This window comes from Camelus ferus, chromosome 10 (assembly GCF_009834535.1).
Source record: "Camelus ferus isolate YT-003-E chromosome 10, BCGSAC_Cfer_1.0, whole genome shotgun sequence".
Classification (NCBI taxonomy): Eukaryota; Metazoa; Chordata; class Mammalia; order Artiodactyla; family Camelidae; genus Camelus; species Camelus ferus.
Genome location: NC_045705.1, coordinates 62,440,175 through 62,500,884, shown reverse-complemented (window position 1 = coordinate 62,500,884; position 60,710 = coordinate 62,440,175). Strand labels below are relative to the sequence as shown.

Genomic DNA, 60,710 nt, shown 5'->3' with positions numbered 1-60,710 from the left:
TGCTTAACAAGGAAAACCACGCTTGGGCCACTCCACAAAAAGACTGCTCCTATCTGTAGGCTGGCTTGAGAACCATGGTGTAGAAACTCCTGTCTGATGGGGAAGCAGGGAGGGCAGGCAGGCCTCTCTCTGGCTGGGGGCCAGCCTTCATGGCTCCTGCACACAGGGGTGGAAGGGGTACTTCCCTCCACCTCCCCCCACAGGCACACGATTCCAACAGAGCTGGTCAGTTCCTGGAAGTTTGGTAACGGGGGCATGCCCTCCTCATTCCTCACACTCTTGGAGGGAAGGGTACCTGGTACCAGCCTTCTTCTGTGCTCCCTCCCTTTCCACAAGCTTCCCACTGCTCCTGCAGGGAGCAGAATGGAGCAGCTCCACGGAAACAGGTTTAGCTGGAGAGGGAACAATCAAAGCCAGCCAGACTGAGTAAATACGTTTTATCCGGAACAAGATAATAAAATAGCGTGCACTTTATTTAAAACCAACCAAGCGCTGATAAAAATATATATCACTGCAGCTGTGATTCCACATCAAACCTCAACAGACCTGGGCATGTCTTTACTCTTCACATCATGTGCTGGGTCTGGCAGAGGAGGATGCCCACCTCCACCAGAGGAGAGCCCCGTGGGGAGGGCTCGGCTCCCCCGGCTCCCCCAGAGCATGACACGGGAAAGGGGTTGTGGGGGCATCTCTACTGTTTGTTCTGTGTTCCTCCCAGGCTGCTGGCGGCCGCTGATCAGCAACTCCTTGGTGGCAGTGATGGAGAGAGAGAGATGGAGAGCCGCCTGGCATGGTACAGACAAGGAGATGACCCCTCTTTCCTCCTTCAGGGTCTCTGAAGTCCCCACAGGGGATCTGGTGGCCACTGCAGGGTCCTACTTGCAGGCACAAGCCTATGAAGCAGTCATCTTTTGCTTTGGCTGAAGGGGAATCAAGATTCTGAGAGGAACCACTCTCCTCTGGACACAAAGCAGCCACAGTGCACCTTCCTACATACAGTACGGCAGCGGGCAGGCAAAAGGCCCCACTGGCTCGGATTAAGGCACTTGTAACAGACTCACGTACATCCCAGCCCCAGCCCCTCAGGGGAACTCCCCCATTTCCCTTCCCCTCAAGCCCCATCTGCCCCGCTTCTTCCCCACACAGGGCAATGAAGGAACAGGAGCATGCCTTGAGGGACCGTGGTCTGGCTGGAAGACTGAGCTGGAAGAAGACAAATGGGAAGGAAGCTGGGGACTTAGCAAAGGAAGAGCCAGAGAAGGACAGGAGCGCCAGGGCATCAGGAGGAAGGCAAGGTGGTAACTGAGTCACGGGAGGCCAACAGCAGTGATGTTCACTGAGAGCAGGTGCAGAAGCTGGCAAGGAGGCCCCCCAACCGGCCCTGGCTAAGACAGGCTGGGAGCAGAGAGAGGGTTAAGAGAACCAACCCCAGGCAGAGAACCTCAGAAGACAGGGCCCCTGAGGACCAGCAGAATGGTCTTCCTCTCTCTCGGCTAAGGGGTGTGGTGCCCAGATCAAGGTTCGGAAGGTTCAGAGACAGGGCAAGGGAGGGGCAGGGGGCTGGAGGAGGGCTGTGAAACCCAGAAGCAGCTCAGCTCTTTGGTACGATGAAGGTGGCGGTGTCCAGCGTCCTCCTCACTCCTCCTCCACACTTCGGGGCCCTTTGGCCGCTCGCCTCTGCCGCCAGCGCAGCTCCTCCACCTGGCGCTCCAGCCCCCGCACCTTGGCCTCCAGCTGGGCGCCCGAGGCCCGGGTGCCAGTGAGGCGGCTCAGCAGGGCGTAGAGGGTGAGCAAGGCCAGGAGGAGCAAGGCCCGGGTGGACGGGTCGGGTACCGACCTCACCAGGGCCACAAAGGCGGCCAGGAAGAGGACCAGCTTCAGGCCCCACAGGATTCGCCCCAGCAAGGCCAAGACCAAGCCGAGGAGCAGGGACAGCAGCCAATAGGCCACCAGGGCCCCTGCTCCCCACAGCAGGAAGGTCTGGACCTGGCCCGGGCTGAGCTTCAGGCCCTGGGTGAGGTGATCTCCTGGAAGGGGAGAGAGTCACAGAATCAGCCAGCCTGGAGTGGTGAGGGGAGAGGGGTGGTCAAGAACCCCAAAAAGGGGAGGAGCTAAACCCCTCTGCAAAGGGAAAATCCTCTTTCATAGGGTCAGAGACATGAGCTTGGACCTCAGCTCCAGTTCCCGCTGGCTGGGAGGACGTTACTTCTCTTGGTCAAGCCTGTTGCATCTATGAAATGGGAGTAATTCTCTGGGCTGTGGGTGACAGATGAGGTGCTATGTCTGAGCATCATGCTTCACCTGGTGTGAAGCAAACAATGACCCGGCAGGTGGTGACAATATTAGCCTGCTCTTATGCTGGCCTCTGGGGGAACCCGGGAGGTGTTCCTGGGGAAAAAGTCTAGACCCTGAAAAGATAAACTCCCCTAAACAAGAAGAGACAGGCTGAGCTCCAGCTGACCTAACCAGTTCTCTGCCACTCACCTTCGAGCCCCAAGGCACTCAGCAGCTGTGCGGCGATCCCAGACAGAGCGAAGAAGGCCACAGAGATGGCGGATGAGACGGCCCACATCACCTGGGCCAAGGTCTGCAGGAAGAGCCAGGCAGGAGATGAGTCCAGAAGTCATGATCACCCCTCCTTCGAGCCTCACCAGCACCTCCCACGAACATCTCCCCCACCCCGCCTCTTGCCAGAGGTTTGCCTGCCTGGGCCTGACTGAGGGGTCCCTTCCACAGCCACTTTCTAGTGCACAGGCTTGGACACCAGGCCATTTCTCCTTTCTGAAATGGAACCCAGGACATCTGGGCCCTAATTCAACTGATTGGCAGGAATACTGCGGTGGTAGTTGCAGGGGAACATGGGCATGGGGGTGCTCATCAAGTCCCTGGAGTAGTCACCCCATAAAACTGGGGCACTCCGACTCTCCCAGGGAATCATGAAGGTGTGTGAAGTAAGACCTGTAAAGGGCTAGGATCTTTCCATGGAAAAGGAGACAATCAGCTCTTCTGTATTACAGATTTTACAAGTGACTTGTTTAGTACGACCTATCAAAGGTATGTGACAAGCTTGGGATCCATTAGGTGGAAGAGACAGCCCTGCCTTAAGGCCCTGTGTCATCCCCACCCCGACCTCTCCAGGTGAAGGAATGGACTCAGGTCTTGCCAGTTTGCCAATTTTAGATTTCGGGTCAGATTTAGACCAAAGTCACACTCTGCAGTCACCCGTGACACAGGTTTATAAAGATGGCTCATTTCCTAGCCTTTCTGGCAGGGAAGGGCAGGAAAAAGGGAAAACTGGGGGTGGAGCTAAAGGCCATTGGGTAGGAATCAAACAAAGGGAGTGCAAAAGGCAGGAACTGTCTGGCTTCATCCTGTGGAATCTGGGGCTCTCTGCCCCAGGGATTACGACACACAGAGGATGTGGAGCCAAGACAGCGGCCATGGACATCTCCTCTTTCCTCAGTTCATGGAATCACGGCAGGGAATGCCTTCCTTACCTCAGAAATCAGGTGGGTGGTTTCTGGGCCAATCCAGGCATCCAGTGTTCCCCGCACAGATCGACCTATCTGGCTCAGGAGATCAACTGGGACCTCCCTCTTCTGCTGGTCTGATGACACAAAGTCTCGATGGGACTGGGATGATGCTGAGTGGAGGAGGAGGAAGGCCACGAGGACCACCAGGATGACTTTGAACAGATGCTTGCCCCATGGCAAACTGCTCCCTGTGCCTGCCATGGCTGGGTCTGCCGGGAGAGAAGCTCAGGGTGAGCAGAGAGCCCGAATGAGCAGAGACACCCACTGTCCCAGGCATGACATGCCCCATCTCCCTCCTCCACCCCACCCTGTTCGCTGAGAAAGGCAGAACTGGGACTTTCGACTTAAGCTGGGCACAACGATCTGATTCACAGGTTCCTCTTTCACATTCTTTACCACCTGCATATTAATTAACCAGCAAGTATCATTCCGGGCCTTAAGTGGATGACAAGATCTCTCTAAGGCTTATTCCAGTTCTAAACTCTGAAGGCCTATCTCTGCATCTTAGGTGCTTTGGGCATTAAAAAAAAAAAAAGACCATAAGGTTCTGTTCCCAAGGAGATTACAGACTACTGAAGATAAAGCTGATTTTTTCAAAAAATTGAAAAACAGCACACAAATAAATGACATAAGGAAAAGTGATCAGTTACATGCTCAAATAAGAACATACTGCACACAGGCCATCCGCTCTCATGTGAGGTGGGTGTTAGCCTCCTGCCACTACCAATACAGAGGAGAAGAAGCTGAGACTTAGGAGTTAAGCATTTGCCCAAGGTTGCTGGGCTAAGTAGAAAGGCCAGGATTTGAACCTAAGGTTCTGCTTCCAAATCGCACACTCACCGGTGGTGAAGGTAACACAGCGGGTGTCAACTGCAGTTGCTCACTGGAATCACCTGGAAGCTACACCAAGTACTGAGGCCTCTGTCCCAAGCCCAGAGGTTCTGATGTCACCGTCTGGTGTGGCCTGATCCTAGATCTGCAAAGGCTCCCCAAGGGATTCCACTGGGCAAAGTTGAACCCCCCTGACACAGAATGACCTCAACTCCCCAGCCCCCAACGTAGGCAGAGTGAAAGCACAACTCCGAAGTCAAGATATTATGATTAATAAAAAGTTAACCATGCACCACCAATTACATTTAATCCAACAACAACCCAGCAGGTAGGTACTGTTATTATCCCCCTCTTCACTGATGAAGAAACCGAGGAAGGATAAGTAGTTAGTGGGGAAGCCAGGATTTGAATCCAGGGGCATCTGACATCAGATCCCCTCACACACACCACCGTGCTGTATCCTCTCCAACTTAAGTCTCAGAAGTGATTTGGAAAGTCAAACAATAGGCTTATTCATGAGCCAAAGTAGTAAAATAGTCTTGGCATCTACCAGTCAACTCTATGAATTACTGGTGACAATTCACTTAGCCACTTTGTATTTTGTGCTCTGATCTCGTCTGTAACGTGATGCTATAGGCAGGTTAAGACCCAACAAGTACCAACTCATTGAAATATGTGTGGATGCAGCCAAGAAAAACGTTTTCAGTTCCAACTTCTACTTGCCACCATGCTTGAGAAAAGTCAAACCCTACCAGCAAATCCCCTGTTCTCTTCCAGGCTCAGAAATGAACCTGTGGCTCCAGGGAGTTTCCATGATTCAGCCCTGATGAGCAGAGGCTAGGCCATGCCCCCGAGGCAGAAGCAACCAGGTTTTCGAAGTTTGTGCAGTTACCAGGGCACTCAGGGAGTTGGCCAGAAATCTGGAGCTGTCAGGATGGACGAGATGGAAGAGAAGATATTCTCATTCTTGTTTAGTGGGAAGGAGGAGGGTCCAAGAAGAGGTTATAAAAATATCACTTTCAGGGCAACTTTTGGCCCAGAAACAGCTGCTGTAAGTCCCTCCTGAGACCTGGAGGATCAAGCAGGGCTGCCAAACATGCAGTTCATATACAACAACCTCAAACGGGGAAGCCTTCTATTCTTCTTGGCACAAATCAGGAAACAGACGGTCCCTGCCACCAGTGGTCGGAGATGAGGATCACTCAGGTCAGTTCCTGGTCTATCTGGGTCATGACTGCGGACTGAAAGAACAGGGCTGCTATCCTGGGTTGGATTCTATATCCAAGGGCCTCCACCAGGAGGGATCAGATGTCATCTCCTCAGTTCTAGAAGGTCAGGATGATGTGAGCTGCTCCCTCCATGGCAGCCTCCTGGGTTCTGTGCCATCCTCAACTTTCAGGCGTCCCTATGTTCCAGCTGAAAGGAGCTGGAGGACCATGAAATAAACTCCACGATGAGGCTGGCATTGCCCCGCCAGCTGACCTTCTGAAGGGTACCAGAAACCAAATCGAACAGGAGTCTGGAGTGGGCCATTTGCATGTAAGAGTGCAGATAGCTGTCTGGTCCCCTTCTTCAGACTGCGTTCACAGCATTCCTTCTCCTTTCTTCTTCAGCAAGAATCTGACCCATGGCCATGATGCCTCCTCACTTTGGCCCAATCAAATACTTGGAATAAAGAGAAGCCATGGCAGTCAAGAGCTGAAGCAGTCTTGAGCTCTGAGCAGAAGTATGTCTTAACCATCTTCATCTCCTGTAATGCTAGACCGCAGCCAAACAGGAGGCACACAACCATGATAAACTGTGTGTGTGGTATGTATAGTGTGTGTGGTATGTATAGTGTGTGTTGTTTTATAATTAAGTGCTTGTTATCTCACCACTGCATTTAACTCTTATAACAATCTTATAAGGTCCTGCTACTCTACACATATTGCTCAGAAAACTATGGCTCAGAGATCAAGTGACTTGTTTAGGTTCACACAGCAGAACTGGGACTTGACTCCAGAAGCCAGGATCTAAACCTTACCCTGTGGTTCGTTCCACATCCTCACACTGCCTTAGTAAGATATGGTCCCTGTCCTCGAGGTGCTTAAAGTCCTGCTCCAAGTCAACCAACTCAAAGTGAGAGAACACCTAGACCCTGCAACGGGATCACACCCCAGAGGATGAAACACCTGCTGGGCTTACACGTCATGGGTTTGCACCAAGACGTATGAGGCCAGCAAAAATATGGGACTAGACCTGCCACTTCTGTTCAGACAGCTGCAATATGGCTCAGGCAGGGCCAGGAGAACCCTGCTGAGCTGAGGAAACTGCTTCACTGAACTACGGTATGAGAAGGCAGCATATGTTTAGCTGTGGTTTGCTGAGGGCAGGCAGGGTGTGGCGGTCCACACATCCCCTGCCAAGTCTTCTTCCTCCCATTAGCTTCCTTCCACACTATGAATCACTACATGGCAGGAAGGGCAGCTGACTTAGTGCCCTCTGCCGGCCCTGATTTCTCCATCATTGCTGGAGCTGTCCCTAGGGAGCACCGGTTCTCAGCCTGTAGAGTCTTTTCAAGCAAAGGTGTCTGCCTCCTTGCGGGGCTGCCTTACTCATACTCTCCCATAGATGGGTTCAGGCTTTGGTTTCTAGAGCTCCTCAGAGATTTCTGATGCATAACCAGACAACTGCCACAAATGATCAGCAGCACGGAAGTCTACTGTAGGCAAAACCCCCAAAGTGTAGCAGTGCACAAAGGACTCTAGACTTCCTTCTGTCCCAGGCTCATCTCTGTCACACACTACAAGCACTACCTTATGCCTATTACTTAACCTGAGTTTTCGTCTCCTCGAATGTAAAACGGGGTCAAGCGAGGTTAAGAGTTATTGCAAGGAGTTAACATGTTTCTGCAAGAACTCTGTAAACATCTACAGAAGCATTGCAGTACACAAATTGCCAAGATATCTCTTATTACACTGTCGCATAATTTAGCAGTTTATATGCCTGCTTCCGCCATTACTTTGAGTACCTCCTCCCCTTCAGACTTCACAGCTAACTTTTCTTGGAAGCCCAGCGCCTAGCACAGAACAATGACTAATAAGTGAGTATTAGAAGCCCGCCAAGAAGCGGTGACGGTAGCAATGCAGAGCCATGGAGAGATGCGGAGAGGAGGCTATTTTTAAGTTGATCCAAATATGTAGCGGCCACCGAAAAGCACAGCTGAGTTGAAAGGAAGCTCCTAGACCGGGCGAAGCTGCCACTGAGAATGAAGTCAGCGTCCTGGCAGGTGAGGGCAGCCCCCGCTAAGCCCCGGACAGCTGCTGCCCGGCAACTGTTTGGGGGCAGGGCGACAGGCAAAGGGGCAGCTTCCCAGGCGCACCGCGCCCTCTCCAGGACCCAGTCTCTCTGAGACAGGGTGTCAGTGGCATGTATGTGCTATTTCGAACAGCGTGTCCCCTGCCAAGCCCTGCTTTGTGGCGTCGCCGGCAAGGGACGCGCTGCGGCCCGGGGGTTGGGAGTATCCCAAAGGGCTCGGAGCGAGGCCGTGGGATGCTAGGCCGTAGGCAAGAGTCAGGGGTGAGGGGCTCAGCACTAGCCTCGTCCCCCAGCCTGACAGCCGCCAGGTCTCGGCCGGACCTCGGAGCAGCTATCGGAACGCTCTTCTCCCCGGAAACGCGTGCCTCCCGTGTTACCTAGTAACGACGCCCCCTGTTGCTTAGCAACGGTGAGCAGGATCCCCAGTTGGTTTCCCCCACCGCGCGACGTCGGACCCCTCCCCACTGCTGCTCGCCAGGCCTCCCGGTTCCGCCCTGCTCCCGCCTGCAGCGGCTGTCACCTCCCGGTCCCGCATGCTGACCTCGAGTCCTGGTCTCGGCTCGCACTCACCGGGCTACGGCCCCCGCTGCCCTTCACGTGCGACTTCACTAAAACGCGCCACTAAACCCGCGCCTCCACACTGGGGCGTTGGTGTATCGTCTGCGCACGCGCAAGGCGGGATGAGCCCGGGGACCTGCCTGCCTCCCTTCGGGCCCAAGCCTGGTGCCGGTCAGCGCATGCGCCCTATTCTAGGACTATGTTTTGCCCCATGCGTTCCCATCCAGAGAATGGGGTCGAAGTTCGAGCTGGGAACGGAATTTTCTGGCAGGAAAAAGGAAAGAAGTGACTATATCTGGGCAAACTGGATCTTTGAATTCAGAGGGGAAGCTTATCTGCCTCTAAAAAAAAAAAAAAAAACCCTTGGCATTTCGGGCAATGTAGTTCTCAGCTATGTGGTCTCTCCTGAGGCATTGTGGGAAATGTAGTTCTAAGGGAGAGGCTCCTGAATGCACCTGTTCTGAGAAACTTTTCGCGCTAAAAAGGCACAAAGGGAAAGGTTGTTAGAAAAGCAGTAAGAGGCGCAAAAGTGAGAAAATGCATCCTCTCCCTCTGAGGGCATTTCTACATTCAAACCCTGCAGATGGCTCCCAAATGTTCTCTCAGTTTTAGAGAAATAAAGGTACCAACTCCCAGAGCCCATTTGTAGCAAAAAGGCGGCGTTATGAAGGACATTTGAACAACAGATTTGGAATGAAGTGATTTTTTTTTTGCCTGCTTTGTGATTCTAGGCAAATCACTTCATCTCTCTGGATATTCTTGTTTCAACTTCAATGTTGTTAAAAAGAAAACCATAGGTTTGAAATGGGGTTAATTATGCTAGGACAAGCCCTCAAACCCGGGCTTAATACCTAACCTAAATGAAGTTTCAGTCTCCCCTAGAAATGTAGACTTAATCAGTCAGTCAGGAGATTTTTTGGTCAGCACCAATGAGGCAACCTGTCATATGGGCTCTCTCTAGCCCCCAAAGGAAGATGACATAATCTGATACACTGACCCCTTATGTTCCCCATAGATAGATTACCTATGCCCGAAATAATCTTTTTTTTCTGTTTCTCAGTCCCATGTCCTGCCTTAAAAGCCTTTCCCTACTGTAGCCCTTTGGAGATGGGATGCTGCCTGATTGATGAATCTTTTATAGCCAATAAGATCTTGGAAATTTGCTAGACTGAATTTTATTGTTTGACTCTATGAAGTATTAGAAGGTCCTAAAAATACCACTCCACTGCACAACAAGAGATTCAATGACGAGAGGAGAGTGAACATTTATTTTAAAAACATGGTTGCTGTCCAAATGCTTTATCCCATTGGGTACCATAAGCAAGCTCCCTCTTGATGTTAAAACAGTTTCTGAAACTCAAAACTGTAAAACAGAACTCCTTTTTTTTCTCCCTGCTGTTATCAGTTTGCTAATTCTGCCTTCTTCCAAGATGTTGACTGAAAGAAAAACACACTACGTAAGAGCTGTGAATTGAGTTTTGTGCAGTGTCTTACTGAGAACTATAGTCCAGAGACAGCCTCTTAGATAGCTCTGAGGGACTACTCAGAAGAGGTAGGGGGAGAGGCCGGTATATCCGTGATTTTGGCTAAGAAGTATCAGCAATCCAGCATACATCTCAGAAGAAGGTTACTGCTAGTCAAGAGGAACAGATATCTCAGTTAATGATCCTAGTGCTTTTCTAAGTATGGGAAGATGAAAGAATCAGTGTTCATAAAAATGTTTCCTGTTATATATAATTATCTAAGGGCTCGTTTTACCCGTTTTCCCAAAGCACAGAGTGATTTATCCTGTTCATTCTGAATTCCTTTCAGGGTATATTGCATATCAGCAGCTGCCAGTGGCTTGATTTATTGACTTGTGGAACTGGATGGTGAGTGACATTCCTTGTTTTACACTGCCCCCTTGTGGTCATAAATTTGACCAAGGTTTGGGAGGCCTTTTGTAAGTAGTTTGTCACATGGTGCTAGTAAGGCTTATTCCTAGGTCAGGTGAGGATTTCGTTGATATGCCACTCAGTGCGCTATTGCTGGACTTCCTGTTAGGTAGCCATAAAAGTCTCTGGACCACCTATCTTGCTGGTCCAGGAAATGATTCCCTCTTGTTGCTTCCTCCCATGTCTAGAGTTACACTATTACAATCATTTTAATCTTATATAGAATTATATATTTGATCAATGGTTTCAAGTTGTTTAGTCAACATTATTTTTGTCAGAGGCTCAGTGACATGCTGGGTAATGAAAGAAATGACAATGTCATAGAAGAGGCAGAATGCCAGTAAGACACCTAGAAGCATGAATAAGGTCATAAGGAAGAAGTTAAACCAAGAACTTCCATTTGGTGCAGCCCAATATATCCCCAGTCATCTGACCTAGTCAATTGCTGTCTTTAAGGGTAATGATATATTGGCATTATTCATAAGACACTCAGCCCAATTTCCTAATGTAATTAGGCTGATTATTCCTAGTATAATTTAATTATTCCCAACATAATGGGGCCTTTAAACTAAAATGACCATAGCCTGGTGTTAACCATATATAACCATCCATAACTGAGGGAGGATCTCGCCGAATAAGCAAGAAGTTATGGTTTTTGACTGAAATTTAGCTCATTGTTCTGATGGAGTAAACTTTAAAGAAAATTTCTATTTATGACCAGAGTCAGAGCAGGTATGATTGATTAGCCAAGTGAGGGGGGGGTCCCATCTAGTAATTTCAGTAATGGCCTGAACAGAACTATATAACTTCTTTCTTCTAGAATAAATTTCCTAAGGGCTACCCAATCAAAGTCTTGGAGTGGAGAAATCCACCAAGGTAAACCAGAAATACTGGACATGACTAATTGACCATAACTTGACAATTGGATTGACTTTTAAACTGCACAGGATTTGTACTTGCAATTGAAATCAAGAAAACATTATAAATAATCACACAGGTCAGGCCCAGTATCTTGGGATAGCTGTCTACTTCTGATGTCATCTTCTTCTTTCTTTCTTTCTTTTTTTTTTTTCCGGTGGAGGTACTGGGGTTTGAACCCAGGACCTCGTGCATGCTAAGCATGTGCTCTACCACTGAGCTATTACCCTCCCCTTAACAAATTTTTTAAATTTATTCTTTTATTTTAAATTTTTTTTGATGTCACCTTCTCCTCATCCTGGTGCAGTTGTAGTTTCTCCTCTGAGTGTTGTTTTAAGGTGATTTTAGGTCAGCAGTCCTCTCCATAGACCAGTTTGGTACAGGAGGGCCTTTTAAAGTGGGAGATATGAATCCAAGAGTCAGAGTTCCCTTCAGTTTCACTTCACAGGATCTAGTTAAGAGTACCTGATAAGTATCCTTTGATTTAGGTTGGAGAGAGTCCTTTAAATGATGTCTTTTCCAGTATGCGTAATCCCCTGGTTGCAGGTCATGGGGCATCTGATCTTTATCCCAAGACAGATTACTATGATAAGCTTCAGAAACTAGCTTAGAATGTCCTTTTAATAATTCAATTAAGCTTTACAATAATGCAACATAGTAAAAGGGACCATCTAGGAAGTGAGTCTTAGGCAGTAAATACCAAAACTCAAAGATAATTAACAACACTAGAACTTAATATCCACAAAGGTGTATTACTGAAACCTAATTCTTCTCTCCAAAACCACCCTCACTCTACCAAATATAGCCAAAATTAAGACTAATTTGTTTGCAGAATAAGTCTGGTTTCAATAAACTTGGCTTCATTATTCATATAAGTGTAATAGATCATATACGCTCTTTTAAATTGACTTTGCTGGGACTTTTCATAAGAATTCTCAAACTGAACTTTAAAAGTCCTCTCAAGGCCAGGAAATGCATGCCAAGGATTTGCCATCAGATTCTGTCTTGAATACCTATAAATTTGGATGAATTACTCTCTTCTTGAAGTCGAAAATATCTTGAGGTTTTTGCATCTGCCAGGAAGTGGCTTTCTTTTCTTTTTTTTTAAATTGAAGTATAGTGGATTTACAATGTTGTCTTAGTTTCTGGTGTACAGCATAGTAATTCAGTTATACATACATATATATTCTTTTTCATATTCTTTCTCATTATAGGTTATTACAAGCAATTTAATATAGTTCCCTGTTCTACACAGTTGGAACTTGCTGTTTATCAATTTTATATATAGTAGTTCATTCCAAACTCCTAATTTATCCCTTCGTCCCCCTTTCCCCTTTGGTAACCCTAAGTTTGTTTTCTATGTCTGTGAGTCTGTTCCTGTTTTGTAAATAAGTTCATTTGTGCCTTTTTTTTTAGATTCCACAAATAAATGACATCAAATGCTATTTGTCTTTCTCTGTCTGACTTACCTCACTTAATATGATAATCTCTAGGACCATCTAAGTTGCTGCAATTGGCATTATTTCATTCTTTTTTATGGCTGAGTAATATTTCATTGTATATATAGACCACATCTTCTTTATCCAGTCATCTATTGATGGACATTTAGGTTATTTCCATGATTTGGTTACTGTAAATAGTGCTGCTATGAACATTGGGGTGTCTGTATCTTTTTGAATTAGTTTTCTCATTCAGTAACTAAAACTATTTTTAGTTTTTTAAGGAATCTCCATACTGTTTTCCATAATGGCTGCACCAAACTATATTCCCACTAACAGTGTAGGAGGGCTCAAGGGGAACAGTTTCTTACTGAACTTACACGAATAACTATATTGCCGTGAGACTAAGAATACTCACAAAGAGTTTACAAATTCTGAAGGTATCAGGTAGAGAGAAAAGATAAACATTTCAATTCTGCTTACAAAGGTATAATTTACCAAATTGCTGTAAGTCACAGCTTAAGGGAAAAGGTTTCCTTATATCTGGAAAACGAAGATTAAAAGCCAAAAACATTTCAGATAAAAAGTTATACTTGTTGATATTGATACTCTGTTAGTTTTATAAAGACATCAGTTTTTCCAACAGAATTCTTTAATTTCTTACCCAGTTTAGAAGTATAATCTGAAACTTATCAGAAACCTGTACTTTTCAAAAAGCATCAGAGCAAAACACTAGCTGTCTATAAATGAAAAAAGACTTTAAAAGGCATGGTTAAAGACGTGATTACAATGCAATTGTCAAGGAAATTTAGTTATTTTTGTGAAATAAATTCTTTAACAAATTCTGTTAAAGTCTGTGAAGCCGATTTGAGGAAAGATATCAGGTCAGCCTCCTCCCTAATCACCCAGTCCCAATCTCCTCACTGTCTTTCAACTGAGCAAAATCTTCCCAGTGTCTGTCAACTGGGAAATAAAGGCACCTGTTCTTGAATCCTAAGTTCAAGGGTAACTTGCTCCTCATAGTGAGGAGTTTAACAATCTCTGAATAAAACTCAGGATTGTCAACCAAGATGCTAGAGCAAGACCAGGAGTGACTCACCTAAATTCATCTGGGCACACCAAGGAGGCAGACAGGCACAAGGGGCCCTTGCTGGTACCATGGTTCTGGATCCTATTAGAGTTCAGGCAAAGGAGAGAGGTTGCTCTGGGTCCTTTCATGGTCACCAAAACTGTCAATTGAAAAAAAGTGCACAACATAAGAGTTATGAGTTGAGTTTTATGCAGTGTCTTACTGAGGACTCTAGCCCAGGAGACAGCCTCTCAGATAGTCTGAGAAACTGCTCAGAAGAGGTTTGGGGAGAGGCCAGTGTACCTGTGATTTTGGCTAAGAAGCATCAGCGATCCAGCATATGTCTCAGTGGAAAGTTGGGGTTCATTAAATTTTTTTCCTGTTATATCTAACTATGTAAGGACCTGTTTTGCCAAAGCACAGAGTGGCTCATCCCGTTCTTCATTCTGAATTCTTTTCAGGGTGTGCTGTAGGGCAGCGACTGTAGTGGCTAATGACTTCATCCTTGGAGGACCATATGGTGAGTCCTTGTTTCACACAGACTACACATGAGTAGCCACCAGTCTGCCATCATGTCAAGTTGTTTCTTTCCTTCAGATGTTTCCCAGACATACCCATCTTCCTCTGGCCCCTTATTACTTCCTCCCTTGGCTAAGGGTCTCTTTCTTCCAGAACGGGCTCTAGCAGCATCCTGGGCCTCACCTTCCAGCCTTTCTAACAGTTGCACAGTTGGAACCTCACATGTGCTTGTGAGATCGTTTCTTATTTGTAGAACTACCAACCTCATGTCGTGGACTTTCCCATGCAAGAAATGTAACTTTTCTTTTTTTTTTTTTTTCCTATGACAAGTTAATTTCTTTTCAACTCTCTTCCAGCTGAGTGGTAGAAACATCCTCAGACAGTTCAGGGTTCTTTCTATCCTTGTTTCTCAGGTTGTACACACCTTTTGGAAAATTAACATAGAGTTGGAGGGGGGAACGAGAAGAATTCATCTAAACCTCTTTGAGCTGCATTGTCCTTCTTAATTGTCTGTCTCTTGTCCACATAGGTTGCAACTAAATCTATATGGGAAATGGAGCTTCTTCTGGATTATTTGCCCAATATGTTGCCTTGCTTCCCAAGTAACAGCAGCCCTGGCCTGGGGAAGCAGGACATAGAGTTCCTGTCTCAAGGACCCACTGACAGCTATGCATGTATATATCCCTTCCCCAACGTGTCCCTTCCCAGCCTTAGATAATCTTTATCTCCTCTGTGGGGAGGCTGAGATTGGGAGGAGTGGTGAGTAATCTGAGATCAAGTTCTCACCTGTAATATTTACTCCAAAATCAATTGCCCTGAATCCTTTCTATTCCCTGAAGAGCTGGCTTTTAAAACTCAAAAGCCTTGAAGAGACTCCCCCTTTCCTCCATTCTTCCATCACAGCCATAAGCTCCCCCACATAGGGACAACTCTGTTTCACTCAGAGTCCTATCCCCAATGCCAAGTACAGTGCCTCCTGACTGGCCACAGTGGGCACTCAACAAAGATTTGTCCAATAAATAAATTTTTGTGTCCCTCTCCCTCCAGTCTGTCCCCTCCCAACCCATTCAGTAAATGTCTTCCAGAGGAATCTTCTAGAAACATGGTTATCACTTCACAGCTGAACTGCTGTTCCACTGCTAGCCCAGTCAAGTCTAACCAACTCTGGTTCAAGGTCCCATCTAAATGGTTCCACTTTATTTCCTACCACATCCAAGTACTTAAGCTGCCTGGCCTGGCAGGCAGTCTGTCGTTCAACCAATAGTTATGACTTTCCCGCTATGTGTCAGGCACTGCGTTAGACTCTGCGAAGCAACAGTGACCACAACAATGATGATTCCTGTCATCTCGGAGTTTACAGTCTAGCGGAGTATCCAGACATCAAACATTTACTTGTACATAATTAAATGATTATAGTTATTCAGAATGGTTCAGAGGAGAATTACAGAGTGCTGTGCGGACTAAAATTCAGAAGTCAAGAACAAGACTCCAGAGGAAGTACCATTTAAGGTGAGACTGAAGTTTCCTTTGGAGGGGATAGGCGGGAAGGGAAGGAGGGACAGTCCGAGTTGACGAAAGTATTCCAGGCAAAAGCACTGGAACCAGCCAGAGAGGGTAAGTTTGAGGACCTGAAATGCCAGTGTGGCCGAAGAGAAGTTGATGACTCGGCCAAAATCACAGAGCAAATTGGTAGAAAAGGTAGGACCAGAACAGTTGCTTGGCCAGCGTTAGTTTTCTTCACCCATCTGCATCCACGGCTTCTTCACTGGGTCTTTCTAAGGGTAGTCCGAGAAACGCTTGCCCGGGAATCACGTGGGGCACGCACTGAAAACGCAGGCTCTCTTAAGCAGACCCCAGGAAGATGCATTTTAAGAGATTCTCGCACGCCAAAGTTTGGAAGACTACGATCCCACGGCCCCAACAAGCTCTGTTCTCAAGTGTGTTGCCGAATTGATCGGCTTTTTAAAAAGGCCCACTGCATCATGGGAAATGTAGTTTCGGGCCTCCTCTCCTCCTCCAGGGGCGCGTTACGGAAGGAACCGAGTGGGCCCGGAAATAGCCGAGTATGACCTGGCGCTCCCTTTCCTGCACGGTTGCATTCTGGGAAAGGGCAGTTTCCGTTAAGTGCTGGAGGCTGAGGCGCGCGACCAGCCGTGGTTCCACGTGAAGCGCTAGGCGGGCTTCGCTCGGCGGGGTCGCTCCCCGCTCGCCGCGGAGCGTCCCGGAAGCAGCGAGGAACCGGAAGTGGCCCGAGGGGGCTGAGAAGCCGATCCCGGAGCTCGGTGTGAGACGCCTCGGAGCGTAGCGACGGCGCCATGTCCCTGATCTGCTCTAGTGAGTATGGGCTAAGGCCGATCGCGGGTCGCAGGAGGCCGGAGAGCCGAGCAGGAGGATCTACGAGCCGCTGCGGTGCAGGGGTGGGGGCGGAGGTGAAAACAGGGCTCCTGGGAGGCAGGGGGGCTGCCTGTCAGCCCGGGGGTCTTCCTCCTCAAGCGTGGGGTGCATTTGCGCAGCGCTTCATAGTTTACCTAAAGCCTCAAACGTATTGTCGCAGGCACTGAGGCCATCCATCTCTTTTGCGCAGTGGAACTGAGGCCTGCATAGAGAGAGCTGGTGCAGGGGAAACAGCTCTGGTGTAGGAATCGGGAAGCCCGAAGGCTTGTGCAGGATCCTCCTCCAGTTGGCTTTGTGATCTGGCAGGAGGATGCGGGCCTCTGTTTACCCATCTGCAAAATGAAGGCCTTGGCACTGGATGTTGTCTGAGGCCCTGCTCGGGTCGGCAGAGCTTCTGTAATTTGCGAAGGTCACACAGTGAGTTGGAGGCAGTGACAGGGCTGAAAGCCAGGTCTCTGGCTCCCAGCCTCACGCTGTAGGACTAGTAAAAACAGCGCACATTTATAAAGCTTTTATTGGTTTACAGTGCACTTGCAAGTCTGTGATCTCATTATATCCTCACAAGAATGCTCCAAAGCAGAAATAAAGGTCCGATTTTACAGATAAGGATGTAATGCCCAAGGAAAATGTGGCTTTTGTCAAACAGAATAGCTAATTAACTGGCGAAGCTGGGTGATGGAGCCAGGTTCTCTGACCCTGAATCCATGCTTTTTTCAAATGCCTTGTACTGTCTTTCCTTTTGGTGTTTCATTGAGGCATGGAGATGTTTTCCATTCTCATTGTTCATCAGGTTATTAATTTCTCAGCTTTTTCTCTCCTTGCTTCCTAACTCTCAAGCCCTTTAGTCTTCTGAGAACCTCTCCATAAATCCAAACAAAGAGAAGAAGGAGGGAAGAGAACGTGGCTAGAAAAAAGAACTTTTCACATTTAAAGAAATTACAATGTGCAGAGTATTTTCACATTTACTGTTTCCTTTCAGTCTTGAGGAACCCCTTTTACGTGTTCCCCAGCACCATCCTTCCTCTCATTCGCTCATCTGTTAGATGTTTACTGACTGCCTGCTGGGCATCTGCATTGTTCTGGAAGTCAGAGACCAGCTATAATCCCTGTCCTCAAGGGGTATAAACGATAGCTCTGTTGAGGGTGGTTGTGAGGATGAGTTAATCTGCGGAAGTGTTTATAGTCGTGCTTGGCATCTAGTAAACACCGTGTAAATGCTTTTTGTTATTACAGCATTTGTTATATTGCTTTGTAATTTCTTTGTCTGAGAATCCATCTAGGCTCTAGCCCGAGATTTGAGTGGCTTCGTGTGTATCTCCCTGTCGTCCAGTATAATGGGTGCCTAAGCACCTTCATTCAGAAATGAGATGGGCAAGGATTACTGACCGCTCTCAAGCGCCCGGTGGATGGTAGTTGTGCAATAATTATTTGTTGATGGACTGATGGGAGACTGATGGAGAAGCTAGTTAGGTTGCTGGACAACGTTCTGGGTACAGTCCAAAACTGGCTTAGTGTCATGTCTTGATTCCTGTTAGTGTAGGGACGCGTGGTCTTGTTGAGGCCAGTAGGCAGGGAAACATCTCCTTGGCCCAAGGTCCCTTTCACCCGCCAAGCTGACTGCCTGCCTTTTCTCCGCAGTCTCCAATGAAGTGCCAGAGCACCCATGTGTGTCCCCAGTCTCTAATCATGTCTATGAGCGGCGGCTCATTGAGAAGTACATTGCAGAGAACGGCACAGACCCCATCAACAACCAGCCTCTGTCCGAGGAGCAGCTCATTGACATCAAAGGTGCCCACTGGCTGGCTGCAGTCTGAGGCGCTCCTAGCTCAGAGCCGGAGAGGGGGGCCAGTGCACCAGGGGAGGAGGCGGTGGTCTGTTAGTGCAGGTGGAGGGGAAGAGTGGGGAGGGGTAGCACACCCCAGGTTATGGTTTTTCAGACCCACTTTCCCTCTCTTGGCAGTTGCTCACCCAATCCGGCCCAAGCCTCCCTCAGCCACCAGCATCCCAGCCATCCTAAAAGCCTTGCAGGATGAGTGGGTGAGTCCCTGGAAGAGAAGTGGTGTTTTCCCCACTTGAAAAGAGTGGGTCATTGGACCAGGATGTGGGGTTGAGAAGGATGGAGCATTGTTTTCTGTTCTGCGGGGTGGGTGAGGGCAGAAGAGGAGCCTGGTGGTTGAAGCCACACAGATCCCGGTTGCACACTTAGCTCCGATGCCCGCTTGCCATGTCACCCTGGGCAGGGTGCTTGCATCTGAGTCTTGATTTTCCCAACTGGAGGACACACGTTAGTGCCTGTCAATCAGGGTTTGGGGAGAATTTGAGTGAGATTAGAGTATAAGCTTCATGGGGTCAGGGCCTTGTGTTACTCATCGGTACAGCTCCAGCATCGAGAGCAGTGCCCATGCCTAGTGGGTGCTCTGAAATGTGAAGGGATGAGTACATCCGGGGCCTGGCTGGCCAGTGCCTGACACATCCAGGGCCACCAGTGAACAGCAGCAGTAGCATTTGTATTCCCTTTTGGTGAGGTGACCGCATAACTCCTGAGATTCACTGGCAAATTCGAGAGGATGGGGAAGGGAAGGAGCTGGCTCCCACTCTCGTCTGTGTGCCCAGTGTTTGGTGCCGGCTGGGAGCCCGGGAGTGTCTGTATTGCATCCCGGGTCGTGGATACTGGTCTAGGCCATGGGATGGGAGGCAGCCTCCTCTTATCAAGGGCTGACTCTCTTGCTGGGTGCTCCCTCCTCCTCCCGGCCCTCACAGCAGTGTCTCCCTCTCCCAGGATGCAGTCATGCTCCACAGCTTCACCCTGCGCCAGCAGCTGCAGACCACTCGCCAGGAGCTGTCCCATGCCCTGTACCAGCACGATGCCGCCTGCCGGGTCATTGCCCGTCTCACCAAGGAAGTCACTGCTGCTCGAGAAGGTCCAGCCTCTCCCCTGCCATCCCTCACTCCGGGCTGGGCCTGTTTTACAGCACCCCGTTTCTAATGTCCCTTTCTCGTGCAGCTCTGGCGACCCTGAAACCACAGGCTGGTCTCATCGTGCCCCAGGCTGTGCCAAGCTCCCAGCCGAGCGTTGTGGTGAGTGTCCCCCTGGCCCTGCCAGCCGCCCGTTTGTGTGAGGAGGCGCCTGTTGCCCTTCTGTGAGAGTCTCCGGCATTCTGTGCTCCTCTCACCTTCCCCTTCCTTCCCTTCAGGGTGCAGGCGAGCCAATGGATTTGGGCGAGCTCGTGGGAATGACCCCCGAGATTATTCAGAAGGTACGTCGCTCTCTCACTCGGCTGGAGGGCTGATGGGCCCTCCCCTTTCACTACCTGCCTTGAGTCCAGTAGGAATGCTGGTCGTATCCACTTGGAGGTGGAGCCGTGGTGCAGAGCACAGACTTGGACCAGACTGCCTGGGTTTGTGTTCTCATGTCACCACTGCTGAGCTTTATGACCTTGGGTGGGCTCAGCCAATCCTGTGTCTTAATTCCCTGGCTTGTAGAGTGAGGATAATAGTACCTACTTTATAAACTTGTGGGGATTTTAAGGATTTTAATTCTGTGAAGTGCAACAACTTGCAGCTCTCATGAGGGTTCTTTGCAGACACTAGAACGTTTTGTTACACGTTTTCATGGTTTTTCTGCTGAGGGAGACAGGGCAGGAGTCATTGTTCACATTTTACAGATGAAGAATCTGTAAAGAACCTGAGACTCAGACTCAGAGGCCCAGCTCACAGGAGGTGGAGCTGGCCCCTGAGCCCAGGGCTGGCGCTCTGTTGTAGTCACAGCATCCTCCTTAGTGGGAATGGCTAGTTTGTGTCTCTTCCGAGCAGTTGAGGTCGTCCGCACGCATCTGGGATCTCAGCGGCGCGGCCACGGTCTGGGAGCGCTGCCATTTATCTCCTCTGTGACCTTGGGCGAGTGACTTCACTTCTCAGTTTCCTCCCCTGAAATGAGGTCATCAACACCCACCTCATAAGGTTGGAGTGAAAGTAAAGCGAGATACGCACATTAGCCTTGAGCACAGCGCCTGGCAGGTGATGAGTCCTTGGTGATGCTTGTGAGAGCAGAGTGTGACCAGCAGCCCCCGGGCTGTTTTCCTGGCAAAATAATTTGTCTGACATTGAGCCTGTTCCCGGCTCTTTCCTCAGCTGCAAGACAAGGCCACTGTGCTCACCACGGAGCGTAAGAAGGTGAGTCCTCCTAGAGCCGGGGGCGAGAGTGGGCCTGGGGGAGGTGGTCAGCCCCTTAGGAGAAAGGGAGATGGCTGAACCCTGCACTCACTGCCCCTTTTCATGGGGGTCTCTTTCTTTTTCTCAGAGAGGGAAGACGGTGCCTGAGGAGCTGGTGAAGCCAGAAGAGCTCAGCAAATACCGTCAGGTGGCATCTCATGTGGTGAGTGGCCGGGCCCCCGCTGACTTGGAGACAAGGCCCTCCCCGGCTGTTTCTGTGGTGGAGGGGGCCAGCACGGGGTGCCGTCCAGGGCCTCTGGCCCCGTTTCTAGCCTTGGCTGCTGACTTGTCAGGGCTTCTCTTCCTGCCCAGCTCTGGCTTTCCTGATAGTGCAGTGAGGGGGTTACTGCATCCAGGCAGAAAGCCAAGCGCAGCGGATGCGGAACAGAAGTCACCCTTGTTTGCCGAGGCCAGGGCTGGGGGGTTCATGTGGCTTTGTGGTGGCCTTGATTCAGCCGTGACAGGATTTAACCTGGCACTGTCTGCACAGGGCTTGCACAGTGCCAGCATTCCCGGGATCCTCGCCCTGGACCTCTGCCCATCTGACACCAACAAGATCCTCACTGGTGAGAGCCGGCTTGGCCCTGCAGGCCGGGGCAGGGAGGGCAGCGAGGAAAGTGCAAGCTCCTGTCCTCTGTGAGCCTGGAAACAAAAGGATCTTCTCCAGCAGAGGGACCTGGGGGGCCTGACTTATTTTTGGATCTCACTTTGGTTCTCTTCAGGTGGGGCGGATAAAAATGTTGTTGTCTTTGACAAGAGTTCTGAGCAAATCCTGGCCACCCTCAAAGGCCATACCAAGAAAGTCACCAGTGTGGTGTTTCACCCTTCGCAGGTAAGGGGTCTCCTCGTACCCTCAGCCCCTCATTCCTGAGCCCTGTAGCAGTGGTTTAGGGTCCCAGAACCAGTCTCCCACCCCTCCTGTCTCCTTGGTGAAGTTATGTGGGCCTGAGAAACCGCACTGACTCTCTAGTTTCTCAATTGCGCTAGCCACCTTTTTCTCTGGTCCTGGAAACCGCTTGGGATGTTTCCCTCTGCTGCAGTTATCCTTTTTACCACTAGATGGCGGGGCCTCTTCTTGGCCAAATGCTGTTTGATTTCTCATTCTGATAGCATTTATCCTCTTAGGCATTTTTGAGTGGATGGGTGGTTCCAGGCAGGGTGGGACTGAGAAGAGGAGCAGTTGTCCCTAGTCCCCTTTTGTAGGATGGTTCTTTGGCTCTGATAACCTGCATCTTTGCTTTTCTTTCAGGAGCTGGTGTTTTCTGCCTCCCCAGATGCCACTATCAGGATTTGGTCGGTCCCGAATGCCTCTTGTGTACAGGTTGTTCGGGCCCATGAGAGTGCGGTGACCGGCCTCAGCCTCCACGCCACTGGTGACTATCTCCTGAGCTCCTCTGATGACCAGGTGTGGTCCCAGCCGGGGCCCTGAAGAGGCCCCGGGGAAGCTCAGACATTGGGAGGAGGGAACATCTTACCAGACCCAGCTGGTTCCCCAGAATCTGGGGGAGAGTGTTTCCTCTGCCAAGAAAGGCTAGCCTAGCGGGGTCTGCCTAACCGGGGCCTGCCTTCCTGCGGGGCTGCCGGAACCTGGGGCCCACTGTCTTACTGGCTCTGTTGTCTCTGTCTTTTCAGTACTGGGCCTTCTCTGACATCCAGACAGGGCGTGTGCTCACCAAGGTGACCGATGAGACCTCTGGCTGCTGTAAGTTGCCTCCCAGGCACTGGGCTCTTCATTTGCCGCATATCGTTAATTTTTATGTTTTATTTAGTCGTTGGCTCATTTGTTCTTCTAAAAATGCACTTGCTGCCAGCACCTGCTGAGAGCCAGGCCCTGTGCTGGGCACGGTGAGCAGTGCGAGGAGAAGGAGCCTGCCTTGGCTGAGCTCAGTCTTCCCCTGTGGGCTCTGACCACGTGTCCACCCCTCTACTCCACAGCTCTCACCTGTGCGCAGTTCCACCCCGACGGACTCATTTTCGGAACAGGAACTATGGACTCTCAGATCAAGATCTGGGACTTGAAGGTAGGACTTGGCAGCCTCCATCTGTGACCCAGAGCGGGCACTCTTGTGACTGCCATGTGGCTAAGTGCTTGTGGCACCGGGCCCCGGGGTATCCCAAGAGTGAAGAGACGGTGGCCATGTGTGTGTGACATGGTGATAGGTGTGTTCTGGGGGCCCCGGGCTGGGCTGTCCATCCCTGCTATTCCTGCTGGTTGTCCTTCCTCATGACCAGTGGGTGACATTTGACTCCCCGCCCCCCACTGTAGGAGCGCACCAATGTGGCCAACTTCCCTGGCCACTCGGGCCCCATCACCAGCATTGCCTTCTCCGAGAATGGCTACTACCTGGCTACAGCGGCCGATGACTCCTCTGTCAAGCTCTGGGATCTGCGCAAACTTAAGAACTTTAAGACATTGCAGCTGGATAACAACTTTGAGGTGCGCCCCTCCCTCCCCCCATCTCTCTCGATTGCCTCTCCTCCTCATTTGTCTATTCATGGAATTACTCTAAACTGCCCAGCACCCCTAGTCTCTGCTCTCATGTGCCCTCTCCTGACTCTGGCAGGTGAAGTCACTGATCTTTGACCAGAGTGGTACTTACCTGGCCCTTGGGGGCACAGACGTCCAGATCTACATCTGCAAACAGTGGACGGAGATTCTTCACTTTACAGGTAGAGGCTGGCCCTGGGATCCTGAGGTCTCCAGGTGCCCTGGCCCAGAGGAAAGTGGGAGAATCTCACTGGGTTAGGAATTTCTAGGGGTAGGTGCAAATTTGCAGCTTTTAATCACTACCTGAGGTGGCAGAGTTTAGTGGCTAAGAAGATGAACTCAGGGTGAAGTCAAGGATCTGACTGCCTGACTTTGAATATAAGCTTTACCACTTGAAGCTCTATGACACTGGGCAAGTTACTTAACTCTCTGGAGAATGATGATAGTACAGTCGGTCCCCAACAGACTCAACCAACTGTGGATCAAAAATATCTGGGGGAGAAAAAAATCCAGAAAAGCAAACCATGAATTGGCCGCACACTGGCAACTATTTATATAACGTTTACATTGTATTTACAACTCTACATAGAATTTACATTCTGTAAGATTTTGTAAGTTATCTAGGGGTAACTTAAAGTGTATGGGAGAATGTGTGTAAGTTACATGCGAGTATGCCATTATTTTATATAAAGGACTTGAGCATTCGTGGATTTTGGTATCTGCAGGGGTTCCTAGAACCAGTACCGCTCAGATGCCAGGGGAGAACTCTGTATACCCGGTGGGGTTGTTGTGAGGTTTAGATGAGTTCTTTTATACATATGTGCACATATAAATATTTTTAGATGAGTTTATATAAATATGTAAACAAGTAAACTACGAATGTATGTAATGTATAAAGATACACGCATAAGATAGCAGCATGCACACATGTGTGAGTGTATGTTTGGAACGGTGTCTGGCCCAAGGAGGGATGCGCCATCATCAGTGAGTGCTGTGGCTCGTCCCTGGGGGAGCAGAGAGTAGCTGAGACAGACCCAGTGTTTGCACTAGTGGAATTTCTGGTCCGGTTGGGAAGGCAGATGTAGAAGGACCTCACAGACAATTACTTAGCTACAGTGGTAAGTCCTGGAGAAGAAAAGCATAAAACGCTGAGACCGTGGCCAACAGGGTTGGCAGCCGCCTAGTGGTCATGGTGGCCTCAGGCACCGGACTTACCCTTTCAAAGCTGCGCTTCTTCAGCTTTAAAGATTGATTTAAAGTATTTGCTTTGCCAGTTGTGCCAGCTGCCTGGTAACGGGGTGACTGCTCCACCCGTGGGAACTGAATGAAAGGCAGTTGCTCTTGTCCTTGTTGATGAGATTCTTGTCCTCGTGAGCAGGGTGCGAGTAGGGCACAGGTGTCTTCTCCCAGCCTGGATTCTCCTGAGCCCTGCTCAGCGTGTGTGTTCCAGGCCTGACTGTGGCCCACCCACGGGTTTTAACCCTTGCCCGGGCTCCGGGCTCTGATTTGGAGCAGAGTTAGGTGGCGTGGCAGGCTGGAAGCACAGGGCGGCTTTGTAGTGTCTCCATCTGGGATCCTAAACCTAGAAGAAATGGGACTTATGCCCATGAACTCCCTAAGCCCTGTGAAGAGGGCCGCCCAGCCTCCTCTGCCCTGACTCCACCCCATCATATGTGGGGGGCCCAGGCTTCCTGGAGTCACAGCTCTGAGAACTTGAACTCGGTGAACAATGGACTGTTGCAGCTACGTGGAGGGAGTTAGAACTAAATACTGCCAAGCCAGCTTCCAGTCAGTTCTGGTCCTTGAACTGAGCAGACTTGCAGCTGCCCTGAAATCTTGGGTGAGGGAGGCTGGCGCTCATCTGTCCACTCGGCCTCCATGGGCCAGTCCCGAGCTGGGCCTTGGGGGTCAGGGTTGTGCAGTTCAGATGGGAGCCCTGCCCTTGGGAGTTCACAGTTGGCGGAGACAAGGCTGCAGCAGCCTGTGGGGTGCGGGGCACCGACAAGGGATTGGATGGATTGGGAGCAGATCATTGGGGTTGGTGCCAAGACCCCGAGGGAGAAAAGCCTTCTCACTGTTGCGTCTTGTCTCTCCACAGAGCATAGTGGCCTGACCACAGGGGTGGCCTTTGGGCACCACGCCAAGTTCATCGCTTCAACGGGCATGGACCGGAGCCTCAAGTTCTACAGCCTGTAGGCCCGGCCCCTCCAACTGGAGCTGGGCCACATCTCAGTAGTGGGGTAGAGTTGGGGGGGGTGGGGGAGGGAGAAGAGACTGCGGGGGGAGGGGGGTGTATGGGGTGGGACATTCACATCATTTCACTCTGGTCCGGTGGTGGCCTGAGAGCTGCGGTGGCATGGACCGCCCTCATCTGTGCCACCCCCAGGCCCCAAGGGGACGGACATGGGAGGTGGGACTGTCACACCCTGAGGGCTCAGAGTCGGCGCCCAGGGCCTCTCCCCTCCTGGCGTTCGTGGAGTTGGAGCTGGTGGCCATGCCACACCCACCTTGCTCCAGGTCCTGTGAGTCAGGGAGAGGCTGAGCCAAGGGAACTGTGAAGGGGCTGGGCCCAGGGCTCAGGCAGGTTTTTGTAAGCAGTGATCTAGTTTCATTAAAAAAAGAAAACAATAAACATAGCCACCGTCTGTGTGTGTCTGTAACAAGGAAAGTCAGGGAGGGAGCACAAAGTGAGACTTGGGCAACTAGGATGCCCGTCATCGCTTTTTTTTTCTTTTTTTGATTGCACAGCAGAAATAAACAAAAAGAAATCTACAAGCCATTGCCAGAATGAATCTCCCATGTCCCTACAGGCCTTGACCGTGTCTTTTGTAGGGTCTCATGTCACTCTCACTTGCCTTATGGGGTTGGCTTCCACAGGAGCCTGGAAGGGTGAGGGAAGTGCTGAAGAGTGAGAAACTGCCGGCCCTTTGGCTCTCAAGGATCCTTCAGTTCTTCCCTCAGAGGTGGTAGAAACCCTGTCCCAATGTGGCTTAAATCAAAGATTTCTATAACCCTGGGGTTTGAAGGTTTGAAGTAGAACTGGTGGGGGAGGCAGCCAGCACATAGTAGCTAAAAGATCAGATCTTGAATGCCCCATTTAATAAGGGAATGAAAGTAGGCTGATCAGTGTGGCCTCTTTGGGTGGTCAAGAGAGGCCTTTTTCAAGTAAAGTTGAGGCCTGACTGAGAGGAGCTAAAGGGGAGGAGGAAGGTTGCAGACAGGGAGGAAAGGTTCTGAGGCTGCAAGGATGGAGATGTGTGGAGCCTGGGAAGGAGGCCAGTATGGCTAGAGTGCAACGGTGCCAGGGAGGGGGCCAAGATATGGAGTGTTCCCTGGTGGGGCGGGGCCAGGTTCTAAGCAGAGCAGTTCACACGGATCCAACAGCCTCCACGTGTATTTTGCCATGTCAGTGCATGTGGTCAGGTCAGTTTGGGCACACCGTGTCTCCCTAGGAAGGCCAGAATGCCTCTTAGCTAGCACAGCCTTGTCCAACTCCTGCAGCACAGAAACCATTGAACTTTTTGAGCCAGTTTCCTCATAAATATTTCACTAGAAGAGCCTTTGTAAGCCCCGTCGCCCATGGAACTCGCCTTTTGGAAAACGTACCAAAGTTTTTAGCTCTTTGTAAACAGTACTGCAATGAACACCTGTGAGCATGCAGCCTCTCGCTAGCTTAGGTGAGTTCTTAATGGGTGCCTTTCCAAGAGTGGAGTGATGACGATGGCAGTGCATGGAAGACTTCGAGGTTTTCCCACATCTGCCAACCAAAGTAGGACCAATTTGAAGGTATGGCTTAATGTGTGACTTAATTTTATGTATCCTCAACCAGTTTGGGGTAATTTTTCTGATTTGAAAAGTGTGATTGTCCTTTTAGGAAAACACCCATCACGTGGTTCTGAACAGGACCAACTTCTGAAGGACAAGAGAAACTGTTGAGTGAAAGGTGGGCCAGTGGAGCTGCCCGCTGTTTGCAGGTGGTGGAGCTGCGTCATTCAAGGTGGTGACCCAGGGCTTGGAGGGCCTCCTGGGACTGAGCTGGGCCCCAGGGTTACCTAATGATTTCTGGCTAGATACTAATACACATTCTTAAGGTCTGCCTTCATTTCCAGAAAAACAAGTTGAGGACAGAGCTTCTTGGAGGACCCATGGGTTGGGAAGGGCACCGTGGCTCCCCTCTTTGCGAGCCTATGCACATGTACTTTTTTCAGGGGCAAGGCTTGGAATAAATCTCTGAGGGACTGTAGTCCCTCCCCCAGCCCCAGTCAATTCCATACCACGTCCCGGAAGCATTGGGATGTGGGTCATAAGGCTCTGAAATGCTTCCTCTGTCCTGCCCTCTGTCCACCCTCAGCAACACACAGGCTGTGTGCTGGACCCTGTACATACTTTTTCTCATTTTAAACTTGAAATAACCTTGCTTTTAGCTGTCCAGCAACTCCACAGCTTCCCCGCACCTTTGTGGGGCTTCATACCTCTTTCCCATCCAGGGTGGAAGGCAGACTCGGGCTCTGGGGACAGACTCTGGGCTTTGACCCCTTAGGCGTGTGGGGCCTTGTAACTTTCTTTCTGTTACAGTGTCTTCATCCATGAGACGGGCATAGTGTCCTTACGAAGGATGCTGTAAGGCTTCCGTGGGTTAGTGTGTGAGCAGTGCTTAGGACAGCGACGCGTGGAGTGAATGCTATTTATATTTTAACTGCTGCTGCTGCTGCTGCTGCTGCTGCTGCTGCTGCTACTACTACTACTACTTTTACTTCTACTGCCACACTGTTTACTTTCCCTGGAGTCTCCTTCTCAGAGACAGGCTAGCCCCTTCAGGAAGCCCCAGTGCCCATCCCCGCCCTGCCAGGTGAGCTCCCTCACTTGGCCCAGGGTTCATGCCTCCAGCATAGCTCTGATCAGGTTACCATGTTACCTTGGAGTTGTTTCTGCATTTCTCTTAACTAGGTTTTTGCAAAGTTTTTTTGTTTGTTTTGTTAATGGTGGTACTGGGGCTTGAACCCAGGACATCATGCATGCTAAGCATGTGCTCCACCACTGAGCCATTCCCCTCCTGCCATTAATTAGATTTTAATCTCCGCGAGAGCGGCACCATGGACTCATTGCTGTCAGTCCCCTTTCCACTTGTCTCACCGCTGCTGAGGAGCAGAGTCAACGCTGGGGCTCAGACCAAAGCCCAGGCTCTGTCTTTGCTCAGAACACAAAAACCAGGGAGATGACAGACTTCGTTATTTCAGCCAGAATGGAATGGAGAGCTGTCACCCCCACCACATCTCTCCAGCTTCAGCTCAGCTGTCTTGTGGGTGAACCTTTCACAAGTAGGTCTTGGTAAATTCTAAAGGGCTCACCTTTTCTGGGCCCATATCGTTAGGCTCATGGATTTTGGTAATTAATGTTTATTGCATCCTGCATGAACTTGAGCCCTTTGACTATCAATGCCTGGACCCATTCTTGCCTGAGGACCCAGCCCCCAGTCCCCATCCACATCCCTCCACTGTTGAAGGTTGCCGGCCCGTGGAGCACTAACCAGCGCGGCCACCTGTGGGCACTGTAGTTACACTAGTCTCCCGGGTGACACCGGCACCAAGACCAAGCTCAGCACCACAGGGGGCGCTGTTCTCCCCATTCCGCAGATTGGAAACAAACTGGGGCGGGGGGATGGTGCTGGCTTAAGACCACCCTGTAAATAGTAGGGCTGGGATTTTAAGGCATCTGGCTTGAGAGACAGCTGACTACCCCATCATCAGCTGAGACAGGAGGGGCCGCTGATGACACACCCGCAGTTTTCCCAGGAGTGGAATGCTGTGGTTAGGTGTGGGCTCTGGGGACAGAAGCCCAGGTTTGCACCCCAGCGCTGCAACTCTCTGCCTTATGTCTTTGTGTCTCAGTCTCTGCATCTGAAAAAATTAATGATGCCTACTGCATGGGGCTGTTGGGGAAGTGAGGTAATCCGAGCAGAGAGCACAGGGGAGGGAGGCATTCCATGGCTGGCTGCTGTTTGCCCTGCTTCTGTCTGCACTGGCATCCGGTGACACTGCCAGGGGTCCCGGGGACCCTTGACACTCGACATCTGTGTTAGAAAGGTCTGGCCTGACATGGCCTTCATTCAGAAATCTAACATGACTTCAGGCTCTGATGACACAAGGTGGAGCAGCATTAGACAGGGAGGTGGGAGCACACAGGTGATACGGCCGCGGGGCTGTCGAGTTCTGATAAAGGCGCCAACTCAGGATGGGGCATTGTTATTTTGAAAGTCAGGTAAGTCTGGGGAGAGGTGACATTGGCACGTTTTGGAGAAGTAAAAATTCACTAGGTAGACCCAGGGTAAGGAACAGAGGAGGAGTGGCTGTCCTAAGGAGAGGGTCTGGCAGCCCCACCGCCTTGCTGAGGTAAGGTAGGGGGAGGAGGTAGCAGGGTCAAGGAAAAGTCAGGAATGGGGCGCAGACTGAAAGGCCAGGGCAGGAATGTGGGAGAAATGTCCAGCGAACTGTGTTAAGGCAGGTGTGGAGGTGGCGGGTCTCCATCAGCAGCATGAAGTCTAAGATCTCACCTGCAGATTTTCAAAATTTGGAATAGATCTTGAGCCAACATTTTAAGTGGTTTTTATTGTGAAACATTCATTCCAAAGTGTCTAAAACATACCTCTTCGGTTTAAAGAATAATCAACACCCTGGCATCCACCACCTAGCTTAAGAAAGACAGCACCGGGGTCCTCTGTGTGTCTATGAATGCATCCCTCTGTCCCCCTGCAGAGGGAATTGCTACCGTGAAATAGGGGTTGATCACTCCTTTGCTTTTATAATTTTGCCATTTTTATATATTCATCTTCCTTTCCTTCGCGCCACTGTACTTCCTTTTCTTTTTTGCTTATTTTTGAACTTTGTATAAATGAAATCATTCAACTTGCTTTCTTTGACTTCATTTCTCAACGTTGTCCTTTTAAAAAAAATTCTTATTTTTTATTAAAGTGTAGTCGATTTACAGTGTTAGTTTCAGGTGTACAGCAAAGCAATTCAGTTACACATATACATACATATATATATATTTTTCAGATTCTTTTGTCATATGTGGACTTTGTTACGTTGAGGTATGTTTCCTCTATGCCCACTTTCTGGAGAGTTTTTTATCATAAATCAACATTGTCCTTGAGATTTACCTGTATCAGTGCATGTGGCTGTAGTTTCTTCATTATTTTGCTAACAAGGCAAATGGCCAAACAGCCTCCGGCAGGTTGCTGGAACAGCATTCACCGGGGATGGGGGTCCTGCAGCCTCGGGCAGTGCACACTCTTGGGGAGGGAACCCCTCCATCGGGCTGAGGTGCCTTTAAGCTGCATGATTGGGAAGCACAGCTGCTCCCTTGTCCTCAAGGGAAGGGACATAGTAACAGTACGATTTGGCAGAATAGAACTTTGCTTCCAGCCCTAATCTGGCAGCTCCGTGTTTGTGTTCAGGGTGGTGGTGGGGGGATTGCACAGCTCCTTCCCCTGGTAGGATCATGAATCTTGGGTCTGAAGCGTGCTGTGGTAGCTGTCTGACGTGGCTAGCTAGCAGCAGGGCTCACCGCATTGCATTCATGTTGGAGAAGCACCAGCCTCTCCTCTGATGTAATTAAGGGGCTGGGGTCCAAGCTTGGTAACTGATCAGCACCTTAGGCACTTGGTAGTGGCTAGACTCCCCCACCTTTGGTGGGCTCTGAGCTTGATCTGCAGCCCCCAGTACTCATCAGAGCAGAATGTCAAGACCTCCAGATTTCTGCAGAAATCCCCAGAATAGAAGCTGGTTTCACTTCCCAGAGTTTTTGCTTTTACTTTATTTTTGGCCTCTGCATATGCTGTTTTTGTTTGTTTTTTGTTTTTTTAGTATTAGCTCAGTCATGACAAACATATTTTTCAAACACATGCACACACACAAATAATGCGACATTTTCGTTGTTTACTTAAGAAGGTTGATCTGAGTATCTGATCTTCCTACTGCTGGAACAGAGTAGTACTTTTATATAAAACACGCTTACTGAAATGTCTGGGCACAGAGTCACATTTTACAGAGTTGAATTTTCCATAAGTGGAAGAAACAGGCTGTCAAGTATTCCCCTTTTTATGTAAGGCAAAGCACTGCGATCTCAGTGTAAGTATGAGGGAACCCGGGGAGAGATGGGGAGGGAGGGGATTCCCTGGAGTCCTACCTAGAGGCCACCGCAGCCACAGCCCCTGGTCCTCTCCCCAGAAAGCAGGAAGAGAGAAAACCTGATATCCCCCGAACAGCTCTGCTTCCTGCCGCAGGTCAGCAAACGTGGGTTCTTATCATCCCCATCAGGTCTGACTCAACTGTTCTCAAGGCTGAGGTGCCCTCTCATGCTAGGAGATGGTTTTAGTGGAGGGAAGATGTTTTAAGTTGGGCAAACTGGGACTAAGTTTTGATATCCAGGGAAGTCCAAGCTTAGATTGCCTCCTTCCAGGGAAAGCACAGGGAACTTAGCACTACAATGATCCTCATTGTTCGCTTATTTCTGTAAACAGAACCCTTTGACACTGAAGTGTTGACAGAAGTCTTTTTGTCAACTGCCAAAGTTACCTGTCAAAGTCACGTGCCTATGTGTACACATGACTGGGAAGAGAAACGCCTGCATTGACATAGGATTATCACAAAAAAGTAAATGGACACTTTTATGACTGTATAGGGTAGGGAAGGTCTTTGCCATGTTCAAAGATAAAGATATGAAGGGGAAGATACTCATTGTTACATGGTCCTTTCAAACAGCAAGACAGAAGAACTGCAGGAAGAAAAACCAGTGGCCAACTCCATGGGAAACGAAGGATGAGGATATCACCACCTCAAACTGTGAAAGCTTCACAGACAAGGAAACCAATTGGGAGAGGAGATGAAAGATAGGAAGAGGCAACTTACAAGACGTAAGCGGCTCTATAGCTGCTTGGTGTCTAAGCAAAGAGGTCCATGTGAAATCGGTGATGCTGTTTACCTCCTGATGCTCAGATAGGCAAAGATTCAGAGCGATACTGATCTGTGGGGCCAGGGCTGTGGGGCAGCAGGCACCTGCATGTTCTAGAACCCAAGAGTCAGAAGGGGCGTCGCTTTCAACCCCACAGCTGTAGCTAAGAATTTCTTCCAAGAAAATGATAGACACAGAATTACATGGTTCCATAATTGTATTCAGTGCTTGTTATCCTTAACCATAGAGTTGGTTTCCATCAAAAGGAGATCAGATCTATAGCTCAACCATAATATGGAGGAGAAGACAGCCCTTAAACTTGATAGGCAATGATGCAGGCTGTCTACCTTCAGTTGATATCTATAGAATCACGTTTGGTTTAAACAGAGTGTGGTCCCCATTCTCAGAACCAGCCTCCCGTGCTGTTCAAAATGCCCATGATGAGCTGGTGGGGTGAAGGCAGCGGGGGAAGGAAGAGCTGGCGCTGGGTGGAGCCGGATCCTCCAAGCAAGTCAGCCAGGTGCCTCCAACCAACCGCCATGCTAGGAACCCTCACTTCTTCCCCACGAACCCTGAAGAGCACGTCCCAGAGGCCCCTGCAGAAGCCAGGAAGTTGGACAGGTCAGGTCATCCAGTCACAGATGGGAAAACAGGCCCAGCGGAGGGGAGCTGCCTAACTTACTTCCACAGCAGGTGTCTGGGTCTTCCTGCCTGAGTGCTCTGCTCTGCTGGAGAAGCTGGAGGTAGCCGTTTCCCCCAGCCCCTCCTCATCTTGGGCTATAAACTTGTCCTCACATGGGGAAGAAAAACAAAAAACCAAAAACATTTGGTAAGTATTAGGTTTGGGGCAGGAGGAGGAGAAATTCTAGTGTTAACAGCACTCAGTAAATGCTGGCTGTTATGTACTATCTGAGGATTCTTCTCTATTAACATTTTATCCGACTCCTCGAAGGGGATCGGTATTATTCCCATTTTATAGATGAGGAAACAGAGGCCCAGAAGAGTTCAATAACTCAGTATCACACAGCGAGTAGGAGGCAGAGCCAGGGTTATAACTCAAGCAGCCTACCTTGTATTTGACCGGTATCCTGAAGAGGGAAAAGATGGAGTAGGCCAGAGCTGGGGAGCCCCTGCATGGCGTCAAGGTCACGGCCTGACTCACGCACTGGGGGTCCGTTTGTGCCAGCTCTCTAAACTCAGGCCCTACCAAAGGCCAGAGGGATCCAAACTCAAGTTTCACTTCCCCATCAGATTCTTCTCCCTGTCCTCCTGAGGCTGAACCCTACCTATCCCATAGGGTTGGGTTAGGTACCCAGCCCTCCCCTTTCCAGTCTAGAAGCTTCTACATGGCAGCAAAGACCTCTCCAGACTGACAAATCAGAGACAAAGGCCCATGTCATACACAGGCAGACGGTCAGCCGCACAATACCAAGCGCTGGTACTGACCTGTCTGGCAGCCATGCCCGCTGTGGCATCAGGCAGCTTCAGGACAAATAGGCTGCATTCAGCCTGTGCCAACCATCTCTGTGTGGACCAGTCCTGGGGCCAAGGGAGGGGGAAGGGGAGGCTGGTGATGGGACAAGCAGTCAGCATCCTTTGTGGGAGGCTAAGAGGCTCAGAGGAGGCCTGAGAGGAGCTCCTTCAAGTCGAGTTTAGTTCTTTTGGCCCCGGGGACTCTAGGCTCCCTCATCGTGGTGGCGGCCGAGCAGCATGCTTTGAGGATGCTCAGTCAGGACTCCTGTGTCTGCGGGACCCCAGCCCTCACTGGCCATCAGCCAGGCTCCCGACTCCCAGCTACTGCTGCCCTTTAATTCTGCCCTGATTTGCCCTCCCTCTGCCTTTGCTTGTCCTGTTTTCTCTGGCTGAAGTGCTGCCTTTCCTTGCAGAGAGGCAAAGTTGCCCAAATTCAGTCCTGGGAGACATTGGACTCTAGCCACCATTTGTGATAGAGGCCACAATTCTGAAAGGCAGGGCTGATTCTAAGTCAGAGCAAGTTTCTAAGCCCAGAATGATTCTGTTCCAGTCATCACAAGGAGCTTTTGCACACCTGCTTTCTGCAGGCTTGAAACAAGGGTCTGTTGAGTCTGTTCATGCTCTGTTGCCTTCCTGGAGCGTCTGCACTTGGTCTGGCCCAGGGCCACGAGATGCTGACCTCTGGGACCAGGGCAACAGCCAACAGCAAAAGAAATACCCAGAGGAGAGGCCTTGGGTTGGCGTTCCTGGTGGAGCCTGCCAGAGAGAAGAGGTTTGAGGGATTTCAGGGCTGGATGAGGGCCCCTTTAACTCTCTCCTCCACCCCAGCCCTTGGTAATCACACCGAGCAGAGCTGGGGCTGCCCTTCTGCAGATAAGTTGGACCGTGTCTAGCTCTGCTTAGTTCCCCAATGAATGCAGTTACACAATCTCTCGCCCTCACTACAACCAGAGCTTCCGTTTTGTCAGCACACCCTGGAGGATGGGGGTCCCGGGCTGGAGGGGCCTGCCCACAGGCCTGGCACCTGCCGGCCCTGGCATAGGCTCCTGCCTGTAGGAATCCTCAAAGCCCACTGGCTATGGAGAAATCTGGGGCCTGGCAGTGTCACTGTGCTGATTTGAGGATCATTGCCGTCCTGCTCCCCATGTGGCCCAGAAGCCAGGAACAGGCCTGTAGATGTGAAAGGACAAAGAACACCCCTTACCAGTCCCCCAGAGCAGTCCCAGAGCTACGTGGAGTCGAGCGGGTCTCTAGCCCCGCAGGGGAGCAGGCAGAGGTGCCGCCAAGGAAGTAAACCTGGTGGGATGGCACGGGGCTGGCTCGGAGCCATGGGCAGGAAGCTCTCAGCAGGGACATGGGGGCCAGGTGCACGCTGCTGCCGGCCAGGTGGGCAGGGAGGGCTCTGGGCACGCTGACTCACCCCGGTCTGAGGAGGTACAGTGCCAGGTGTCTCCTCTCAGTTTGGAATCCATGCCTTCCTCCTTCCAGACGCCCATGTCTACAATAGAGGACCCTGCGGGCAGGAACCACTGCACTTGATAGAGCCCCAGCCCCGGCCGGCTCCACCAACCCCACCTCTGACTGCAGAGTCCCCCGGGGAGGCCAGCTTGCTTCCTTCACTGCCTGCCCAACGGGTGGGGAGACGGAATTCCCAGGACCTGGTGTTGAGCAGGCAGGAGAGCAGATGTCTGGCTCCCTCTCATCCTGGCCCTTGATGACCAGTGACTGGGGTGGGGAGGGAGTTACCACTGGAGTTACCACCAAGGGAGTCACCTTCCAGAAACGACGCCCTGGGCAGCTCCCAAAAGGAGTAGAAGCAGGAGGAATGGACCTGAGCCAGCACCCAGTAGGTCCAGCCAGAGGATGGCCCCTCATCCAGCAGGTTAGGGTCTGTTGGCTCAGGAAGAGGCATACAACCGAGCTGAGAATTAAGCCACCTCCCAGGTGCTAACCATTAACCAGTGACATCGGTCTACACTGATGTAATGCTATGGCGCTACTGAAATATATAAAGGTCCAGATGGACCTAGAGATTCTCATACTAAAAAGCCAGACAAAGACAAATGCCATATGATATCACCTATATGTGGAATCTAAAAAAAGACACAAATGAGCCTTAGTTACAAAACAGAAACAGGCTCACAGACATAGAAAACAAACTTATGGTTACCTGGGGGAGAGAGGGGGAAGGGATAAATTGGGAGTTTGGGATTAGCGGATACTAACTACTATGTATAAAATAGATAAACAGCAAGGTTCTCCTGTGTAGCACAGGGAACGATATTCAATAGCTTGTAATATCTTATAGTGAAAAAGAATATGAAAAAGAGTATAAATGTATATAACTGAATCACACTATGTTGTACACCAGAAACTAGCACAACATTGTAAATTAACTATACTTCAATTAAAAACAAAAGGGTTGCAATGGAAAAAAAAATTTTAAATATATAAAGCTTTGTATATATTAATATGAAAGATATATATTGTTCAGTGGAATACAAGTTAAAGAGTAGTATGTAACTTACGGTGCCATTTGTAGATTATGTAGAAAAACTTAAATATACCCAAAGTTTATCCATATTTACCTTCAAGTTACCTGTCAAGTTATAAAAATTCAAAGCAGAATTATGTTAAATGCATTGTGTCTAGAGTCAGAAGCGAAGTCACTCGAGAACACCGTGCCTGGCTCAGAGTCAGGGTGGATTGCATTCACCATCCTGGCATTTTCCTCCCTCCATCAGGAGCTCTTTACAGGTCGCCTGTGGGCTGACCTGAGGCCAGGACCTGGGCTCACCGCCCTCCACCACCCTCAGTGCGATCAAGCCCCGTCTGCAGACCTTTGTCCATATTAGCTCACAGGAGGCTGGAGGGAGTCGCTGACCAGCTTATCCCCACTTCACAGATGGGGAGCAGGAGGAGGAACATGTGCTTCTGACTGGTCCCCTGAGGGCCCTCTGGGAGCCAGAGTCCAGGACGGCAAAGGTGGCAATGGCACCGCCCTCCCAAGGCCACTATTTTGGCCCTGAACTGTCATCAAAAGGACACCTGGGAAAGAGAGAGGTCAAAGAGGGGAGGCAGGCATAGGGACCCCCCGGGGCAGCTCCAGCACCACCACCGCTCACCTGCCAGGAAGGGCCCCTGAGGCTGCTGGAAGGGGTTGGTGCTGGGAATGCCCCACACTGGTGCAGCACCACAACCAGACTTGGGTCTGTCCTCTCCGGGAGTCAGACCTCTGTGGCATCAGACTCTTGGAGCAGCTTCATGCTAGGGTAGTCCCCTTCCCTGGATCAGGTGCTGAGAGCCTCATCTGCAGGGAGAAGGGCTCGAACCTCAGTGGGCTGTGTGTCTGGGAAGTGGGGGCAGGAAGCGAAAGCACAGGGACACCAGACCCTTGTCTCTTGTCCATCTGCAGCCGAAGCTGCAGGGTGCTGGACTGCGTCACAGAGGCTGAATTGGGGAGGGAAGATGGGTGCCTGGAGGAGCAGGAAGTCAGTGGCATTGAAGATACAGTGGGCATGAAGCCTCAAGTCCAAGTTAGAGAGGATGGGAGGAGAAGACACAGAATCAGGGCATCCTGATTACTTAATAAACCAGGTACCAGCTATGTGGGTGCAACAAATGGGGCATGGTCCAGCAGGGTGGATGGATGCCACCTGCCATTGCCTGAGTGATGTGCACTGTGGCCCCATCCTCTGCCCACCTTGCCTTTTCTTCCTGGGACACCTCCCAGCAGGTAGTCCTGGGCACCAGCCCATGGCCCCTACTCTACCAGGACTGTGGTGTCCCAGCAGGTGAGAAGGACGTGGAAACCATAGAGGACCCCGTCTCCTGGGTCAGGAGCTGCAGGGAGGGTATGAAGGCCAGTGGACGTTGGCCAGTGTATTCCCTCCTGCCAGGGCCATTTCTTGGGACACTGCCAGGGTGAAGTGACTGTTTCTGAAGCACTGGACAGTTGCTGGAATGAAGGGAGATCAAAGAGGCAGATCAGGGCCTTGGGGTTCAGTGTCCGTCATAGACACGGAGTGGGGAGGGGCTGGGTGACAGTCAGCATGTGAGGGGAATGGCTTCTCTCACTGGCTGCTCAAGCAGCGTTAACTCCAGCAAAGCCTTCACAGACCAGACTTTCTCACGCACAGAACAGATGGGTGAATTACACTGTAAAAGTTGAGTCACTGTTTAATTTATCATCCACACTGGGATGTTCTTGATCTAAAAAGAGGGAGTACATATGAATGTAGATTAATAGTTCCCAAGGACAACTCTCATCAGGCAAGCTGGGATGGGTAACCGCCCTGTCTAAAGGTCTCCTCTGTGTTCCATCCTAGGGGCCAGGTTCTCCCAGGAACGGGGTGTGGAGCAGTTTCTTCAGTGGGGAGGGAGGGGTTGGAGGTGGGGTTTCAGCATTCAGGGCTGGGACCTTGCTCTGTGTGGAAAGTTGCACCTGTGTTGCCATAGTAACAGGGACCCTCCCTGCCCCGTTGGGCTCTGCAGGGCCTCCTGTCCCTGCTGAGCTGAGGGGGAGTGGGGTGGGCAGCAGGCCGGGTTGGTTTGCTCTCCAGTCCTCAGGTAGGGCTTCCGGGGCCGGCAGAACAAGACCACGATAACACTGCCCCTGCCCAAAGAGCTTGCAGGTGATGGGGCCGGCAGGTGAATAAACAGACTGGAGGCACCTCCTAGGGTTCTCCTGGGAATTAAGGCAATGAATGCGCCCATGGCCACTACCAGCGACCACCAACATGAGTGGACAACTACGTAGCGTGGCCTCCTGACTGGGATCCTGGAACAGAAAACGTCTCTTCAATGAAAGCTAAGGAAATGGACTTAAGGAGCTGCTAAGTTATTGGTGGTAATAATTTACCATTAAATCACTGGTGGTGGTTAACTTTGCAACTAGTGCTTAGACAGGGAAGCTTGGTGGGTTAAGGGCCCTGGGAGCAGGGCAGGTGGAGGCTCTGAACCCAGAAGTGGGGGAGTGTTTCTGGAGGGATGGGTGCCTGAGCAGAAGCAAAGGAGCCTGTGAGCACAGGAGCACTGTGGGGGTATTGTGTTGAGGCAGAGGGAATTTGGGGAAGGAGGGCGGGGCACAGAGAGGTGGGGTAGCAGTGGCCATACGCTGGCTGGATTGCTGGAGAGGGAAGAGCTGGGCGGGGAGGTGGAGGCCGTGTAATGGGAAGGGGTGGGGGAAAGGGCTGGGGAGGTGAATTTCTCCTGAGGGATGATGGGAGGTTTTAAACTTCTTATTAGGAAATGTTTTCAGAACTTCCTGAAAAGAAGGCCCATGTCTCCCTTCCCCAGATTTTTCAAATGTCAACTGTTAACTTCTTTCCACACTTGTTTTAGTGCTCTGTTTCTCTCTGTATGTACATACACGCACGCACGTGCATACACAGACACACACGTACACACATGCATACATGCACGCACGTGTACACACAAGCACACATGTGTACATGCACACACACGCACACGTGCATGCAGTGCAAACACATGTGTACCTACATGCACGCACATGTACACACAGACACACGTGTGTACACACGTGCGCACACAGACACACGCACACAGACACACATGCATGCGCACACAATGTACACTCGTGGGCTCACACATGTACACAATGCAGTGCAGACACACGTGTACATACACTCACGTGCACACACAGATGCGCGCACACACACGTGCACACACACATGCATACATACATGCATGCACGCACTTCCTTGCATGTTATGAGAGAGCTGGTCACAGATGTGCCTGCCTACCCTTTAACCCCTAAACATTCCTGTGTGTATTTCCTAAAAAACAAGTAACCGCAATAAAATCAGATCAAAATCAGGAAATCCACACTGATGTGACACAACTGTCTCATCTACAAACCTTGCATTCAAGTCACCAATTGTCCTCATGGTGACTTTCACAGCAAAGGAGAAAGTTTTCTTCCTAGACCAGGAGCCAGTCCAAGGTCAAAATCATGTTTCTTTGGCCTCGTCCATTCTGGGACAGTCCCTCTGTCTTTCTTCGTCTTTCATACCTGGGACATTTTTGAAGAGAACCAGCCAGTTACTTTGCAGAACGGCCCTCATTCCAGTTTGCCTGGTGTCCCCTCCTGCTCAGATGCAGGGAGTGCCTTTTTGACAGTGTATGGGTTTGCTAGGGCTGTCATAACAAAATACCATGGACTGGGTGGCTTAAACAATAGAAATGTATTTTCTCACAGTTCTGGAGTTTGGAAGTTCAAGATCAAGGTGTCAGAAGTCTGGTTTCTTCTCCCTGAAATGCAGATGGCCGCCTTCTTGCTATGTCCTACATGTGCAGGTCCATCCCTGGTGACTCTTTGTGGGTCCAAATTCCCTCTTCCAGGGACACCAGGACACCAGTCTGATTGGATTAGGACCCACCTTAATAGCTCCACTTTAACTCCATCACTTCTGAAGACCCTGTCTCCAAATATGGTCACATTCTGAGGGACTGGGGGTCAGGGCTTCAACATATGAATGGAGGCATGATTCAGCCCATAACAGGCAGGAGAACCCCAGAACGATGCTGCATCCTTCTCAGTGCTTTCGACCAGGAGGCTAATCGGACCTATCTGTCCTATTACTGCTGCTGCAACTTTGGTTATTGGGAAAGTGGGGTCAGCCAGGTTTCTCTAAAGTTACTATGTTTCTCTTTGTATCTAGGAAGTATCTTACGGGGAGATACTTTGAGACGATGTAATTATCCTGCCCCTCAGCAAGCACTCACCCACTGGTGCGATGATTCTCCAATCCATCATTCTTTCCCCATTTCTTTGCCTTCTATTATAACAGAAGGCTTTCCCTGATGGAGGCAGGGGGGTTAGGTGGCAGAGAGAGCACCAGAGAGAGGAGCAGAGAGACCTGGATCCCATCCTGCCTTCACCTCTCAGGAGTGGTGGGACCATCTGTAAAATAGGGATGGAATCAGACAATACACAGAGAGGTGTTTTCTAACTCATCACAGGCCTTACTCATGAGGGCATCTCTCCCAGGACCCTGGAAATGCAGGGAGAGAGCAGGGGAGCATCTTCGTGGCCACGGGCAGCAGGATGCCTTTGAGAAAAGTCGTGCCAAGCTGTCCTGGAGAGAGGAGCCCTGAGTCCTTGGTTATGGCTCTACATTTGTGCAAAGACTCATGGGTACCAGAGCTCATCAGCCTGGAAAGGGTCTGAGCTCCAGTGCTCACCCACTAGAGACCTTGGAAAAGCCACCTATCCACTTGGTGACTCCACTTCCTCATCTGTGTAATGGGGCTAATAACAGTACCTAACTTGTAGGGTTGCTGTGAGGATTAAATAAATAAGCCACGTAAAGAACTGAGGACAATCTGCATGTGGTAATCCTTTGAACACGATAGTGATGAATAATAATAATAATTTTTAAAAAACCATGATATTTTACTGATGAGGAGAGAGGATCAGATCAGAATGACTTGACTTGGAATCTTGGCTTCCTCTTGGCCTCCTTCTAAACCTCAGTTTATTTCTTCCTTGCCTTTTTAAACTTAGTTCTTTCTATTTTGAAAAACTGGACTCCAGTTTCTGAATCTGTAAAATGGGATTAAGAATCAGGTCACCCTAACTGGGGTGCTGTGAGTTCCATGTTAGTTCTCTGCGCCATCTCTTCTGCTAATAAAAGCCTGGGGTGGTGGTGGTGGTGGGGCAGCAGTGGAGGAAGGGGTCTTTCTAGGCTGGAAAGACAAGGTTGGCAATGGGGAGGAGGTGCTGGGATATTGTGATTGAAGATGAGGAATAAATATTTGTTCTTCCTCCCAGTCCTGGCTGAGCTCCTAAAACCCCAGGAATTTCCTGGGAATTTTTTTTTTTGTCATGTCAATGAGGTAACTTCTGGAAGGCAGCTAGGGATGGAGGCTGATTGCCAAGGGAGCTGACCACGTGATGAGAGAGTTGGAACTTTTGGTCACACATCCCTCCTCCTCACCTTCTGGGAGGGGAGAGGGGCTGGAGATGGGGTTCAATCACCAGTGGTCAATGATCCAATCAGTTGCATCTGTGTAATGAAGCCTCCAGAAGACCCTACAAGGATGGAGTTCAGAGCACCCAGGTTGGTGAACACATGGACATCTGGGGAGAGGGGCATGTTCAGAGGGGATGGAAACTCTGTCCCCTTTCCACCTACCCTACCCTGTGCACCTCTTCCAGCTGGCTGTCCCTGAAGTAAACTGTTTCTCTGAGTTCTGTGAGCCTGTCTAACAAATTAAGGAGGGGGTCGTTGGAACCTCAGACTAGAGCCCTTTGGTTGGAAGCACAGGTGACACGGGGACTTGGGATTGGCGTCTGAATTGGAGGGAGAGGCAGTCTCCTAGGACTGGGCCCTTAACTTGCGGGGTCTGATGCTATATCTTCAAATAGCTCATGTTGGAATGGAGTTGAATTGCACAACACTCCCAGCTGGTGGAGGGAAAAAACCCCACACGTAATCACAGGGGCCAAAGCACGTACGGGAATCAGCAGTAAGCAGGTCACCTCACCCAGAAGCCCGCAGAGAAACCCGAGGGAAGCCCCAGCCATGGTCTCCGTGGACGCTGTTGGCCACAGAGATACTTTGTGAAGCTTGTGGAGCATGTTTAAGAGCAGAAAGGCAGCTCTGCTTCTGCAGAGAACAGGGAACCTCAGAGAATCCAGTCAGCTGGGAAGTACTGGGCTGTGGTGCTGGAGCGCCTGGTTCTGAGTTCCAGCTCTCTGCTCACAGCTGGGCAGCCTTGGCTGGCCCACTTAACCTCTCTGTTTTCTCCTCTGGGAGTGAGGATGATAACCGTCTGTACCTCAGAGGACGTTTGTGAGAATTAGACTAGCTAATACACATAAAGTGCTCAGCCTGGTGCCTGGCAATTGTAAGCCCCCCATTAACATAGCTGTTAATATTTCAAGTAGGTTGGATGGTGGCCCCTGAAAAGAGGTGTCCCCATCCTAACCCCCAGAAACTGTGAGGAAGGAAGCTTTGCAGATGTGATTGAGTTAAGGATCTCAAAATGAGATAGTCCTGGATTGTCCGGATGGGGCGTAAATTCAAAGACAAGTGTCCTTAAGAGAGACACCCGGGGAGGAGGCAAGAGCCCCGGGGGTGGAGGCAGAGCCTGGAGAGTTGCAGAAGCCACCCACCCAGGCAGAGGAAGCAAGGCCCGTCCCCTAGAGCCTTCAGGGGGAGTATGGCCCTGACAAGACTTAGGCTTCAGACTTCTGGCCTCCAGAACTGGGAGAGAATGGCTTTCTGTTGTTTTAAGCCATCGGGTTTCTGGTACTTCGTTTGTGAATATGCTATGGCTTTTTTGGGGGCAAGGATTAACTGGCATACACACGAACCTGAGAAAGTTACTAGTGAATAATAACAGGAACTTACTAGTCCCCGAGGTGGGAGCCACCGCAGGTGAAAGCAGTCAGGGAGAATTGCATCAGGCCATGAGTAACAGTGGATCCACAATGGGTGATGAGGAGATAAAGAAGGGACTGTCTCTGCCCTCCACTTGCTCGTGATGAGGGTGAGAAGCGGTTGTGTGAAACTAACCATGGAGGACAAAGGTGCAGTCTAGAAAGTGAGGCAGAAATGTGGGAGGTAGGGTCTGTCTGAGAGGATCAGCAAAGGCTTCCCAGAGGAGGGAACCTCTGGCCAGGGTTTTGAAGGATGAGTAGGAGTTCAAGAGGCCAAGAGAAGAAATGGTATCCTAGAGCAGGGGGCAAACAGCACGAGCGAGGACACAGAAACAGTTTGGTATGTTCAGGGTGTGGGGAGGTGGCGGTAAGTGCTGACTGATGGTAGGATGTGATTAGTGAGAAGCATAAATGAAGGTGAAGGCGTAGGCAGGGCCAGATCACTGGGAGGCTTATTGTCCATGTCAGGCGTTAGGTCTTCTCCTGTGGATGATGGTGGCACTAGGGAGCTCACCCTGGGCCTCCCACAAGGTGTCATGTGGGGTCCTGTCATGCTGCTCCTCTGCTGTGTCTGGGCAACTCCAGGGCCCCCTGCATATGGGGGCCAGAGGGTTCCAGGGCAGGTCTTACCTGCTTCCTGTCATGTCTCTCACTTCCTGTTTGATAGAGTCTTTAAAGAGGCCAGACAGGAACATGAAAACCTGCTTCCTAAGGCAGGGCCAGGAGGAGAAAGCCCATTTGGACTGGGCCCACAGCTTGAGGGTAGTGGACCCATTCCCTTAACTGTTGGTTGAATACCCTTGATGCTGTGAGCATCCTTGTGGGGGGCTAGAGACACTGATGATCCTGGAAAGGGGTCCTGCAGGAAGGAGAGGGGAGGGGGAAAGGCATTCCAGGCAGCAGCAACAGCACGTGCAAAGGCACGGAGGTGGATAGGAGGGATGGGCAGCTGGGGCCACAGGGAAGCGGGGCAGGGGCTGGGGCACTGGACCCCAGGGTGACTTTAAGGCTACTCTGGGAGTCTGGACACTTCCCCACAGGCAGCAGAGTCCCAGCAGAGCTCTGTTAGGTTCAGATTTTTCTCCTCTGGGGCAGTAGGTGGGTTGATGCAGAGATGGACCTGATTTTGGCTCTTTCTGTCTCTGACATCAAGTCCTAAGCCATGGAGATGGCTGTGTTTCAGGGACTAAGGCGTGTGCCCTGGGGATGGCTGCATCTTTCTCCCGGTCCTGGTGGGTCACTGGTCAGGGCTGAGGTTGAAGACTCGCCCCTCCCTCTCCCTCCTGGTGCTCAGAGAATAGAGGCTGAAATGGCTCTTTTGGCATCCATCCCTCCCCACCCTTCAGTTGAGATGCCAGCTCCTGTGGGCCCCTTTCTCTCCCCTTAATCTATAACCCCTTCAAGGTAGTCCTGGCAGCTGGAACAAAGCACATCCCCCTGCCTTCTGCTCTCCCAAATTCTGTGTGGCAAGGCCCGGCCCCACCGAGGTCCTCGCATCAGAATCATCGCAGACAACAGCAGCAGAGTCCCCTTGGTTAAAAGCCCCTGCTCTCTGCCGGGACCCAGCTCTGCTCCCTGCTCTGAGCGCCTCAGACCCAAGGACCGAGTTCTCCATCCCAGCAGAACCAGTGGCTGCAGCATCACCCCCACCCGCCTCAGGGGAACTTGATAGGAACACAGGTGCCCAGGCTGCCCCCTAGACCTGCTGAATCAGACCCTCTGGTGGTGGGGACAAGCCCTCCAGGAGGTTCTGACTCACATTCAAGGTGAGACTGGCCGGTCTATATGCCATTTTAGGCCCTTGCCAAGGCCCTGGTCACCCTCCTCCAGACTCTGAGCTCCGAGAGGGCCCATCTGATAGTCTGGGGGTCCTCCTGCACAAGACTTTCAGACTGGATTTTCTCTCCCTTGGATTCAGCCTGCCCCGTGTCTCCTGGTCACAGCAGGTGCCTGTTCTCTGCTTTCTGCTAGGGAGGCTGGGGGGCCCGGGGCCCCATTGCTCATGAGACTCTTTCTCTCAAGTGCCCAGTGCTGAAATCCGGTGCTCTCGGTTCCTGAAACCCAGGGAGGAGGCACATCCTGCCCCGAGCCCCGGCTCCCTCCCGCCTCTGGCACCCTCCGTGTGGAGAGGTGGGACTTGGAGTCTGGTGTGTGCGGGAGGCTGGTTTCCACCGTGGGAATGCAGCTGACAAGCCATCAAGAACAAACATCCCCGCTCCTTGTTTAGAAAATGCCTTAAGACCCTGCTCATCTGGAGTACTTTTTTTTTAGTAACTTTTCATAAATCATCCTCTGGGAGGGTTGGGAGACAAGTCACCACAGTGATTATAAGACTCAAAACAAGGGTTGGAGGTAGGGTCAGAGGAGTGAGGAGTTCAGCCTTGCAAAGGGTTGAATGGGAGAGATGGGGGAAGGCCAGAGGAGCGAGGGTCTCAGCTGAGAAGCACCTTAGCAGGGCTGCCATGAATGGTTGCACAGAATGTTCACTGTGCAAGGACATCTGGTAGAGGGGGTGAGGGAGGGCTGGGCTCCCACCTGATGCCCTAGAGCTGAGTCTAGAGGAGGGAAGGGGGGATGCTTTCTAAGCCCAAAGAGCAGTGTACAAACTTGTACACAACTTGGGGGCGGGGGATGTGCAGAAGGAACTCCTTTAAAAAATTCCTATTTCACTGCTGTGACTTGCCCAAGGTCACCCACCACACTCCACTGCCTGCGTGGCCTTAGAGGACGTCCATGGCTCAGCAGGTCGTGTGTGTGTGTGGGGGGGGGGGTGGGTGGGGATGAAGGTACTTTCTGCAAAGTGGAATGGAAATGCCCACCTGGGGAGGGCCGCAGGCACCAGCCTGTAGAAGACGGAGCCTCTGTGTCACTACGAGGAAAGAGGACATTTCCTTAGCGCTAATGATTTGTTTAATCAAGGCACTTACTGATCTGCCAGCCTGGATGACAGTGAGAAATAAGAGCCTCAAGACGTTTGTCAACTCAGGATCGCAATCTCTCAACAGGTTTATCAAGCGCCAAGCCCTTTATTCAGCCTGTACTAAAATGGAAGGTTCTCGCAGAGTGAATTCCACGTGGAAGGAAGGGGGTGCCCTTGTCCTGATTTGGGGGTCCTGAGTTCTTAACGTGTTTTGAGCATCTCCTGGGTGCCGGGATGCTGAGGCTGAAGGAAAGGTTGGTCAGCACAGGGAAGTGAAGACGTAGGGAACAGTGAAATGCAGGTTTACAGTTCAGTCATCTCATTCATGGGCTTTGAGCCCAGCTGGTTTTAAATAAAAGCTGGGGAGGAGGGTGTAGCTCAGAGCTGGAGCGCCTGCTTAGCACGTACAAGGTCCTGGGTTCAATCCCCAGCACCAGAGTTACAAAACCAACCAACCTAATCACCCACTCCCAAAATAAATAAACAAAAGCTGCATTGCCTTCACCCCACAGCCTCATACCCATCTCTCCCCCAGAGGGGAGGAAAAAACCCACCTGATTCTCATGAGCACCTACTGTGTGCTTTGTGATCGAGGGCACCTCACTCAGCCTGGGAGGCGACACTGTCGCTCTGGTCACAGACTACCAGGCTGGGGCCAGCAAGGGGAAGCAGCTTACCTCCCAGCTAGGGCTGCGGGCAGCATGGGCAGCCAGGCCGGTGCTCTCACCACCGCCCCTTCCCATCCTGCCCTCCTGCCACCCTCACACGCGGACCCCGTGTGGCCTGGGAATCTTGGAGGAGATGCAGGGGTTTCTTCCCTGAGGATGACGGGGTCAGGGGAGGGCAGCCCCGGCCAGAGGACAGCTGGACAGGATGCCCTCTTCCTTATGCACTTCTGTGCATACCTGTCACTCTCAAAGCACCCCCTCGCCCCCACGCACAAGCACACTTTCTGGCCCACACCTATTTCCCCACGTGTACTATGTACTTGACATCACGTTTCTGCAAAGTCTCCCTCACCAAGGGAGAGGGCGTAGGCAGGGCTGCCAGTAGTTACGCCCAGTCCCCATCAATGGGATCGATGCTAAACACCAGTGTGACAACTCATTCTCCAGCTGTCCCCGCCTCCCCCCACCCCACACTGAAATACACGCACGCACACACACACACTCTGGGCTGACAGCTATTTCCTCCCTCAGCCTCACTCCCCTGCCTCTGCCTGCCCGGTGCCTCTTGTTCGACTGTCGCCAGAAGCTGACAGCCTCCAGGGCTGGAATCCTGTGCTCCCTTTGTGCCCAGGTAAGGAGACGGTGGCCTGGGGGCTGGGCAGCCTCAGGGCCCTCTCTGGACCCAGGAGAGAAGGCACAGTTGTATTGGGGATAGGGCTGTTACCAGCTAGGGTGGCAGGGGGTTGGATTGACCAAAGGACTTGCAGCTCAGAGGAAGGAAGGACTGCGCTTTCTTAGGTCCTAACTAGATGTCAGGCACGGTGGTGAACCATGAGCACTTCTCTTTCCGGACTCACTTGCAGCCCAGGTGGGAGGGTTACACCAGCAGTCTTAAGGTAACGGACCCAGGTTCACCCAGCCTGGAAGTCGAGGAGCTGGGATTCAAACCCCGGTCTCTTACTCCAAAGGCTTGTGTTCTTTGGCCCCAGCTCCCTATCCAAACAAGACCCTGGCCGCTGGGCTCCCTAGAATCATGGGAGGCTGGGGTCTGGGCTCCGTCAGCCAGAAGGCCCAGGCTGGTTGTGTTGCCAGGGTTCAGCAGGATGGTGCATCCTCACGGAACTTAGAGTGGGCTGAAGGGAATGTTTGAGCACAGAGAGGAGACAGCATGTGTCTGTGTGCTGTGGGTGGAGTTCCCGCTCCCGGGCTGCAGCTGAGGAACACAGGGCAAGTCGCTGTGCTTCTCTGACCCTCTGTTTCCTCTTCTGAAAAAGAGGGTCTCACAGGGTCACTATGAGTGCAATTGCCCTGCAGACTCTAGAAATATGAGCCTTCTCAGGGAGGGCGGACCCAACAGCTCCCCTCCCATCCATCTGCATGTCCCCAGCTCCAAGTGGCTCACCTGCCAAAGAGAGTCTAGTTTGATATCCGGGGCCCTCACATTCCAAAGGACCGTGGTCCCTGGGGGAGGGTGTGGATTTTCTCATCCTGGCCAACAGTGTCTCTTCTGGAAAGACGAAGACTGAAGACCACTTCCCCCTCCCTCCCCCACTTCCCTGCTCTCCCTCCATCATCTCACGCTTGAAGCAGAGGCAGAGGAAGGAGAACAGGCTGAGTACTGAACTGCTGCTCCTCCACATGCCTGTGTTGTCTGGGTGGCTCTGGGCAAGTTATTCAAGCACTTGAGTCCCAGTTTCATCTGCAAAATGGGATGGAGAGAACTTCTAGCACCTTCCGTGATATCTGTGAGCAAGAAAGCACCTATGGAAAGGACCTGCCACAGTCCCTGGCAGGCCGCAGGTGGCCCTGCGCAATCTGAGTTCCCAACCCCTGCTGCCTGCTGGTCCTGCAGGTGGCCTCCCGCACTGATCTCCTCTGCTCTCACCGATCTCCACCGGCTTCATATCAGATGGTCTCGGGTTCTTGATGAGGCTACGGGCGCGCACACTTGGGGTGTCTGCACATCACTCTGGCTTCTCCAGTGCTGACCTGAGTAGCTGCTCGATAAACAGCTGTTGAATGAGTGTGTGATCGAGTGAATGAATGAACAGGGCTGGGTTTCCTGGAGCTGGCAGAGTGGCTGTGGCTGCCCCGGGCAGGGGAGAGGACTTTTGGCCCTACCGGGCCTCCAGAGCCCAAATCTGGCAGTTCCTCCTGCCCAGCTCTCTCCCTGCTCTTATCTTATTTCCTCTTCAACTATCAAACTAGGCGCTGGCTGCACTGTTTGCAGTCAACACACCCAACCAACCACCACTGTGGAAGCGAAGGGCCACACAGAGGATATGCAGAGAGGCAAGGTCTAGGAGTGCTGTGGGTAGGTGGGTGCGGGCTGCATTTTTTAAAGGCACAGACTCCTCCTTCCGTTCCCATCCCCAGCCCAGTTGAATCCTCTTGCCCATTAGGTGGAGACTTGCTCACATCCCAGTGCTCTGGGGATTGGGGAAAGGAGCCCAGCATGGCCCGACCTTGGTTCCTATTTCTCCAAATGATCTTAGACAATCCAGTTGAAAATAACCACGCCACTGATGTAGCGCTTACTGCGTGCCAGGCTCTGTTTGAAATGCTTATATGTATGTTAACTCCTTTAATTCTCCCAACAACCCTATGATCTGGATCCTGCTGTGAGCGACACTCATGTTACAGAGGAGGAAACAGGCTGAGGAGGGTGAAATGGCTCGCCCAAGGTCACACAGTGAGAGGTGGAGGGGCTGGGATGTTATCCCCTATCTTACTGCCCTTGCTCAACTTCACTGGTCCCCAGCGGCATCATCCGTGACACTCATGGGTCAGGGTCCCATCTCCCGGCCAGGGGCCCCTGATGTTCCTGCACCGCCCACCTCAGCACCGCCCTCTCTCCGCTGCAGAGCCCACCATGTTGGCCAACGTCACCATGAAGCCGCTCTGTCCGGTCCTGGAGCAGATGAGCCGCCTCCAAAGCCACAGCAACTCCAGCATCCGCTATATGGACCATGTGTCGGTGCTGCTACACGGGCTGGCCTCGCTGCTGGGCCTGGTGGAGAACGGACTCATCCTCTTCGTGGTGGGCTGCCGCATGCGCCAGACGGTGGTCACCACCTGGGTGCTGCACCTGGCGTTGTCGGACCTGCTGGCCAGCGCCTCCCTGCCCTTCTTCACCTACTTTCTGGCCGTGGGCCACTCGTGGGAGCTGGGCACCACCTTCTGTAAGCTGCACTCCTCCATCTTCTTCCTCAACATGTTCGCCAGCGGCTTCCTGCTCAGCGCCATCAGCCTGGACCGCTGCCTGCAGGTCGTGCGGCCCGTGTGGGCCCAGAACCATCGCACGGTGGCGGCCGCCCACAAGGTGTGCCTGGCGCTCTGGGCCCTGGCGGTGCTCAACACCGCGCCCTACTTCGTGTTCCGCGACACCATCCCGCGGCTGGACGGGCGCATCATGTGCTACTACAACGTGCTGCTCCTGAACCCCGGGCCTGACCGCAACGCCACGTGCAACTTGCGCCAGACGGCCTTGGCCGTCAGCAAGTTCCTGCTGGCCTTCGCGGTGCCGCTGGCCATCATCGCCTCCAGCCACGCGGCCGTGAGCGCGCAGCTGCGCCACCGCGGCCGCCGGCGGTCCAGCCGCTTCGTGCGCCTGGTGGCGGCCGTGGTGGCTGCCTTCGCGCTCTGCTGGGGGCCCTACCACGTGTTCAGCGTGCTGGAGGCGCGGGCGCACTGGGACCCCGCGCTGCGGCCGCTCGCCTGGCGCGGGCTGCCCTTCGTCACCAGCCTGGCCTTCTTCAACAGCGTGGTCAACCCCCTGCTCTACGTGCTCACCTGCCCCGACGTGCTGCGCAAGCTGCGGCGCTCGCTGCGCAGCGTGCTGGAGAGCGTGCTGGTGGACGACAGCGAGCTGGGCGGCGCGGGCAGCAGCCGCCGCCGCCGCGCCTCCTCCTCCTCCGCCGCGCCGGGCCGCCGCCGCCGCCCGCCCGCGCTCGGGCCCGCGCGCCTGCTCGGCTGGCTGCGGGGCAGCGGCGGGGCGCCCCCGCAGAGGGGCCGCGCCCCGTCCCAGGACGAGCGGGGGCCCCTGAACCGGGCGCTGAGCACCACCTCCGGGTAGGCGCGGCCGCGGACCCGCCCGCCTCGGGCCGTTCTCCCCGGGAGGCAAGGGCAGGGCGCGCAGCGCGCAGCAGCTCCCCGAGGCCTCCCTCCAGCCCGCGGTAAAATGCAGATATCCCGCCTCCAGCCTCGGCGGTCTCCGTGCGGGCCCAGGAATCTGCATTTTATAACGTCCCGCAAACATCAGTGAATCCTTTTCGGAAACAAAGTTGAATTAAAGCAATGCTTCTCCAACTTTACTGTGGGTCGGTCACCCAGGGGTCCCGTTAAAGAACAGACTGACTGAGCAGGGTGGGGGTGGGGGTGCTGAGAGTCTCCCTTTCTAACACGCTCCCAGGAGGCGACGACGTCAGAGCTACTGGCCGACGTCAGAGCTACTGGCCGGCGGACCACACACTTGGAGTAACATGGGGTTAAAGTCCCACGACTTATCGAACTAGGGCAGTGGACCCCCAAGGTACACAGGAGCTGTGTTAGCAGGTAACGGGTGGGGTGGATTTTTACTTTAAACCAGTGATAGATTTGGGGGGTAGAAAGTGAAAGGTTTGGGAAGCACCGTTCCAGTCTCACTTTTTCACTTTAGCCATTTAGTTGCCCTTTACTGAGTGAGACGCTTTATCCCACAATCTCGAGGGCTAGGTTCTGTCAGTCCCGCTTCTTAGCCACGTACAAAGAGAAGTGCAGGGAGGTTAAGTAACCCGCCCAACATACAGGGTCTGCTCACTAACCATTAAGCACTACCTGTTCAGTGACCACTTAGTATGTGATAGAACACCCCCCACATACCCCAGGTCCTCTAGATGTGTGGGAGGGAGCCCCCCTCTCCACCTGACTGACCCAGCATTGTCCAATGTCTACATGGTGCAAGAAGCAAGGGGTGCTCTGGTCAAATGTTCCGGAAACCTGGGGCATCATTACTGAAGGTCTTTAGTATCTGACTGTGCATGGCAGCCTCCGAGACCACAGCCTGTGACATTTCCTAGCTAATCTGACACTGTACAGGCCCAGAGCTCGGCAGGACACCCTCTGGGCAGTGCTGGTAATCCCTAGATCTGTGCAGCACCCACCTCCTGACCACACAGGGGCTGGGCAGCTGACCCCCAACTTGTAGGTGTGAGGGGTAACTTGTCATAGCTTCTCCACTGTACTGTGTCCGTTTAGCTCTGCATCCCAGGGCGTGGCGCAGAGGTGGCGCCAGCACACGTTCGTTCGGGGGATGAAATGTTAGTGGAAGAGCTGGGGGAGAAACTCTCTTGGGATCTCGGCCCAGTGCTCTCTGTGCCACCACCTACAGCTGAGGTCCCAGTGCCAGGCAAGGTCCGGCCCACAGCCAGCGCTCAGCACACGGAGCAGTTGATGGACAACTGACTGAATGGACATCCCATCCTGACGCCTCGCCTAGGCTCCCCCCTGCCTCCTCCCTGGCCTCACTCAACACATGGTGCCATCTGACACACAATAAATTGTATTTGTTTATTATGTTTTCTCCACCAGAATGAAAGCTCCTTGAAGGCAGGGACTTTTGTCTGTATTCACTGGTACCTAGAATTGTGCCTGTACATAGCAGGGGTTTAATAAAAATATTTTTGCTATATATTGAATTGGCATGAGTTAATCAGATCTTTGGGGCTTCTGCAGAGTCCGGTACAGGAAAGGGGGAGCTAGAGAGACCCTGCCCCCTCCCCATTTTAACCATAAGTGTTTACAAGTGGGGCAGGCTGGATTCAGTCTGCTGGGTGACAGGGTCAGCTGGGGGCAGAGGGACCCAGAGCAGCCTTTGGGAAGATGTGGGGGGAGCTGGACTCCTGCCTTCTGGCCTCCTGGCCTGGGTTGAACCTACGACTTTGAGATAGAACGTAGACATTTTGGAGAGTCATCCTCCAGTCACCAGCTCCCTGAGGAACCAGAAATTACTCTCCTTGGTTTGAAGGCACTTGGAGAGAAGGGGGAAGGAAAAGGGGGGAGTTACCCTCTTCCCATCCCCAGGCTCTGCCAGGTCCCAGCCTCCTTCTGGGCCTCTGGCCCACAAAGACTGGCCCCTGAGCCCTCAAAGGCTCAAGCCCAGTCTTGGGTGAGGTCCCTGTTTTGGAACCAGAGTTGGAGTGCTGGGTCCAGGCCTGTGACCAAGGGCCCGAGAGGCGGCATGTGTGACATGGTGGTTGGCCACAGAAGGCCTCGGCTGTCCTGAGCTCAGATCTTGGCTGCTGGCCGCTGGGGCGGCTGTTTCTGCAGCTGGGCCAGCGTGTCCCGCTTCTCAATGGAGCGCAGCTGCTTCTTCTTCGCCCGCTTGAGCTTGGCAGGGTTTCGGATCTGGGGGTGGGGGTCAGGAGGGTGTTAGTGTGGCCTGTTCTCCACCCTGTTCCCCTGGGAAAGGGAGCCCACTCTCGGGGGCCTGGGGAGGCAGCATGAGTGGGGGCTGTGTAGCAGCGGTGCCGAGGCATCTGGAACACAACGCCCGGCCTGGCCATGGCCCCCCAACCCTGACTAGGGCAACACTCACCACTTGAACAATCTCCGCCTTCCGCTCATTCTCCAGGCGGCGTCTCAGGTTCTCTGCGCGGCGCTGCTTCTTCTCCTGCACACGTTGGGGAAAGGATGTGGGTCTGGGAGCCAAGGCAGCCCTGGCCTCCCAGGAAGGAGGTGAATAGGCCAGCTCATTCTGGCTGCAGACTGGTGCTGTGGGGGTGGAGGGCCAGCAAGGAACAGTCCCTGTGCTTGTGGGACCAGCACCCAGAGACCCACCGTGGTAGGGAGCTCCTGACCCGACCTGGTCAGGCAGCTGAGGACAGGGGCTTAGTAGGGAAGGGGAGGGGTGGGGGTAAGAAAGGAAAGTCAGGCCCATGCGGACAGTGGTCCCTCGCACCACCCACTCATCAACTGCCAGGGAGAAGGGGTGGCCGGTCCTTTCCTGCATTCCCATCTCTTGGAGTCTCCCCCTCTCCCTCGAAACCCATGTGCCCCTAGACTGCCAGGGCAGGGGTTAGGGTGGAGGCTGCAGAGAAGGGGCTCCGGAGCTCTGTGGTCCTGGTCTGAATCCTGACTGCCTCTTCCTGAATGGGTGACCCTGGCCAAGCTGTTTACACTCTGTGCCTCAACACCCCATCTTTAAAGTGAAGATGACTGTGATATCAGGCTGTGTGGAGGGAGAGATGAGTGAACACCCATATGGGGCTTGGACCGTCCGGCCCACTGGGAACATGTAGAAGGTGAATCTGGACAGACTCTTCCCTGCGAGTGGGAAGCCCAGTGCCCTCTGGCTCCACTAAATGCTGTCCTGGTGGGACCAGGGTGGGGATGTTGGCCTCAAATCTGTTGCAGGGTCAGGGGCCTCTCTCAGCTTTGGCAACTCAGGGTACAAAGGGTGGCCTGGGCCCCTGAGGAGAAAGGAGAAGTGACGCTTGAGCTCCCAGAGTCAGGGGAAGGGCTGGGCTGGGGGCTGCGCAGGGGCACCTCTGGAGGGGATGGTGACAAGAAGCTTCTGCCTTGCCCAAGAGGGAGCCAGGGCCGCACAGGAAGCGAGATAAGGACTCAGCACATGGTGGCAGCCGCACGGTCTGCAGGGTCATGGCCACAGGCTGAGCTGGGGTGACTCAAAGCAGGGGACATGAGACCGAGTGACTGGCCCACCCCCTCCCCTTGTGGGCATACTAGGACCACAGGCTGGGGGGTGAGGTGCGTGACGACTCCCGAGCCCCAGGGACCACGAGGTAAGCGGTGTCCTACTGATAACCCCGGTCCTGGTGGACCGACACCACCGCCTCACTTTATCTGCGTGTGGCCACTGGGGCTTCCGGGACACTAAAGCGGTTGGGCGTGAACCGTGAGCCACTTCTGGCCCTGGGATGAGCGTCAGGGAGAGAACTGGGGGAAAGTGCAGGCCAGCCACTTTGCTGATGTGTGGCAGCTGTGTCCCGGGAATGACAGCAACAACACCTGGGACACCTCTGATCTGTAAACCTTTCCCATCTGAGCAGGTCCCAGGGCGGGGACCCCCGGGCCCATCTCACTGAATGCCCCTATCACCAGTGAGGGAAACTGGGGGCTTATCCTGGGCCTCCTCCCCTCCTTGGGCCTCTTATAAGCCCGGAGCTAAACGAGATGTTCCACTAGGCTTCTCTCCCCTGTGGTCCTAGACTGCGCTGCTGCTTGGGCCAGGCTCCCTGCCTCACTGGTGCCCCCAGGCTCAAGAATGGCTCTCGACCAAATCAGCCTGCCCCAGGGAACATGTGGGAGCTTCCCCAGCCCAGGCTGGTCATAGCAGACGCCGGTGCAGCCCTGCCTGGCCGGCCCCTCACCTGGCGGCGCCTCTCCTTCTCCTCCTCCAGGTGCCGGGCGAAGTCCTTGGCCAGCTTCCTCTCCTGCCGGTCTTTCATCTTCCGCTGCCAGGATGTGCGCAGGGGCTTGTCCTGGACCATCTGGGAGAACCTGGATGGGGAAAGCGTGTGCTCCTGGAGTCCGTGGGAAGAACCCGTGCCCTCCCTCCTCTCAGCTCTGGGCCTTCTTCCCCAGAACCCAGTCAGAATCGCCTCCCCACCTCGCTGCTTACCACGCAATCGACCCTCCGGGTCTGCAGAAACTCGGGGCAGGACAGGGCTCTGATCATGCCTGCTGCCATTACTTGAGCCCTGGTGCCATGCCTCAGGTGGGTACACCTGTTCTCTCCATTTTACAGAGGAGCAAACCGAAGCTCAGAGAGGTTACGTGATTGCCCAAGGTCACCTTGTTCCTGAGCGGCAGTCAGTACTCGAACCCGTCTGTGGCCAGAGTCCAGACCACACAGGTCCGTCGTCAAGCTCTGCTGCTCGGGGCAATCGCAGTCAGCCCGGGCGTGAGGGCCTCTGGAGATGGGGCTCACTCCCTCCCGGGGCGCCCCCTCTGGTTCAGAACTGCGAATGGTCACAGCCCCTGCTCCCTCCCCAGCAGGGGCTGTGTGATGATGGAGCGGGTGTTAGGAGTTATCAGGGAAGTCTTGATTTTCTAAAGCGTGATAGTGACACAGTCCTAGGAGAGACCAGACTACCTCCTTAAGAATCCATGCTGCCAGGATCTACGGGTGGAATAACAGATCCGGACGTGCTGCAAAATATTCCAGGAAGACGGAAAAAATGTCGAGGAGCAAGAGGCAGCAGACCCGTAAAATGAGGAGGGCCACTGAGATGGGTGCTGAGAGCTCGGGGGTTCGTGCTCCCCTTTCCTGTAAGCTCTTTCTCCTCCAACGACTGGAAGCCGGTTCAAGTGTCCCGCAGGCCTTTATTCCTCCTCAGCAGATCTCCTTGTGGCCCTCCCGCCTCCCCACCAGTTCCCAGACTTCTGAAAGAGCTCCTGTTTATCCACATCCCCTGTATGCTGCCCCAGAGTGTCACAGCAGGCCAGCCCCTCAGGGCTTTGGTGCGCCGCTGCTCCCGCCCCTGGGGTGGCTCAGTCCTGCTCCTCCCTGCCATCTTCCATCTTCCCCCTAATGCTCCATGGGAGTCTGCACACACGGTCTGGACCTTAACCCTGGGTCCGTCCACCCTCAGCCTGGTTCTGCCTCTCTCCGCCAGTCCCTGACTCTGCCTGCCTGACCCCAGCATAACCCCCCTGCTCCTTCTCCCCCTCCCCAAGGGCCTGCTGCCGAAGACCCGGCCTCCTGAGCACAGAAGGGTGGGGCTGCAGCATGGACATCCTCCCCGCCCTTAGAGCTGGGCATCCCAGATTGGGGTACTGAACCCTGGAAGACCTCACGTGCCTCCTACTGCGCCCCCTGTGCTCAGTGATGAGGTCCCTGGACTGTCCCTCAAACCCAGGAGCACACTTCCGCCTCAGGACCTCTGGTCTTTCTGTTCCTCTTGCATGGACGCTCTTCCCTGACAGCCGCTCTGCCTCCCTCCCTCGCTTCATTCAGGCCTCTGCTCACAACCCTTTGGCAGGGAGGCCCTCTCTGATCACCATGACAATGCCCCGCACCCCTGCTCCTTTCCCGTCCCCACTGGGGTTTATTTTCCTATATTGCTCTTATTACTGACACATATATATTACATGTTGGTTACCTGTTTCTCACAACTGGAATGTTCTGTTTACAGCCACGTTTGCCCCCAGACCCTAGCTCAACACAATATAAACTGGTTGAATGAATGAACTACCTTCTGTTCTCATTCATCTACTTGTTCAACTCATGCCTTTATGTGCTAGGCTCTGGGGGAGTCTAGCCGTGACAGGTAAAGCCCCACTTTCTGGTCTAGAGGGGAAGACGACAAGAATCACACAAGTGAACAATCTGTGCAAATGGGGGTGTGACAAAAGAGAAGCACAAGGTACAATGACAACACATAGCATGAGGACTGAACCCTGGTTGGGCTGGACAAAGGGGGCTTTTCCAGGGGGTGGTATTCAAGCTGAGCCCTGAATGATGAGTGGGGACTGACCAGGGGAAGAGACTTTCAATAGGAGGAACAGCATGTGCAAAGGCCCTAAGCTCAGAGGAAGCATCCCATGTAGGGGGAACGTGGAGAGGAGGTCAGCATGGAAGACTCTCAGTGATGATGGAGGAGGGAAGAGGAGAGAGAAGTGGAGCACAGCTCCAAGCAAACAGAAAGTCCAGAAGGGTTTCAGTTCAGGCAAGGAGGTGGGACAAAATGCCCTCTTTCTCTTGCTTTTCGATATCTCCTGCCAACCTTCTCTCCCTCTTGCTCAGCGAACTCATCTCCCTCGCCCCCACCTCCTGCAGGCTGAGTACCAGGACCCCAGGCTCCCACACTCAACTTGCTCATCACCCTCTTGCCACCCGAACGCCAACACCCTCACCTTGTTCCCCATGGCCATCAGTGGCCCCACTGTTCCCTGTGACCTCCAGGACCAAGGTGGAGGGGCAGTGCCGCCATTCACTGCTCCGACTCCTACAGTCACTCCAGTTTCTAAGTCTCTGATTGGTGACTTGAAGCAAACTACTCCATAAGTTTCAATCTTTTTTGTTTAATGGGGGAGAGTGTTGGGGGGAGGGAATAATACCTACTGCCTTGAGTCTTAGGGGCTCAACAATATGACACCTGCAAAAAGCCTCGTGTAAAGCGTGACATACAGTCAACCCTCAGTAAATGTCCATTTCATCCTTAAAGCCCTTCCCCTATGGTCCCTCACAGCCACAAACTCCTGACTTCCCAGTGGTTCCCAGTAGCTAAAATGTGAACTGGAGCCCACCTCTCCATCTGGCAGCCTAAACCTTCCTACTGCAGCTAAGCCTCTTCCTTTGCTCAACAAGCGTCTAATCGAGCACAGAAAAGACCTCACGCTTAGTTCTCATCTACAGAGCACAGGTAAAGAGCTGTCACACCCAGACTTGGAATCATATCTGTGCTCAGGTCCTGCCTCTACCGCTTTCAGCCTCCCCGATCCTCAGTGACCCCTTATGAGAAATGAGGATAATCCTAACACTTGCTGCTTCATAGGGCTGATGTGTGGATTAACTGCCGCAATGCATGCTGGTCCCTGTTTGAAAGGTCCTTCCTCTGGCCAATCCTTACTAACAGCATCCTATATACACTCAGCACTTGGTAATGCTTTCTATCAAACAGGCAAATTACTTCAATAGAAAATAGTGGATGAAGACTTCACTGCTATTTATCAAGTAGTAGCTGGTTTACCTGCTTCTGCACCCCCCCCCCCCCACTACAGAGGGCAGACAAGGGTAAGTGCGTGTTGGATGAACACACAGATTAAATGCTATGGGAGAGGTCCTTTGAGGGCACCCCTCCCAGAGATCCCAGTGCATTCTACTACATTCTGATTATAATTACCTGTTTGTGTGACACCCCCACTGATATGAGCTATCTCCAGGTTGTGCCCAGGCCCCAACACCACAGAGAACCCTACCCCTGCCCAGCTGTCCCCCACTTCACCTCTTTTTTGAGCGGTCCTTCCACACCCGCCCAGACTTGGGCTTCCCCTTCGGAATTATGGGGACCTCCTCCTTCTTCGGCTTCTTGGACGCTGGGGCCTGGACTGAGGAACCTTCTCGCTTCTTTGGTCCGAGGCTGTCTCTCCCCGACTCCCGGGCCGGAGATGGCTTGCTCGGCTCGGGCTGACCCCGTGGGGAGCCAGGCGACTCGGGTGTTAGTTCCTGTTGTGGCTGCGAGGGCTCCGGACCCGGCGCTTGTTGACCTGGATACGGCTCTGGTGATCCTGGGCCTGGCTGCTGCTGAGGGCAGGGAGACCCGGAGGGCGGCTCCTCCTCACTCTTGGCCAACTCCGAGTCCGCTTTTTCTTGGTCCTGGGAGAACTCTGGTGACTCCTCACTTGGCTTTGGCTGAAGTCGGGGGGATTCAGGACTCGATTCCGGCAGTTTCTGGGGCGACTGGAGGACTGGATCTCCCTGACTCTGGGGGGACACTGGGTCCGTCTCTGGCTGCCTTCGGGGGGACCCCAAGCCTGCCCCCTCTCGTGGGCTGGGTGACCCCGGGCTTGTCTCCAGCTGATGTCTAGGAGACCGCAGACTGGGGGGCTGCACACTCCGAGGAGACCCGGGCTCCCTCGTTTCTTTTGGGTTCGACTCGAACTCCACAAGGGCCCGTCTCGCCCGCAGACCTGCAGTGGGGTTCTCGGGTGATTCAGGCTCTAGGCCTTCTAGCCGCCGGCTGCGCCTCAGCGGGGTATCCATGGCGGGGCCTGAGTTTCCAAATCTGAGCCCACGTGCAGCCTCTAAGACAACCGGCGCCGTCCTATGACGTCAGGAGCCGCCACGTTTGTGCTGGGCAGGAGGGGCTGTTGCCGCGGAGGCCATCTTAGTGATGGGCAGAAAGGCATGGGGAGGAGTCTAGGGAGGGCGGGGCCTGGGTTTATTAGGCGCATGCGCAAAAAGCTTTGCCGCATTTACTTGTGCCTAACTTAAGATCCCGCTTTGCCTTTCCTGCGAACCCAGTTTCCTGGGGAAAAGAGAGTGTGCAGGCGAAAAAGGAAGGGGGGGGGGGGCGCATTTTCGGGGGAACAGAGGATTGGAGAGCAGAGATCCAGGGAACCCGCAGGCAAGGCTGGATGGGAACTTTGCCTCTAACTAACTGCTGTGCAATTGGGCAAAGGTTATACCCTTTATGGACCTCAATTTTCTTATTTGTAATATGGGTGTTTTTGCACTAGTTTACTGTATATAAAATGACCCAATCGGAGTACTCCTAACTGCCAGAGTGAATGGTACCTGGAAGATCCTGGAGGTGGGAAGTCTCAGGTCCTGAGTTGTGTGTTAATTGTAACCCTTGCTTTCTCTTCTCCCATTTTGTGCTCAAGTATAAAAATCTACGGCTCTCCCTTTATAACATTGTCAGCTTTATATATGATGCTGAGGTAAGGGTTAGATGCACCACCTCTGTCCTCTGGCATACTGGGCCCTCAGCGATTCCCCATACCCTCTCAGTTCTAGAAACAGAGGTTGGATCCTCTCTGAGCTTTCTTTCAGCCAAGGCAGCGGTCATTGTCCCAGCGTGTGAACCTGCCTCCCTCTTCCTTTGCATAGATCCAGTCGATGGCTTTGAGTTACTCATAGCATGTAACTTTCTTAGGAAGAACATCTTGGAAGATCTTTTCCAGTGTCTTCTTGTAACCTCCTGGGGATGGCTCACAGGCATCCCAGGGTCCCTGTTCTGTTGTCCCAGAAGATTCTTTTAGAAACCACTGTTTCTTCAGCTGAGGGGTTATGAGTAGGGCCTGGGAAGTTGTCCAATGGTGCTCAGGGGGCTGAGGAAGAAGGTCAGGCAGACATCCAGGGGCCTCAGTGCTGAGCACAGCCCCCACCTGCTGAATCACTCTGGAGCAGAAGTGAGAGAGTCAGATGGGGCCCAGGGTGTCTTGACTGCTGATCAGGGAGGAGGTGAGGAGGTGAGGAGGTGGAAAACTGAGGCAAGTTTCCTGGAGGATGGAAAAGTGGACTGAAGATCCCTTAAGACCTCTCACCCCTTGGCTGGTGCTACACAGCATCCAAAATGCGTCCTGATGAATTGAACCTGTTGAAGTCACCTCTCTAAGGGTAAGGTGATGGCCTGGCTTCTCCACTATCCTTC

General features: G+C 52.3%; 5 protein-coding genes and 2 long non-coding RNA genes across 10 annotated transcripts; 3 read left to right on the top strand and 4 right to left on the bottom strand.

Moving 5' to 3' along the window:
- Window positions 1-431: 431 nt before the first annotated feature.
- Window positions 432-8,388, bottom strand: TMEM109 (transmembrane protein 109). 3 transcript variants are annotated; one of them, XM_014566814.2, is made up of 4 exons: window positions 8,232-8,388; window positions 3,498-3,742; window positions 2,485-2,587; window positions 432-2,027 (listed from the first exon to the last, which is right to left on the bottom strand). In XM_014566814.2, the coding sequence occupies exons 2-4, from the start codon at window positions 3,732-3,734 to the stop codon at window positions 1,636-1,638; spliced, it is 732 nt and encodes a 243-aa protein (XP_014422300.1). In that variant the 5' UTR covers window positions 3,735-3,742; window positions 8,232-8,388; the 3' UTR covers window positions 432-1,635. The 3 variants fall into 3 exon arrangements, with proteins under 3 accessions (XP_014422300.1, XP_006193699.1, XP_014422301.1); XM_006193637.3 differs by having other exon boundaries at window positions 8,203-8,360; XM_014566815.2 differs by lacking the exon at window positions 8,232-8,388 and adding an exon at window positions 4,374-4,620.
- On the top strand, window positions 7,508-14,497 carry LOC116666491. Its single transcript, XR_004323382.1, has 3 exons — window positions 7,508-7,632; window positions 10,032-10,090; window positions 14,041-14,497. It is a non-coding gene; the product is annotated as an uncharacterized LOC116666491 (long non-coding RNA).
- A 1,691-nt stretch (window positions 14,498-16,188) lies between these two features.
- Window positions 16,189-25,828, top strand: PRPF19 (pre-mRNA processing factor 19). Its single transcript, XM_006193636.3, has 16 exons — window positions 16,189-16,432; window positions 18,131-18,280; window positions 18,453-18,529; window positions 19,272-19,413; window positions 19,497-19,570; window positions 19,687-19,749; window positions 20,624-20,665; window positions 20,793-20,867; window positions 21,195-21,270; window positions 21,427-21,536; window positions 21,954-22,109; window positions 22,337-22,406; window positions 22,640-22,725; window positions 22,971-23,141; window positions 23,269-23,374; window positions 25,291-25,828. The coding sequence occupies exons 1-16, from the start codon at window positions 16,414-16,416 to the stop codon at window positions 25,386-25,388; spliced, it is 1,515 nt and encodes a 504-aa protein (XP_006193698.1). The 5' UTR covers window positions 16,189-16,413; the 3' UTR covers window positions 25,389-25,828.
- An 8,339-nt stretch (window positions 25,829-34,167) lies between these two features.
- ZP1 (zona pellucida glycoprotein 1) lies at window positions 34,168-38,355 on the bottom strand. The gene is given in 10 exon segments (XM_032490518.1): window positions 34,168-34,370; window positions 34,639-34,749; window positions 34,829-34,933; window positions 35,035-35,127; window positions 36,740-36,796; window positions 36,799-36,981; window positions 37,072-37,139; window positions 37,479-37,572; window positions 38,059-38,178; window positions 38,340-38,355. Coding segments are annotated over 10 exon segments (1,050 nt in total).
- A 1,163-nt stretch (window positions 38,356-39,518) lies between these two features.
- Window positions 39,519-50,542, bottom strand: LOC116666490. Its single transcript, XR_004323381.1, has 3 exons — window positions 50,404-50,542; window positions 40,362-40,539; window positions 39,519-39,648 (listed from the first exon to the last, which is right to left on the bottom strand). It is a non-coding gene; the product is annotated as an uncharacterized LOC116666490 (long non-coding RNA).
- PTGDR2 (prostaglandin D2 receptor 2) lies at window positions 41,586-51,990 on the top strand. 2 transcript variants are annotated; one of them, XM_032489516.1, is made up of 3 exons: window positions 41,586-41,698; window positions 47,143-47,242; window positions 49,476-51,990. In XM_032489516.1, the coding sequence occupies exon 3, from the start codon at window positions 49,484-49,486 to the stop codon at window positions 50,684-50,686; it is 1,203 nt and encodes a 400-aa protein (XP_032345407.1). In that variant the 5' UTR covers window positions 41,586-41,698; window positions 47,143-47,242; window positions 49,476-49,483; the 3' UTR covers window positions 50,687-51,990. The 2 variants fall into 2 exon arrangements, with proteins under 2 accessions (XP_032345407.1, XP_032345406.1); XM_032489515.1 differs by lacking the exon at window positions 41,586-41,698 and having other exon boundaries at window positions 47,130-47,242.
- Window positions 51,991-52,144: 154 nt separating this feature from the next.
- Window positions 52,145-59,399, bottom strand: CCDC86 (coiled-coil domain containing 86). Its single transcript, XM_006193635.3, has 4 exons — window positions 58,560-59,399; window positions 54,981-55,110; window positions 53,186-53,260; window positions 52,145-52,995 (listed from the first exon to the last, which is right to left on the bottom strand). The coding sequence occupies exons 1-4, from the start codon at window positions 59,315-59,317 to the stop codon at window positions 52,876-52,878; spliced, it is 1,083 nt and encodes a 360-aa protein (XP_006193697.1). The 5' UTR covers window positions 59,318-59,399; the 3' UTR covers window positions 52,145-52,875.
- Between the last annotated feature and the right edge of the window lie 1,311 nt (window positions 59,400-60,710).

Excerpts from the sequence above, each read along its gene's own strand:
- TMEM109 (XM_014566814.2), bottom strand. The coding sequence starts at position 3,734 with ATGGCAGGCACAGGGAGCAGTTTGCCATGGGGCAAGCATCTGTTCAAA. Across the intron at positions 2,588-3,497 it reads CCACCCACCTGATTTCTGAG|ACCTTGGCCCAGGTGATGTG; the intron begins GTAAGGAAGGCA and ends CTCTTCCTGCAG. Across the intron at positions 2,028-2,484 it reads GAGTGCCTTGGGGCTCGAAG|GAGATCACCTCACCCAGGGC; the intron begins GTGAGTGGCAGA and ends CTCCCCTTCCAG.
- PRPF19 (XM_006193636.3), top strand. Across the intron at positions 18,281-18,452 it reads GCAGCTCATTGACATCAAAG|TTGCTCACCCAATCCGGCCC; the intron begins GTGCCCACTGGC and ends CTCTCTTGGCAG. Across the intron at positions 21,271-21,426 it reads CACCAACAAGATCCTCACTG|GTGGGGCGGATAAAAATGTT; the intron begins GTGAGAGCCGGC and ends GGTTCTCTTCAG.
- PTGDR2 (XM_032489516.1), top strand. The coding sequence starts at position 49,484 with ATGTTGGCCAACGTCACCATGAAGCCGCTCTGTCCGGTCCTGGAGCAG.
- CCDC86 (XM_006193635.3), bottom strand. The coding sequence starts at position 59,317 with ATGGATACCCCGCTGAGGCGCAGCCGGCGGCTAGAAGGCCTAGAGCCT. Across the intron at positions 53,261-54,980 it reads AGAAGGAGAGGCGCCGCCAG|GAGAAGAAGCAGCGCCGCGC; the intron begins GTGAGGGGCCGG and ends CAACGTGTGCAG. Across the intron at positions 52,996-53,185 it reads AGGCGGAGATTGTTCAAGTG|ATCCGAAACCCTGCCAAGCT; the intron begins GTGAGTGTTGCC and ends CCCCACCCCCAG.